Genomic DNA, 58,186 nt, shown 5'->3' with positions numbered 1-58,186 from the left:
TGAATATGTTGGTAATCCGTTGTATAAAAGTGATAATGCCCTCGAAGCTGGTGTTTGGAAGATATATTGGCATGCCTCATGATTTTTTATTTTCACCTTTATTTGTCTAGGCAAGTCAGTCGCTGCAGCTGTACATAGTCCATCAGTAAATAGCCCACCCAATTTACCTACCTCATCCCCATACTGTTTATATTTATTTACTTTTCTGCTCTTTTGCACACCAGTATCTCTACCTGCACATGACCATCTGATCATTCATCACTCCAGTGTTAATCTGCTAAATTGTAATTATTTGCCTACCTCCTCATGCCTTTTGCACACAATGTATACAGACTATTTTTTTATTTCTACTGTGTTATTGACTTGTTTATTGTTTACTCCATGTGTAACTCTGTGTTGTTGTCTGTTCACACTGCTATGCTTTATCTTGGCCAGGTCGCAGTTGTAAATGAGAACTTGTTCTCAACTAGCCTACCTGGTTAAATAAAGGTTAATTATTTATATTTTTTTAAGTTAAGAACAAAATCTTATTGACAATGACAGCCTAGCAACCTTTCAGGTACTGGCCCAACCCTCTAACCACTAGGCTACCTGCTGCCCCAAAACATGTATCAGAAGTTGAATGATGATGTGGCTGGAGAAACGTTTTTTTTTTCTTAAGTTCAATATCTTGAAAACTTGACTGCTGACATGCAAAACATTTTGGGAGCGTATCAACAGTGGACTAATGAAAAAAATACCAAAAGTTTGTTTCTGAGTGAAATTCCCCTTTAATGTCATATGCCCAAGTTCAGTAAAATGCCTTTCTTGCAAGCTCTAAACCACAAAATGCAGTAATCCATATCAATTTAGTGTTAAAAATAACACAAGGTATACCAAAAACACGTGAAATAAGAACACAAGAAGTAAGTAAGCTATGCAGTATACAGGGTCAGTTCCAATACCATATTTACAATGTGCAGGGATACTGGAATGATAGATGTAGATATGTATAGGGGTAAGGTGACTAGGCATCAGGAAATATGATAAACAGAGTAGCAGCAAAGTATATGATGATTGTATGTCAGTGTGTGTGTGTGTAGAGTCAGTATAAATGTGTGTGTATGTTTTGGGCTCCTGAGTGGTGCAGCGGTCTAAGGCACTGCATCTCAGTCCTAGAGGTGTCACTAGAGATCCTGGTTCGATTGCATGCTGCATCACAACTGGCTGTGATTGGGAGTCCCGCAAATGGCCCAGTGTCATTTGGGTTAGGTTTTGGCTGGGGTAGGCCGTCATTGTAAATAAGAATTTGTTCTTAACTCACTTGCCTAGTTAAATCTATATATTTTGAATGTTGTGTGTGTGAGCGAATTAATAGGGATTGGCGCTGGGGATTGATTTTGGGACTGGGTTGCAGAAGAACCTGACACCTCTGAAGACTGGCCACTGTATTTGCTGTAGGTATAGTTTACAAAGTCACGCTGTGTGAGGGAGGGCAAGGGTTAAAGTTCACGGCTGTCACGTGTACACACACACTCACACACTCACTCACTCACTCACTCACTCACTCACACACTCACACACATGCACACACATGCCAATGAGTATTAGGAAAGCCAGTGGGTGGACAGAAGTGCTGGTGAAAGGTCAGGGTTCATGACCCCTGGGGACTGGGGTTAAAGTGGTTAAATGGGACATGGGTGCAAGATGCTGCATTAAGATGCATTTATTTTTACCTCTGTGTGTGGGGGGACCACATGAATAGTAAACAAACAAAAATTTGACCAACTGGGGACATTTTGTTGGTCCCCACAAGGTCAAATGCTATTTCTAGGGGGTTTATGGTTAAGGTTACAATTAGTGGGTAAGAGTGCGGGTTAGGTTAGGGTTGGAGAAAATAGGATTTTGAATGGGACTGGATTTTTGGTTAGCTGTACAAGACTCTGTGTGTGTGTGTGTGTGTGTGTGTGTGTGTGCATGCGTATGTAACTAAGCATTTCAATGTTAGTCTACACCCGTTGTTTACAAAGAATGTGATGAATAACATTTGATTTGGGTGTTTGTGGGTCTAAGTGTGTGCAACAAATGTGTGTGTTGGGGACAGGCGCACGGCTGGCAGGTGCCCAAAGCCAAATGGTGGATGTATCGGCTCACAGTCACATCACACACACACAGTCACCCAGACCTCTATTTATACTGGGCCACACAACAGAGTGACTGACCACACACACACACACCACACACGGCTCTTGTCTTTCTGACCCATTTTCTTCTTTACCTATCTTTAACATTGAATGCATGTGAATAACGTCTCTGTCTGAAGGCTGAAGCCTTAGTACCTCAGTGTGAATAACTGAAAGTGACTGACTGTACAATATTAACAACCCAGACAGGAAACTGAAGGTCAAACCACAGCCTTTTCACTTTGTTTTAGGCAGTAGGTTGATCTTAGATCTGTGCCTAAGGGCACAATGATTTAACCCAGGGACGGGAAGTGATTCGTTTAGGGGTCAGAGTTCAGACTGTCGAACATGGCTCTGAGTGATAAACCTGAGTTTACTGTAGCCTCAGTGTGTATCAGGGATACAGCTATTTTCAACCTAGCTTCCTTTTCCGCTGAAAACCTGGATGTGGGAACTCCGTTCAGGCGTTTCTCTTACGCCTGCTACGTTCGGTTAACTTTATTGTGACTCCTGCCGGTCGGTCATCAAACTGGTTCCCAAACGTTTACTCGCTGTCCGTGACCCAGCCAAAGTCTTTCAGGAACATATTCAGATTTCTGTCAACTAACTCGTTTAAATGTAATTCAAAGGAAAACGTTAATGGCCCACAAGTAGGTCCCTGGCCCACCCACTTCCACTATTACTGTTGAATAGTCATGCAAGCAGATTAAATTAACATGGAAGCAAAGCGCCATCTAGGGTTTATATAGTGAACAGGCGTGTGATGGAGAGGTTTTTTCAAGTAACATTTTATTGGTCACATACACATGCTTGCAGATGTTAATGTGAGAGTAGCGAAATGCTTGTAAAAAACAATGGGTGCAAAAACCTGTGTTAAGTCATGTGCAGCTCAGCAAACACAAATGCACACACACGCACACAGCATCATATCCCTCCCACACACACAGGAAAAGGAGGTAAGATGTGTGGAAGCGAGGGCTTCAGATAAGTGTTGCTTTCAGCATCTTTGTTCCCTGCATGCTATTCGTTGGTGCCGTGCCAAAACCACCGCCAAGAGGCCTCAGCGATGTAACAGGAAAACAATTGATTACATGAGAGCTTTACTCAGAGATGTGAATACAGAGAATGACTCAAATGCACAATGATGTGAATGGAAACATTTTCAGAACTATTATTATCATCTTGCAATTGTTAGCTATCAGACCTGGGTTCGAATACATTTGCATTTTAATTATTTGTATTTTAAATACTTATTTCCTGTGTATTTGAGTATTTTCAAATAATGCTGCCCATCAATGACTATGTGCCTGTAGTTATTTAGTTATTGACAACCACACAGACATCAAGTTAAGGTCACTACTTCAAGAGGAGGTGGATAGATAGGTAGGCTACAACTCAACATAAAAACAATGAAACAGAATTTTGAAAAGGCATTGGAAGAAAAGAACACTGTGTGGGTATTTTTCCCTTCCTTTTCTATTCTATTCTTTAGATAACAACATTTTCAACATCTACAACATGTAGACTGCTGGAACTCCTTTCCTTGGATCAGAGAGTATATAGGCGAAACCTGTTTCCAGACTCATTGCCTGGCGGGGTGAGAGCCTTTCTTCCTAGGCTGGGGTAATGGTGGGGGCTGCTCCTCATCATCATCCATTGGTGTCTGTGGAGGCTTCCCTCGAGCCTGGGTTCTGGGTTGGGGCGCAGCCTGGCTGGAGGCTCTGGCCGTGGGCCAGGGGCCCGTGGAACCAGGTGGGGCCCCACCGGGGGGTCTCGGCCTTTGCTTCTGGCCTTCTGGGTGAGAAGAATGCTGGGTCTTGGTCAGGGGGGCTAGTCTCAACTCTCTTTCCTCTGTGAAGGAGAATGAACAGATGCAATGAGGGAGGGAACAAAATTAAGATACTGTAGACACCATAAATGTTTCTGTGCACAGAACACCAACACAATAGCCATAGACATTTGAGCTTTGGTCTGAAGCGATTACCTTCAAAGTGCATCTGGCTCTTGCGTCGGCTGAGGCAACAGCACACCAAGGTGATGATGATGAGGAGTACCAAGCCCCCTCCCCCGGCCAGGATGCCCACCATGGTCCAGAAATCCAAACCAAACAGTGAACGCAGATCACCCGATTTTGAGACATCTGAGAGGAGGGTGGGAGATGAGGGGTGGAGCAGAGAGACAAATGAGATGTTTTACTTTCTTTGTCTTTTTTATTTGTTGCGCCACCAATCTTAAACATTAGTCACTTTTTTCCTGAAAACAGAAGAAAACAGAGAGAAAAAGAAAGACAGAGATTCGCAGAGAATTGCAATTGAGCCCTTCAAAACATACTGTACCCTTGCATGTTGGTTTGATGATGTCACTTGTCTCCGCGCTGACCTCATTGACTGCAGAGCAGGTGAAGGTGTCCGGCTCTTTAAGTTGTTTCAGACCGATGATCAAGGTTGTTTTTTTCCCCCCATTTAAAGGCTCTCCGTTCTTTCTCCACTTGAAAGTCACTCCCTCAGTGTTGGTCAAGAAACAGGTAAAGGTGACGTCCTTATCAGAACAGGTGAATTTCACTGAGGGCTTGGAGACTTTTTCTGGAGAGAAACAAAATGGCCGCCATCAGTGTCTCTAAAGGAGAGGATACGGTACTTGTATGGTTGGAAAGAAAGAGAGAAGGAGACTTACCCTTCATACACAGGCTGAAGGACTCTTCTTTGATGCTTTTCCCGTCACTGTTGAACACCTCTGCTTTGTAAGTACCTTCGTTTGCCGACACCAGGCCTTTCAGTTGGAGAGACCCATCCTCTAAGATGTCCTCAGTCTTGCCTGGTTTGAACTTTCCATTCTTTCTTCTAAATATAACGTTGCCATTGTGTTTCCAGGTTATTTCTTTCGACCTCAAGTCAGTGTATTTCAGAGGGATGGAGAAGAAAGATCCATGTTGGAAATAATAATTGCATGAATCTGTGATAGAAGAGAAGAGAAGAAAAGAGATCAGAATAATGATCTGTTGTTGCTGACGGTAACATACTTTTATTACGTTTTGGGGTCAATAAAGAGTTAGAAAATGTGATCTAATTCAAATCTTATTATTGACATTTTTGGTCAAGCATGTATTTACAGTATAAATGACCAACAATGGACAATTGTACTTGAAATGAACTTATTTTACTTTGAAATGTAGCATGCATAATGCATGCTACATTTCAAAGTAAAATAAGTTCATTTCAAGTACAATTGTCCATTGTTAGTTTCTCATCATTTGTCAGTTAGGACAACTACTAGGCAAATATGCTCTAAAACAGCTTCTACCAAGTGTTTTTAACTTGGATCAAATTCAAATAATGCTACTGTATGAAAATATGTGTTCAACTGGCTGGGTTAGCCACAGTAACCCAGATCATTCTATTAAATCTTCCTGTTTTTGTGTACTGGGTGTTTGAAACAGAACATGTCTAAAACCACAACTGTCTGAAAGGCCACAGATACTACAACAGGACCTCTTTAAAACAAATGGCCGATCTGGGGACAATCTCATAGACACAGATGGTCAGATTAAGCCTTCCCCTTGAGTAAATAGGATGTTAATCTTGGTCAAATGACCGATATCTTATACATTTATATATCAATGGTAGTTGACATCAAATAAATTACATTGGAATGGAAAAAACACTTAAGTAAAGAAATAAGTATTGTCCCACATAAGGATCTTAAAATATCTAAATAGCATTTACAACATCCATACAAATCATTCTAATAATGAGATAAAATTGCAATATCAAATCATGCAAAGGAAGTTGTTAAAAAAATAGATGACATTGTTACATTTACAAGATAACACAGAGGCACCACAGAAGAGACATTTTCAGTCATTTTTCATGCCCATGTCATTGTTCATTTTCTACCTAACATTGCTCAAATCAATTGTGATCAAATGTACAGATTCAATAGCAATCCATGAATGTGACCATCAATGGGTAAGAAATGTTTATTTACCAGATTGACCCTATTTGATGATAATTTAAATGAAAAGTATGCTATTTAAAATCAATAGACATCCTCTTCTCAAATAACTGATCCAACAATTACTCATCTTTTTTTACTGTAAAAACAAACAAACAGACTAAACAAAACATCCTCAACCAATCCACAGGCTTGTGGGGGATAGATGGAGAGAGTCTTACCTGCTGAAAGAGAGAGAAATCCATGAAGGACAAGGAATGCCAGTGGTAATGTACAGGCCATTGTGTTGTTACTACATGTACTGTGAGAAAAATGTATAGGTTTCAGTTTAGTTGTCAGACTCTTTCTTGTGTCTCACTGTGTGTGTCTCAGAAGACGAAATGATCCAACCAGCAGGCCCTGTATGGATCTACTCTCTCAGCAGTGCAGAGATGCCATATCTTAAAATAAGCTTCAAACAAACTCTTCATCTTCTCATCAGTATCAACACAGGCATTTTCTCAGGCACATCCTAAACGTAACAAAACGTTCTTATAAAATTCCTGCCAAAATATACATCTAGGCTACATTCATTGTGTGGCATTAAATGCCACAAAACTCCATTTTAGGACATTCTCATAAATTATGATGATGTAAGAAAAATAAGTACATTAGTCATATAAATTGACTTATGATACTGGTTTCAGATCAGCTTTTCCTAGCTCAACCTATACGCTAGGTCACCGTACAAAACGGACCCTGGGTCTGTGCTTAAGGGTGGCAAGCTCATACACTGTAGTCACTTACCAATTCAAAACTGAGCCCTATATACCTGCTCAGAGTAGATCTGAAAGGATTGGACAAATCCTGAAAGCAATATGGCAGAACGTGTTGATATCTTTCCTTTCCTCTGTCTACCAGAAGTACCCAGGTGTAGGTGACTGGGCTTGAATTGGAATAGGCCAAGCCAGTGAACAACAGTTTTCATGGATTGTAGAACTATGCTGACATCTAGTGTAACTTGCATCACGTGCACTTTGGGAATTCCAATTGCCTTTTGTCAACTTGAAACAGTCAGTTTACCGGTAGTTTTAGTCAGCCTATGCTACGAGAGAATTTACACCTTGCGGGTGTGATGAGATAACTCGATCCGGTGGAATACGACCATACGAACGCTTATTTCAGCGAGCGCTTCGTAAACCACGCCATAGTGGGCAGAGCCAGGCATGTTGGACCGGGACGACTTTTAATACAAAAAGCCTATAATGTTACAGTCGGTCCGCCATGGTTCTGTGTAGCTAATATATTTTAGACCAGTGTATTTTAGTTAATTTCGTTTGACTTAATACGTAAAATATATTTGAGTAGTAAACAGGGAAACAACAACGAGTCCCAGACAGTTCGCAATAGAGCATGCCATCGTTTACTACCTTAACTATTGGAGTCATCTAGTTACCTGGTTATACGATGAGCTCGTTGACAAAACAGACCATGGTGGGCCTTTTTACACGAAGATGTATTTGTCAAAGGCCCGCGGTGGGTCTGTAAACTACGCGATTGTATTGGAGAAAGGTTTATAGCGTTGAATGTCACCTATTCATTTACTGTTATAGTATTTCAAAGTGACAGCCATGGAAACTTAATTGTATTCACTTTGATAGAACATGCTGTTTTTTCTGCCCTACTGTGGCGTTGTTTGCCTGAATTATTTGAATTTCCTGGTGACCACAACAAAACTACTTATTGTTTTCAAATAGATATAGAATAGAACATTGAGTTTTCTGCCTGAGCGTGGCACTGTTTACTGCAATTTTCTGTATTGTCTTTTAATCAGAACAAAACGTTTATTTTTTTACTCAACTAGAGATTGAAATAAATGGTGTTTATTTAAAAAGATGCGCTAGGCTGACATGGACTGTTTCCTCACCTGACATGGACGGTTTCCTCATGATGGTTGTTGGTTATTTACCAGGTAACAAGTCTAAAACGAAACAAGGAATGACGCCATAGACTCCTTATTTTACTCAACTAGATATTGTTACTTTGAAAAGATTGGCCTGGATGACATGACAAATACATTAAGGGAAAATGATCTACAGACACAGAGGATGATTATATTTCTACACATCTCTTTATGTTATTTGTTATTGTTATTATTATTATGTTATCTATATCTTTTTTTTCTTTTTCTTGGGCCTCTATAACTATATCTATAGTTTTTTTGTGAATTGGATTGATCCCCTCTACCACACGGAACCCCACTAATCCTACCGACGGAAACGCACGAGGTGGCTAATAACAGACCTCCATCCTATGCTAGCTTGCTACCGATGGCCCGACTAGCTGTCTGAATCACCGTGACCCCAACCAACCTCACTACTCACTGGACCCTTTTGATCACTCGACTAAGCACGCCTCGCCTTAATGTCAATATGCATTGTCCATTGCTGTTCTGGTTAGTGTTTATTGGCTTATTTCACTGTAGAGCCTCTAGTCCTGCTCACTATACCTTATCCAACCTTTCAGTTCCACCACCCACACATGCCATGACATCACCTGGCTTAAATTATGTTTCTAGAGACAATATCTCTCTCATCATCACTCAATGCCTAGGTTTACCTCCACTGTATTCACATCCTACCATACCTTTGTCTGTACATTATACCTTGAAGCTATTTTATCGCCCCCAGAATCCTCCTTTTGCTCTCTGTTCCAGACGTTCTAGACGACCAATTCTTATTGCTTTTAGTCGTACCCTTATCCTACTCCTCCTCTGTTCCTCTGGCGATGTAGAGGTGAATCCAGGCCCTGCAGTGCCTAGCTCCACTCCTATTCCCCAGGCACTCTCTTTTGATGACTTCTGTAACCGTAATAGCCTTGGTTTCATGCATGTCAACATTAGAAGCCTCCTCCCTAAGTTTGTTTTATTAATTGCTTTAGCACACTCTGCCAACCCGGATGTTCTAGCTGTGTCTGAATCCTGGTTTAGGAAGACCACCAAAAATTCTGAAATTTTCATACCAAACTACAACATTTTCAGACAAGATAGAACTGCCAAAGGGGGCGGTGTTGCAATCTACTGCAAAGATAGCCTGCAGAGTTCTGTCCTACTATCCAGGTCTGTAAAAACAAGTCTCTCACCGTTGCCGCCTGCTATAGACCACCCTCTGCCCCCAGCTGTGCTCTGGACACCATATGTGAACTGATTGCCCCCCATCTATCTTCAGAGCTTGCTGCTAGGCGACCTAAACTGGAACATGCTTAACACCCCAGCCATTCTACAATCTAAGCTTGATGCCCTCAATCTCACACAAATGATCAATGAACCTACCAGGTACCTCCCCAAAGCCTTAAACACGGGTACCCTCATAGATATCATCCTAACCAACTTGCCCTCTAAATACACCTCTGCTGTCTTCAACCAAGATCTCAGCGATCAATTGCCTCATTGCCTTCATCCGTAATGGGTCAGCGGTCAAACGACCTCCACTCATCACTGTCAAACGCTCCCTGAAACACTTCAGCGAGCAGGCCTTTCTAATCGTCTGTCCGGGGTATCCTGGAAGGATATTGATCTCATCCCGTCAGTAGATGCCTTCCTAACCATCTTAAATAAGCATGCCCCATTTAAGAAATTTAGAACCAGGAACAGATATAGCCCTTGGTTCTCCCCAGACCTGACTGCCCTTAACCAACACAAAAACATCCTATGACGTTCTGCATTAGCATCGAACAGCCCCCGTGATATGCAGCTGTTCAGGGAAGCTAGAAACCATTATACACAGGCAGATAAGAAACAATACTGTGCAGCCGTATTCATTGACCTGGCCAAGGCTTTCGACTCTGTCAATCACCACATCCTCATCGGCAGACTCGATAGCCTTGGTTTCTCAAATGATTGCCTCGCCTGGCTCACCAACTACTTCTCTGATAGAGTTCGTTCAGTGTGTCAAATCGGAGGCCCATTTTATGCAAATAAGAGTCTTACAAATTCTTAGGAAATGACAGAGTGTTTAATTTTAATTGGGTATTAAAACATAGAGGAATTTGATTCCTGTAACAGTTTTACAGGAGATCCTCTGGAAACATGGTGTAAATAAGGCGGTGGAATGGGACAGTGCTGAGATATGGGAATTTCGGGATTTTAAAGGGAGGACATCCTTGAACACCACAACTGGAGAAATCACTATCAGACTGCTGACCAAGCAGCTCAGTGGGGTGTATGATTGGTGGAAAAATACAGACCTTTCAGCAGAGAGTGAAATTCGTTGTAAAGTCATTGTTTCCTTATTGGAAGGTCGGGACTTGTGATCCAATGATGGATCGGGACCTCTTTTTAGGTACTAGCTAAAGGCGGGGATGTAACACATTTAAAAAATGTAATCTTTATTTAACTAGGCAAGTCAATTAAGAACAAATTCTTATTTACAATGACCGCCTACCCCTAGCCAAACCAGGACGACGCTGGGCCAATTGTGCGCCGCCCTATGGGACTTCCAATCATGGCCTGATGTGATACAGCCTGGATTTCAACCAGGGACTGTATGACGGCTCTTGCACTGAGATGCAGTGCTTTACACCGCTGCGCCACTCGGGAGCAAAACATGTCAAAGGTTCAAACACAAAAAGGTTGCCAACGACTGTGTCATGTGTTAAGGTGCTGAACAAGAACCTTGGTTAGTCCACACTTTTTAAAGGCATTTCTGTTTCTGGTTATCTTTTTACTTCTCTTATAAGCAAACCCTATATGCGGCTCTCTCCAAACGTCAATAAGATAAGAACGCAAGGGACTTTTTTTTGTATATCAGATGGGAGAACTATGCAGGTTTGTGAGTAGAGAGAAACAAAGAGACAGTCACAGATAAATCTGACGTGTTTTATTCCATGGATCCTCATACTAGCTGCTTTTGGTGTCCTGGCCTTAGTTTTGTTTGTTGTTGGAGTATTTCTTATCTACAAGAAGTGTTAAAGGTAAACCCACATCTTTAAGTAATACTATGGGGGTTTTATTTAGCTTTTGCTCCTTTTAAATTGGATTTAATATGTCAGGATCAAATGATGATTTCAGGTCAAACACTATTCATTATGTTAAGTTTAGACTAAAGCTTCCCACTAGGCAGAAACTGGTTGAATCTGTTGTTTTTATGTCATTTCAACCAAAAATGAAATGTGATGATGTTCAATCTATGCCAAAACCGGATTGGATTTACAAGGAATTTCATGTTTTTTCACCCAACTTTGAACCTAAATCCAATGACATTGTGAAATGTTTTATTGATATCACGTTGAATTCAAGTTAGTTGACAACTCAACCAAATTAAAATCAAAACTAGATGTTGAAATGATGTCTGTGCCCTGTGGGAAATCTGTCACTTGAAGTTGCTTTTCGGTTACATAGATACAGATTGTTACACCAGATAATGGGATTTAGTCAAAGATGTTTGGTAACCATTTCTGGGAGTGACAGGCAGTAGGCAGTAGGAACCAGCCACTCTGAAGAGGACCCAGAGAAGGCAGTGGGACCAGCCACTCTGAAGAGGATCCACAGAAGGCAGTGGGAACCAGCCACTCTGAAGAGGATTCAGAGAAGGCAGCCACTCTGAAGAGGACCCAGATAAGGCAGTAGGAACCAGCCACTCTGAAGAGGACCCAGAGAAGGCAGTAGGACCAGCCACTCTGAAGAGGACCCACAGAAGGCAGTGGGAACCAGCCACTCTGAAGAGGATTCAGAGAAGGCAGTGGGAACCAGTCACTCTGAAGAGGACCCACAGAAGGCAGTAGGAACCAGCCACTTTGAAGAGGATTCAGAGAAGGCAGTAGGACCAGCCACTCTGAAGAGGATCCAGAGAAGGCAGTAGGACCAGCCACTTTGAAGAGGACTCACAGAAGGCAGTAGGGACCAGCCACTCTGAAGAGGACCCACAGAAGGCAGTAGGACCAGCCACTCTGAAGAGGATCCAGAGAAGGCAGTAGGAACCAGCCACTCTGAAGAGGACCCACAGAAGGCAGTGGGACCAGCCACTCTGAAGAGGACCCAGAGAAGGCAGTGGGACCAGCCATGCAGAGAGTGGGGAGAAGGAGAAGCAGCCATTACTGGAACAATAACCTGGGGTTAAAGTAGGGGACATGGTTAACCAGATCAAGCAGACCAGGGAGGGTGTGAGAACCAGAGATAGTTAGGGAGATAAGAACACATTACTGGACTATGACAAGGCAGTATCTACTGATAACATAGGTGGGACTGTGAGTAATAACCAGTTGAAACTAAACGACCAGAATCAGGGCCGAGGTTTCAACCGGCCTAAATATTAGATGAGGACACCGACTAAGGAATGTAGGAATGTGAAGACGGAGAGGGGGAGGGAGAGAGAGGAAAGTGAAGAAAGAAAGTGAAGGAAGAAGAGGGACTCCTCTCACCCCTTCCAAAGACCCCACAGATGTCACGTGCCAGCGATGGATACAGCCTGAACCACAATCTAACACTCCCAACAGGTTCAGGATAAACAGTGGGGGAACCGTGCTGACCAGGAGTTACATGAGGAAAGTGACAAAGGAAATGACTGAGACAGAGGGAGAGAGAGATGGAGAGGAAAGGAGAGATATCGATGGAGTGAGGGAGGGAGAGACAGAGGGAAGATGAGATGCAGCGAGGGGGGGAAAGGAAGACGAGGAGACACAGAAGGAAGCAAAGGAAGAATAGGGATATAGAAAATAAGAAGGTGACGACCAACAACAGGAGGACATCCACTCTGAGGTGGAGCCAGGGTCAGAGGAGCAAGAGGAGGAATCCAGCAGAGCCACACACACACACAACAGCCAGACTGACGGTCAGAGGTCTCCACCAACCCCTCGGAGAATGGACTAAGATGGAGCGTCCAGAGAGAGAGTAGGTGAAAGAACCTAACTTATCCCAAACAAACACCTCCATTCTAAATTCCCATACATCAAGACCCAACTTCTCCTAAAACAACGCCCCACCACCTCTTGCCCCAAAATCATCAAGTATAAGACACTCTCATGGCTATCATATGGGTGTAGAACAAGGAAGTGTGTTGGAAACAATGGGAACCCAGAGGAGCAGTAGTCAGGTAGACAGAGAGGGAGGAACACCTGGCCTATCAGGTCTGAGGAGATCCACTAGCTCAGTGTCAGACAGTACAGACACTCCTGATAGAAGCAGTCCAGAATTGTCAGCTGGTCTCAGAGCCACAGCATGTAGATAACAACATTATCTACTCCAGTAAACTACAGTTCAGGTGCACCTTCCGGACCAGTAGACACCAGCTCAGATACAGCATGTACACCAATTGAGAGTAGCTCAGATACTCTGTCTACTACATAGGGAAGTATAGGTAAATCCTCTGTACCAACAGAGACCAGTACAGCTACAGTCCCTGTACCAGAAAAAACCAGTTGAAAAGCACTTGTTGAATATATAGTTTGTTTGACAAATAGTTAGATTCTGTTCAGGGAAGGTTTCTCTTCAGTAAACTCATATCTCTTCTTGGTTATCATGTATGGCCTGTCATGTTAAGCCTAGGCTACTATAATGTTCACTATGTATACTGAACCAAAATATAAAAGCAACATGTAAAATGTTGGTCCCATGTTTCATGAGCTGAAATAGAAGATCCCAGAAAAACTTTAAAAGCTTTATTTCTCACAAAATCTTTGCACCAATTAGTTTACATCTCTGTTAGTGAGCATGTCTCCTTTGCCAAAATAATCCATCCACCTGACAGGTGTAGCATATCAAGAAGCTGATTAAACAGCCTGCTCATTACACAGGTGCACCTTGTGCTGGGGATAATAAAAGTCCACTTGAAGAAGTGCAGTTTTGTCACACAACACAATCCCACAGATGTCTCAAGTTTTGAGGGAGCATGCAATTGGCATACTGACTGCAGGAATGTCCACCCGAGCTGTTTCCAAAGAAACAGTGTTCATTTCTCTATCATAAGCCACCTTAAACATAATTTTAGAGAATTTGGCAGTACATCCAACCGGCCTCACAACTGCAGACCACCCGGCTCCCACTTGGGCATGGCTCCCTTCCAGGCCCACACATGGCTGTGCCCCTGCCCAGTCATGTGAAATCCATAGATTAGGGTCTAATATATTTATTTAAATTGACTGATTTCCTTATATGAACTGTAACTCAGTAAAATCGTTTAAATTGTAGCATGTTGCGTTTATATTTTGGTTCAATATATATTGTGAATTTTAATGAAATGATGATCGATACAGTAAGATGGCAAACGTGTTATAAACTCAGCAAAAAAATAAACATCCGGGCCTCCCGGGTGGTGCAGTGCTAGCTGTGCTAGCTGTGCCACCCACCAGAGACTCTGGGTTCGCGCCCAGGCTCTGGCGCAGCCGACCGCGAGCGGGAGGTCCATGGGGCGACGCACAATTGGCCTAGCGTCGTCCGGGTTAGGGAGGGTTTGGCCGGTAGGGATACCCTTGTCTCATCGCGCACTAGCGACTCCTGTGGCGGGCTGGGCGCAGTGCACGCTATCCTGGTCGCCAGGTGCACAGTGTTTCCTCCGACACATTGGTGCGGCTGGCTTCCGGGTTGGATGCGCACTGTGTTAAGAAGCAGTGCGGCTTGGTTGGGTTGTGTTTCGGAGGACGCATGGCTTTCGACCTTCGTCTCTCCCGAGCCCGTACGGGAGATGTAGCGATGAGACAAGATAGTAACTACTAACAATTAGATACCACGAAAAGGGGGGTAAAAAAAATAAGAAAAAAAGTCCCTTTTTCAGGACCCTTTCTTTCAACGATAATTTGTAAAAATCCAATTAACTTCACAGATCTTCATTGTAAAGGGTTTGAACATGCGTTTCCCATGCTTGTTCAATTAACCATAAACAATTAATGAACATGCACCTGTGGAATGGTTGTTAAGACACTAACAGCTTACAGACGGTAGGCAATTAAGGTCACAGTTATGAAAACTTAGGACACTAAAGAGGCCTTTCTACTGACTCTGAAAAACACCAAAAGAAAGATGTTCAGGCTCCCTGCTCATCTGCATGAAAGTGCCTTGGGCATGCTGCAAGGAGGCATGAGGACTGCAGATGTGGCCAGGCCAATAAATTACCATGTCTGTTCTGTGAGACGCCCAAGACAGTGCTACAGGGAGACAGGTTGGACAGCTTGGATCGTCCTCGCAGTGGCAGACCATGTGTAACAACACCAGCACAGGATCGGTACATCCGAACATCACACCTGCGGGACAGGTACAGGATGGCAACAACAACTGCCCGAGTTACACCAGGAAAGGACAATCCCTCCATAAGTGCTCAGACTGCCCGCAATAGGCTGAGAGAGGCTGGACTGAGGGCTTGTAGGCCTGTTGTAAGGCAGGTCCTCACCAGACATCACCGGCAACAACGTCACCTATGGGCACAAACCCACCGTTGATGGACCAGACAGGACTGGCAACAAGTGCTCTTCACTGACGAGTCACGGTTTCGTCTCACAAAATTATTGTCGAAGGAATGAGCATTACACCGAGGCCTGTACTCTGGAGCGGGATCGATTTGGAGGTGGAGGGTCCATCATGGTCTGGGGCGGTGTGTCACAGCATCATGGACTGAGCTTGTTGTCATTGCAGGCAATCTCAACGCTGTGCGTTACAGGGAAGACATCCTCCTCCCTCATGTGGTACCCTTCCTGCAGGCTCATCCTGAAATGACCCTCCAGCATGACAATGCCACCAGCCATACTGCTCGTTCTGTGCGTGATTTCCTGCACAACAGGAATGTCAGTGTTCTGCCATGGCCAGCGAAGAGCCGGGATCTCACTCCCATTGAGCACGTCTGAGACCTGTTGGATCGGAGGGTGAGGGCTAGGGCCATTTCCCCCATAAATGTCCAGGAACATGGTGTAGTCCATGAGGAGGAGATACACTGCAATACTTAATGCAGCTGGTGGCCACACAAGATACTGACTGTTACTTTTGATTTTGACCCCCCCCTTTGTTCAGGGATACATTATTCAATTTCTGTTAGTCACATGTCTGTGGAACTTGTTCAGTTTATGTCTCAGTTGTTGAATCTTGTTATGTTCATACAAATATTTACACATGTTAAGTTTGCTGAAAATAAAATCAGTTGACAGTGAGAGGACGTTTCTTTTTTTGCTGAGTTTATGTTTTGAGGAAAATATTTAATATTGTCAATGTTTTAGTGTGCATGCCATATAGGCCTGTGAATGAATGGCTATAGGCTGGTGAGTTAAAATCTCTCTTACACTCAGTGGACAGGAAAGCAATTAAATTAACTATAGTTATTAATTTACATTTGAATATGACAGTATTGCCAAGTTTTGTTACATTATAGCAGAGATTCTATCAATTCTAAACTAGATATATGGAATTCTGTGCGTTGCAGCCAATTATACACACAGGGAGGCGCCAAAGACCAAGACTTGAAGAAGGAATATTCCAGAACTGGTTAGAAAAAAATGCTTATTAAAGTTATTATAACATATAAACAATAATGCAATGTGTTTGTTATAAAATATGATTTAGTTGCCGCCGTCATTTACAAGTCAAATGGACCTTTATTTTATTTTCCACCAAGAGGTCATGAATAAGGAGGAACTAAACCACAGTTTACTTTCACTATCACAGCCTTAGGAAATAAAATATCAGAAGTAGGCTAGACTATGAACCACACAATGTTTTGGCATATATAATTTGAATTTACTTTTATGATCTGAACAAACAAACGAATGAGCAAATATGCCCAAACTAACGTTCATCGGATTATACTTTTGGATTTGTCTGGCGCAAAAGGTGGTTTCCGGAGGTAAATTGATTGGCAAGGCCGAACGTAGTTTTTTCCCTACTTAATATTTGTAATGTTATTTGTGTGCTATAGTGTGCTTCCTGTATAGCCTACAATATTATCACATAATGTTTGACTATCATGAACAATAGGTATATGATATGTTACAATGTGCCTTATTAACACAATGTGCGTTGCAACTTAAAGAATACACGAAGCCGCCCAAGTGTTATTCACATCAATGAAAAAATATGGCAATCTGAAACAAGAAGCTTTATATCGACATTATGGATAATAGCCTAAACCCGCTCTTCATAGTGATTTTCAACATGGAAAGTCAGAATGGTTTTAAACGAAGTCTGTGGGGGTTTCTATGAGAAATAAGGACCGCACCCTTATTATTTTTACACACACACACACTTTGGGAAGTGTTGAATATTAAGTCTTGGGCTTCCTTCCAAACACTTGCACATTTTCAAACCTTTTTACATTACTTTTTACTTACACTTCTATGTTGATTTATCCATATTGACATTGAGGTTTTAAGTTTCGGCTGACTTTTCTTAGTGGATGTACAATCATTGCGAATTGAATTATGGGGCGTTTCAGGCCCCGACGTGAACATAATTGTACACTCACAAACTCAATCAAAAACAAGGGCTGAGGGGCTTACATTGCAAACGTCCCTGGTTTGGCTAATCATTTGGACCGATGTCCAAGATGGTGACAGGGATTCCCCCAAGGGCATACGGCGAGGGTAAGTGGGTAAGTAATATTGAAATATTTGTCATTTATTTGACTGAGATGCACGCCGACAGAAAGAGCCAGCAATCCCAGGTAAAGCAACTGAGCAAGCAAAACGTCTCCCCTCTAAGTATTTGTAGACAATGTATCTGATGCTATCTGGACCAAAAGAGTATGGCACGTTTCAGCAGCAGGAAGAGGTGAAGTGAGAGGGCTCACTCTCGCCAAAATCAGTCAAGAATAAGCCATATGGGCATAATATGAAGGCATAACCTTGTTGTCTGCCTTCCCGCCTTTGGGACAATGACTCCCATCGTTAGCGCGGAGACATGAGTATCTATCTCATCATTTCAACTATGCCAGACAAAATGAGACAAAAAAATCCAGAAAATCACTTTGTCCTCCACTCGTTACCTGTATTAATGGCATCTGTTCGAACTTGTTATCAGTATAAAAGACACCTGTCCACAACCTCAAACAGTCACACTCCAAACTCCACTATGTCCAAGACCAAAGCGCTGTCAAAGGACACCAGAAACAAAATTGTAGACCTGCACCAGGCTGGGAAGACTGAATCTGCAACAGGTAAGCAGCTTGGTTTGAATAAATCAACTGTGGGAGAAATTATTAGGAAATGGAAGACATACAAGACCACTGATAATCTCCCTCGATCTGGGGCTCCACGCAAGATCTCACGCCGTGGGGTCAAAATGATCACAAGATCGGTGAGCAAAAATCCGAGAACCACACGGGGGGACCTAGTGAATGACCTGCAGAGAGCTGGGACCAAAGTAACAAAGCCTACCATCAGTAACACACTACGCCGCCAGGGACTCAAATCCTGCAGTGCCAGACGTGTCCCAGTACATGTCCAGGCCCGTCTGAAGTGTGCTAGAGAGCATTTGGATGATCCAGAAGAAGATTGGGAGAATGTCATATGGTCAGATGAAACCAAAATACAACTTTTTGGTAAAAATTCAACTCGTCGTGTTTGGAGAACAAAGAATGCTGAGTTGCATCCAAAGAACACCATACCTACTGTGAAGCATGGGGGTGGAAACATCATGCTTTGGGGCTGTTTTTCTGCAAAGGAACCAGGACGACTGATTCGTGTAAAGGAAAGAATGAATGGGGCCATGTATCGTGAGATTTTAATTGAAAACCTCCTTCCATCAGCAAGGGCATTGAAGATGAAACGTGGCTGGGTCTTTCAGCATGACAATGATCCCAAACACACTGCCCGGGCAACGAAGGAGTGGCTTCGTAAGAAGCATTTCAAGGTCCTGGAGTTGCCTAGCCAGTCTCCAGATCTCAACCCCATAGAAAATCTTTGGAGGGAGTTGAAAGCCGGTGTTGCCCAGCAACAGCCCCAAAACATCACTGCTCTAGAGGAGATCTGCATGGAGGAATGGGCCAAAATACCAGCAACAGTTTGTGAAAACCTTGTGAAGACTTACAGAAAACGTTTGACCTCTGTCATTGCCAACAAAGGGTATATAACAAAGTATTGAGATAAACTTTTGTTATTGACCAAATACTTATTTTCCACCATAATTTGCAAATAAATAAATTAAAAATCCTACAATGTGATTTTCTGGATTTTTTTTCTCATTTTGTCTGTCATAGTTGAAGTGTACCTATGATGAAAATTACAGGCCTCTCTCATCTTTTTAAGTGGGAGAACTTGCACAATTGGTGGCTGACTAAATACTTTTTTGCCCCACTGTACATGTCAGTACATACACAACAAGTAGGTCACATGGGGGAGAGGCGCTGTGCCGTGAGGTGTAGCTTTATTTGTTGTTTTTAAACCAGGTTTGCTGTTCACTTGCCCTATATAAGATGGAAGGGAGTTCCATACACTCATGTGCACTACGTCATCACACACAGCCTTTTATTCTCAAAAAGTCAGTTTGATGGGAGCATCTCTGTGGTGGGAGAATTTTCCTATTGTTTTATGCAGATTTAGAGTAATAGCATGAAACTCTGTCACGGATTGGATGAAAACCTTGCTAGTGATATAATAGGGGACAGGGTGTAGACACAGACTTTAATCTGTAGTGTAGTCTAGATACATTTCTGCTCCAGTAGTGGTGAGGGGGGACATACTAGTCAAAGTGGTCAGACTACTGTCGTATCTTTGGCTATGTCGGATTAAGTGATATGACATGCTATTCTATAAAATAATTTCTCCGTAATTAATATTACCTGATTGAGCTAATCATGTAAATGTAATTAACTAGAGAGTCAGGCACCACAAAATAATATTTATAGAGCTGTTATCTTCCGAATAAACTCTTAAAGACCTAGTAATATTTTACATCCATAGCAGTCAATATTAATCGTCATCTTAATTCAGTCTCATCTGAAATTTATGACTGTCATAAACCTACCCCCCAGGCCAAAGTCATGACACTACATAGACCAGTTATACCCAGCAAGAAGAATTCTAGACATAAACAGTAAAGGTTGATAATAATGACAGTTCAATGCCAATTGGGTTAGGACTACATATTTATACCCTAACCCTAATGTGTTCCCCTGGATACATTGATACTCTGATACATGTATGAAATGTCTGCTTTTCCAGATCTTTATCATGAAGTGGGAGGGAAGCTCGTGTTGACGCCGGACAAGTCCTCAGTGACTGACCCCATCACAAGCATCCTATGGAAGCATGGGAAGAACAAGGTGGCAGAATGGGACAAGGATTTTGGTGGTCTGGACATCTATGCTGACTTTAAAGAGCGTACAACCCTGGACAATACTACTGGAGAGCTGAAAATCAGTGGATTGATGAAAACAGACAGTGGAGTTTATTCTGTGGAGTTCAACAGCAAACTGCTAGACAAGACATATAAACTGTCTGTTATCAGTAAGTGTTTCTATGTGTGTGCGCATACATGTGTGTGTACGTACATGTGTGTATGTATGTGTGTGTGTGTGTGTGTATGTGTGTGCATGGTTGTGTAGAAACAACAGGTTATTGTAGTGCCTCAAGTATTTTCCCAAATGATTCCTGTTTCTTTCCTCTATTTACAGAGGCAGTCCCCAAACCCAAAATCACTTCTTCCTGTAACGCCAACCAAACCTCCTGCACTCTGACCTGTGAAGGTGACACCACTGATGCTGAACCCGTCACCTACAGATGGAAAGTGGCAGAGGGGGCGTGGGAAGTCGGAGTAAAACAGTTTAATGTCTTTAAGAGCGACACTGGCCAATCAAACAACGGTTACAAGTACATCTGCAAGCTGAACAACACTGTTAGTGGGAAAGTCAGTGAGCCAGTAGGAGAGGTGTTTGGTCCAGGTGAGTGGACACTCATAAGTGTGTTACAGTCTTATGGATTGATATGTCAGTAACACTGCTAGTGTTGTAGGACATTTTGAATGCTGCACTATGTAGAATTCCTGATCAACTCCTGTCAAAGTATCAATAAAACATGTTTTCATTTCAGAGCCTTCCAATACCAGTACTATTGTTGTTGGTGTTGTCATATTAGTGCTTGCTGCCGTCGTAACAGGTAAGAACAGCACATCTACAGTAACAGAGCACTGCACATGTACATAGTTCTGAAGCACAGATTGACATAACAGCACCAACAACAGTGAGCTATACCCCCTGAAGGGGATACCTGTTCTACCTGTATTTACAGTAGTGTTCAGGCTACTGCTACAGTCAAGACAAGGGGTTAGATGCACCACCTGCCGTAGGGCACAGTCTTCATAATGTGTCACAGGGAGGCACCAGTTTGGACCGGCACAATATGGATTAGTCCAGTCTGAATTAATCAGCAAAAAGGATGGTAAATACTTTGTGTCAACCTAAAAATATGTTTAGTTTACTATGGATATTCGATGTGAAATCGCTGGCTAGGATATTTTAACCTTTGTCATAGGCTACATCCATCCAATTTTTTTTTTATTGAATGGCTCAACTTTTACAGAAAACTAATGTCTGCTACGTAGGCTGAAGACATAGCCACAGTCAACATACTATACAACTGTTAGTTACAAGCAAACTAGAAAAGGACTTCAAAGAAAAGGCTCCCAGTGCCTCTGAAGATGTGGGCCATGAAACCACGGAAAGCCATTCATTTCCAATGGAAGAGAAGCGAAGTGGCAGGGGACAGTTTGGCGATGCGAGAACTGTCGGGAACAGGGCTGGACCAAAGTCAGGGAACTTTATGCAAATACTTACCCCCATCGCGGCGGGCTTGAAGTACATAAATAACAACACACGTCAATAAAACATAATGTTAGGAAACTGCTAATAATAAGCCATGGGTAGAATCTGAATTGTTTACTCCTCGTGTCCTCGCTTCCTTCTTTAAACCCATTGGAGGAGAAGGTCACAGGGGAGGGATCTCTGGCTTTCTCATCCAATGGGTTTTGAGAAGTAGTAGAGAGGAGAGAGGACGCAAGGAGTATGCCACTGAGATTCTCCCCTAGTCGCACAAGTATGCTACGTTCTCCATACAATATCGACCACAACCTTTAACTTTAACGTGACTGTGCATGAGGCCTATCTACAGGTCCATAAAAGGCTGGTTCATTTTAGCTGTGTGTGGGTGTGTGTGTGTGTGGGTGGCTTTACCATAAGAAGTAGGGGGTTTCCAGGGTTGGGGAGGTTACATGTATTTAGCTACTCTCCAACCCCCAGGGGCATTCCATTTGGATTAGCAGGGTAGCTCAAGAACAATCATTTAAGAAAGTAGACTAAAATCATTCCAATCCCGATTTAAAATGCAACGTCTGTTTAGAGTATTGGATGGCATGGCTCAGAGAGCAGCTGCCAGCATGTTACCTTTTCTTTCACTTTTAGAAAGCGGAGAACAGAGTACCAGTTTGTTTTGCCGGTCAGCAGTTTAGGCCGGTCGCCGATTGCTTTGAATCTTATGTCAGGATTTGAACTCGCCCTTGTAATCCTTGTTGTAATCTGATAGCCAGGGAATTGGTGGAGTCCTCCTTTTTGGTGACCATTGGAAACCAAAAGCTATTTTATTGCTATTAAAATATAGGTTGTGATAGCTGTAGCTTAATTGGCTCAGGAGGCTAGTGCCATTTTGGTTTCATGTATTGTTATAAAAATAAACACAACTGAACAACTTCCCCAAAATACATGTCCTGACACTCATTGACACGCGCAATCATTTTGGATGAAATCATTGAATGACTTGTACAGTGCATTCAGGAAGTATTAAGACCCCTTGACCTTTTCCACATTTTGTTGCGTTACAGCCTTATTCTAAAATGTATTAAATCGATTTTTTTGCCTCATCAATCCACATACAATACCCCATAATGACAAAGCAAAAACAGTTTTTTGTATTTTTGCTAATTTATAAATTTTTTAAAACAGAAATATTAAATTTATATAAGTATTCAGACCCATTACTCAGTACTTTGTTGAAGCATCTTTGGCAGTGTTTACAGTCTTGAGTCTTCTTGGATATGACGCTACAAGCTTGACACACCTGTATTTGGGGAGTTTCTCCCATTTTTCTCTGAAGATCCTAAAGCTCTGACAGCTTGGATGGGGAGTGTCGCTGCACAGCTATTTTCAGGTCTCTCCAGAGGTGAACCTTCGCCCTAGTCTGAGGTCCTGAACGCTCTGGAAAAGGTTTTCATCAAGGGTCACTCTGTACTTTGCGCCGTTCATCTTTCCCCCGATCCTGACTAGTCTCCCTTCTGCTGAAAAACATACCCACAGCATGATTCTGCCATAACCATGCTTCACCTTAGGGATGGTGCCAGGTTTCCTCCAGACGCAACGCTTGGCATTCAGGCCAAATAGTTCAATCTTGGTTTCAACAGACCAGAGAATCTTTTTTTCTCATGGTCTGAGAGTCTTTAGGTGCCTTTTGGCAAACTCCAAGCGGGCTTCATGCGCCTTTTACTGAGGAATGGCTTCTGTCTGTCCACTCTACCATTAAGGCCTGATTGATGGAGAGCTGATGAGATGGTTGTCCTTCTGGAAGGTTCTCCCTTCTCCACAGAGGTACTCTGTGAGTGACCATTGGGTTCTTGGTCACCTCCCTGAACAAGGCCCTTCTCCCCCGATTGCTCAGATTGGCCGGGCGGCCAGACCTAGGAAGAGTCTTGGTGGTTCCAAACTTCTTCCATTTAAGAATGATGGAGGCCACTGTGTTCTTGGGGACCGTCAATGCTGCAGAAATATTTTGGTACCCTCTGCAGATCTGTGCCTCGACACAATCCTGTCTCTGAGCTCTGGGCAATTCCTTCAACCTCATGGCTTGGTCTTTGCTCTGACGTGCACTGTCAACTGTGGGAACTTATATAGACAGGTGTGTGCCTTTCCAAATCATGTCCATTCAATTGAATTTACCACAGTTTGACTCTAATCAAGTTGTAGAAACATCTCAGGGATGATCAATGGAAACAGGATGCACATGGGCTCAATTTCGAGTTAATAGAAAAGAGTCTGAATACTTATGTAAATAAGGTATTTCTGTTTTTTATTTTATTATATATTTGCAAACATTTCTAAAAACCTGTTTTCGCTGTTTTACTATGGGGTATTGTGTGTCAAAAAAAATATTTGATCAATTTTAGAATAAAGGTGTAATGTAAGAAAATATGGAACAAGGGAAAGGGTCTGAATACTTTCTGAGTGCATAGTATGTGTACGTTTATTTTGCAACAGCAGTGGGGTGTTCAGCATGTTAGCTCCCTTCAAAAAAGCATGTGTATATTTTGTGCGTCCTTGTTGATTGTAGGACTTAGTTGTATGCCTTTTATTTCAACGCACGTGTAGGATTTATCGAGCATAGTTTGCATTTGTCGTCAGCTGTTTTATGCACTGGTTACTTTCACATTGATCTTGTCATTTGAAGTCGGCCTGGTGCAGGTACTGTATGCATGTTGTTTATTGGTGCTTTCAGAAATGATGTATTTTTATTGCAGCTTAAGCATGCAAATGTGGGTGAAGTCATACTCAACAGCTGACAGAATGGTTCATGCAGAATTGTACTTTAAGAGGTATTTCTCACTCTGATTAAAACATAGATTTTTTTACTCCTCAGGACTTTTGGTGTGGAAGAAAAAGACAAGTAAGATAATTCTCTGTCTCTTCCTGTCTCAATTCTTCATACTCACTGCTTCACAAAAATGGTAGAACATTTGGATTCCAGTGAAAACAAAGAACCATTTGAATGAAAATGTTAATAATGTCTTACATTTTTGTATTTTTTCCCTCTCAGGATATCCCCATAACACCTGGATTGACTTTTTGAGAAAGTTTTTTTGTGCAAGGTTTGGTAAGTGTTACCTTAACTGGTCCATATTCAACCTGCTAACGGGGTCCCCAAAGTACAGACACAGCATTATTCATGTATACATGTATATTCACAACCTTCCATGCACTGTGATAGAGAGTGTGAATTCACAGATGTAATTCAACAGCCCAGAATTTTTCCAAGTTTTCTCATCATAACCTTATGCAAACTTTAAAGGGCAAATACCTCCTAAATTCAAGGAACCTTTTCTACTCTATTTGCTGTAAACAATGTCGATGGATGGTGAAACTTTACAGGGGATGCAGGTAACAATCAGAATTATTTTCCCCGGATACTGTTTATCACACTATAGGGGATGATCAGGTCACCAACCGTGGAGCCTCAGGGATTCTATCTGGGGTTGCCATGGATACAGTTTATAGCACTGTAGGGGAGAAGTCTTCTAGTGATTACTCCAGGAATCAGAATAATAACAATCATCCCACTAACACAGGTAGTAACACTAACACACCTTTTACTTAGTACTTCTATGGGGATATTTTGACCATGCTGATATGTAGAGATGTTGTCAGTAATGTGTTTCTCATATTATTTGTGGTGGAATTTATTTGAAGAACATGTTTTAGTGACGTCTACATACAGTATGAGAAGGTGATTACTGAGTTTAAAGTGAGCAATGTGTGGACTAACATATATAAAATGTGTATGATGCAGTTGGAATCTGCAAGGAAAATGTGCTTTAAATGATGTACTTGTGATGAGTATTTGAAATAAACCAAAACCCAGAAGGTTATCTTTACATCTATGCATTTTTGCACTGTCAAAATGTCACCCATAGAGGTAACACTGTGGATAAAGATTGTCCCTGTCACCCCTTGCTAGGTTGTACTGTTGAAAAGCCAATTACTTCACAATCTTCATTCAGGACATTTTCAGTTCTGAGAACTGTTTCCATGTTGTTTTGTTTGATATGATTGTTGCAGGTTTAGAGATGTGGCTTGTTTCAGAACGTCTCAAGTCCATTGCAGGTTTAGAGATGTGGCTTGTTTCAGAATGTCTCAAGTCCATTGCAGGTTTTGTGTCTTTAAGAGCTCATGGTTAAACCATTCATCTACTGCAGGGGTAGACAACCCTGGTCCTGGAGGGCCGTGGGAACTTCATGTTTTTGATTTAACCAACCTGGAAGACCAAGTGCGTTGAATTTAGGCAATCACTGAACTGATCAATTAGCTCAGTTGGTCTGGTGTGGCGCCTAGTTGGAACGAAATCCTGCTGCACACTCCAGGAACAGGGTTACCTACCCCTGATCTATGTTACAAATCCAATAGTTGCATCATCATCATTCAATATTGTCACAACAAAGATGTTTGAGAATGCTAAACTGATCTATTCTCTCTTCAGTTAGATCCAGTGATGGAAACAACCAAACCACAGGCAAGTCCTCCAGCTAATTTAAGACGTCATGAAGCAGAAGTAGCATTAGAAGTTAGATGCTCATCTGCATATCTCAGAATATCACAAGAACATAGCAATCAATCTATTTTATTGGAATTCTGTTAATTACTTTAAGTAGGAAGTCGCTGTGTAAATCAATGACACTTGATGGTAAGACACAGTGGCAGTCACCATGAATTCTGTCACTCAGCATCCTTTTCATTGTCATCCAGAAGTGAACACAACAAATACTAATATGGTTTGTGTATGAGAATGCTAAACTCAACTTCTCTCCTCTTCTTCTCAACTAAAGGCAGTGATGGAGTCCAGCCAGAAAAAGGCAAGTAATCCAGTTAATTTAAGACTGTATAAAGCAGAAGTAACTTCTTAAGTAGCATTTGAGGTCGTAGGAGAGAGGCTGTAGTTAATGTTTTCCTTCTGTGATTCTGCAGAGACGGTTAGGCTACTGTCCATCAAAACAGGGGATGATGACACAGACAAATTGCAGGGGAATGGAGGTGTGTATGAGACTTAAGCGGATGGTTTAACCTGTAACAGATCGGGAATCAGTGCTTTGGCAGTTACAGTACACCCAATGCATATCTGTTCCGGATGATTCACATAACTGACTGATTCTTAAAAGCTAAATACATTATACTGTGCATTACAAATATAAAGGGTTCATCTAGAACAGGGGTGGGGCTGCATTCCGAATACGTAAAAGGCACACCCCCAGCCCTCAAATTAAGTGGACACTTCTGATGACGTATGACGAGTTGACACTTGAAGGGCAAGGGAGGAATGTATGAATGAATGAATGAATGTTAAATGGACCGCCCTTGCCAGGACATTTGTCTCTCATTTGTCCCACGGTTGTGTTTTCAGTCGTCATGGAACCACCGGTAGCTGTTGTGTGGGTGCTTTATATGCTCTACAGTCATTTATGATAGCATTTCCTATCTTGGCAAGAAGACAACGCATCCACAGACATCGAATACTTGCCATCCAACGATATTGGGTAAATCCAAACGTATTATGTGTGATGTCAGGGAAAGTTGAAAGCTAACCAAACAAAAACATCATTACTTTTATGAGATGTTTGTCCCGTCAGGTGAATTATTAACTTATTTACATTATTTTTTACTTATGTATGTTGACTTCTCCATATTGATGTTGGTTTTACGTTTAGGTTGACTTCTCTTAGCAGATGTACAATCATCACGAATTGTATTATGAGGCGTTTCAGGCCCGGGAGTGAACAGAATTATACACTCGCACACTATCACAAACGAGGTCTGAGGGGTTATGTTGCCAAGTTCCTTGCTTGGCTAATTGTTTGGACCGACGGCAAAGATGGCTGCGGGGATTCCCCCAAGGGCGTAAGGCAAGTGTAAGTGGAGGATGGTGTGTCTTTTACGTGTTTGGAACGCAGCCTGGAAATCGTCAGACATTCGGCCCTCCGTTGAATGAGTTCGACACATGACCTAGAGGGTTACTAGAAATTATCTGATTAGAAAGTTTGTCCTTCTGTTCTCATTAGCAGCAGAAGTCAGCAGATCCAACAGTCCTAAATATGAGTCAAAGCCTGATGATAAGAAGACACAGTGGCATTCACCTGGAATTCTGGCACTTATCATCCTTTTCATTGTCATCCAGAAGTGAACACAACAAATACTAATATGGTTTGTGTATGAGAATGTTAAGCTTAACTTCTCTTTCTTCTCCTCATCTAAAGGCAGTGATGGAGTCCAGCCAGGACCAGGCATGTAATCCAGTTCATTTAAGGCTGTATAAAGTAGAAAAAACGTCTTTAAAGATGAACTATGCAGAAATCGCTCCGCCATTTCCTGATTTCTAAAATTCTAGTAGTTAAACTAAAATTAGGCCATGTGAAGAACAAGCAGTCATTGTGTAGCTAATCATTGTACCAAAAATGAAATATATTTTCCAAACCAAAAATATTGGATATTCAGCTGTTTTGAAGCTGGTGTAAAAAAGAAGAAGAAAAGAACAGGAAGCATAGAAGAGATCTGCTGCTTCTTAGATTAGCTTTCAATGAGAATGAAAGATCTAGAACTCACATTTCTATGAATTTGTTTGGGTCTCCCACTGCTTTAAGCAGTGTTTTATGCAGTAGGAGAGAGGCTGTAGTTGATTTCCTTCTGTGTGTGGTTCCGCAGAGGTTACAGTGGCCATCACCAGAAATCTGTTTACATTTAATTAGGAACCTTTACTCGTGTGTGTGTGAGAGAGAGAATGCACAGCTGTAATCCCGACACCCAGAATAATAGTTTTATCATCATAACCTTATGCACACTTAAAAGGACAAATATCTCCTAAATTCAAGAAACCTCTTCTACTCTGTTTGCTGTAAACAATCTTGATGGATGGTGTAGCTTTACACGGTACACAGGCAACAATCAAAATGATGTTGCCCCGAATATCGTTTATTGCGCTATAGGGGATGATCAGGTCACCAACCGTGGAGCTTCAGGGATTCTATCTGGGGTTGCCAAGGATACAGTTTATAGCACTGTAGGGGAGAAGTTTTTTAGAGATTACTCCAGCAATCAGAATAATAACAATCATTCCACTAACACAGGTAACACTATCACACCTTTTACATGGTACTTCTATGGGGATATTTTGACAATGCAGATATGTAGAGATGTTGCCAGAAATGTTTTTCTCATATTATTTGTGGTGGAATTTATTTGAAGAACATGTTTTAGTGACGTCTACATACAGTATGAGAAGGTGATTACTAATGTGAGTTTAAAGTGAGCAGTGTGTGGACTAACATATATAAAATGTGTATGATGCAGTTGGAATCTGCAAGGAAAATGTGCTTTAAATTAAGTGCCAAGTTTACTTTAATATGATCATTATTAAATCAATATTTGTGCATAAAAACATTTCCACTTTTATTTCTCACATATTTTATTTGACAGACACAAAGATCCCACCTTGTCTTGTGTGTTTTGTCGACATTTGGAAAGTTTACTGACATTAGTTGTTTCCAACAGGCTGGTCATTCAGTTTGTTTTTTATTGGACATGTACTTACATAAAAAGGTTGGATGGACACCTGGTTACAGATGGAGGTGAAAGTGGCGTTACACTGGAATTCTACCATCAAATATGTTGAGGATTGTTAGAACAAGTCGGGTTTGAAAAACATTGTGGTGGGAGGGCTTGTCCTGTCTAAACAAACACTGTCTGGGAAACACTGGTGGTTCAGTAGAGAGGCTGTAGAACATGGTTTACCCTCTCTGTTTGTTTCCTCAGTGGCCGAGTCTAAAACGGATGGCTGCGCTGCACCAGTGGGCGAGGATGAGTCTAAACCGGATGGCTGCGCTGCACCAGTGGACGAGGATGAGTCTAAAACGGATGGCTGCGCTGCACCAGTGGACGAGGATGAGTCTAAAACGGATGGCTGCGCTGCGCCAGTGGACGAGGATGAGTCTAAAACGGATGGCTGCGCTGCACCAGTGGGCGAGGATGAGTCTAAAACGGATGGCTGCGCTGCACCAGTGGGCGAGGATGAGTCTAAAACGGATGGCTGCGCTGCACCAGTGGGCGAGGATGAGTCTAAAACGGGTGGCTGCGCTGCACCAGTGGGCGAGGATGAGTCTAAAACGGATGACTGTGCTGCACCAGTGGGCGAGGATGAGTCTAAAATGGATGGCAGCACTGCACCAGGGGCTGACCTAAACGCAGCTGATGGAGAGGCAAAAGGAGGTGTGTATGAGAAAGGGATAGTAAACCTCAAGTCCCTCTAAATGCATCGGGATAAATGTACAGACCTCAGTCTCAAATAGATGGGGAAAGACTGGCATCTTAAACTGTCATAACAGAGCAGGAATCAGTGCCATTGTAATTACAGCATTCTTTAATCACATTAATTCTGAATGGTTTCATTTCTCAAGTTCAGTCCTCCTATTGTGTTTTCTTGCAGGGAAAGATGATTCGTATTGTAGGACGGTAAGTTGGAGTGTGATAACAATGTAGACTGTTTTCACCTAATTTCCCTTTATTGTGCAATACTTCTTGCCACACTCTGGTCAACTCACTATAAGTAGACTGTTAGTCTGTTACCAACTCTTGTTCCTACTAACTGACGTCTCTCTAGACAGGGAACTGTGGACCAGAGGTACGCAGAGGATCATGAAGACAAGAGAACCCATCGTCTCACCTGAGTTACCAGCACTGGACGACAAGGCATTCTAACGTTCAGAGAACATTTCCATAGCAATAGACTGGCTTGTGTTCGGTGAAACTGAGGTCCATTTATAACAGTCACTTGTCCTTTCTAAACAAGTGTGCTTTATAAAAACAAGGAGTGGGAAATGTGTAGCAATAGTTTGACCCCTAGAAGACCTTTTTGAAATTGAAAGTATAGAAATGCACAAGCCCAACAAAGAAAAGCACCTTTAAAGCATCACATTAAAGCTTTGATTAGAAATGAAGCAGCAACAAATCATAAACCAACTCAAAATTGGATGCAATAAGGCTTTCTTGTCTCAGATATAACCAGCAATCAAATGAATAGTCAATACTGTCAGTAGTCCAAAGGTCAAAGTCAAAGAGATTCAGTTCAACCAAAAATGTCCTTTAAATCCAGGATTCCCAAGATTCAATTCAGTTCTTTCCCAAAAAAGGTAAATCCACAAAAAATATAAATTATATTCCAATAGTAAGAGCAGGAGAGTCGATCAACAATTCACATTCAATCAGATACACTCATCATTCCGTGGCGTTGAATGGAAATCCTTAAATCCAGTCATTTCCCTTTTAATGGCAAATAATCCAGTGGAACAGGTTTAAACTACACCATTACGGAGCTATTTTACTTGCAAAGTTTTCAAAAAAGCATTTCCTCTTTGTTCCTCACACCATAGCCTTTAAAAAAAAAAAAGTTAGCTCTTCCCTTTCCTACACACACACATGACCACATACTTAAATTGACAGGTATCATTTCTGGCCAATCAACAGATTATCCACTTTGTGGCACTTACATCATGGTAAGGAATACATGCATGACCATTAATTCTGTTTCGTATCACATTTAATGTGGCAACGTTACACGCGTTTGTTTATTTTAATCTTGTTTAGTAAGTAATGTCCAAAGCTGCCCTCTTCTACTCTGCATATTTCTGATCTTCTACCTGTCCTCTCTTCTATTTAAAAACACAATTATTGCTAGCAAGTGTTATGCACATGTCAAGATATTAGGTAAACAAGCAGAGGAATTTCCATGCCCCGTAGGCTTTTGTATTTTAACTGAATTTGCTTGTTTGTATGCTTATATTGACATGATCATTTTCCCTTGTTGTACATTAATCCTAGTGTATGTGGTTTGTGTGTTGTTTGTGTGTTGTATGTAAGAAGTTTGGATAAAAGCCTTTGTATATTTTGCAAAAAACACTCAGGCCAAATATATTTAAATATGGAAATAACAAGGGGTGCTGCTGAGAATCTTTGTCATAGTATTTTTCGCCGCTCATATAGAAGTATTTTGTTTATATTATTCACACACACACACACACACACACACACACACACACACATATATATATATATATATATATATATATATCAAAAGTTTGGAAACCTATTCATTCAAGGGGTTTTTCTTTATTTTTATAATTTTCTACATTGTAGAATCCTAGTGAAGACATTAATGAGGCTGGTAACTCTAATGAACTTCTCCTGTGCAGCAGAGGTAACTCTGGGTCTTCCTTTCCTGTGGTAGTCCTCATGAGAGCCAGTTTCATCATAGCTCTTGATGGTTTTTGCAACTGCACTTGAAGAAACTTTCAAAGTTCTTGAAATTTTCCAGAGGCAAAATAACCAGGGATGTTGTCTTGATAAGTGTATGAATTAGACCATTTTCTTGTCCTGCTAAGCCTTCAAAATGTGACACATACTTTTGGGTGTCAGGGAAAATGTATGGAGTAAAAAGTACATTATTTTCTTTAGGAATGTAGTGAAGAAGTTGTCCAAAATATAAATAGTAAAGTACAGATACCCCCAAAAAAACAACTTAAGTAAAAATATGTTAAAGTACCACTTAAGCACTTCACACCATTGCAGCTTTGCACATTCTTAGCATTCTCTCAACCAGCTTCATGTAGTCACCTGGAATGCATTTCAATTAATAGGTGTGCCTTGTTAAAAGTTAATATGTGGACTTTCTTGCCTTCTTAATGTCTTTGACCCAATCAGATGTGTTGGGACAAGGTAGGGGTGGTATACAGAAGATGTCCTATTTGGTAAAAGACCAAGTGCATATTATGGCAAGAACAGCTCAAATAATCAAAGACAAATGACAGCCCATCATTACTTTAAGACATGAAGGTCAGTCAATCCAGAAAAATTCAAGAACTTTGAAAGTTTCTTCAAGTGTAGCCGCTAAAACCAGCAAGCTCTATGATAAAACTGGCTCTCATGAGGACCGCCACAGGAAAGGAAGACCCAGAGTTCTCTCTGCTGCAGAGGATAAGTTCATTAAAGTTACCAGCCTCAGAAATCATCAATTAACTGCACCTCAGATTGTTCAAGTAACACACATCTCAACATCAGCTTTTCAGAGGAGACTACGTGAATCAGTCCTTCATGGTCGAATTGCTGCAAAGAAACCACTGCTAAAGGACACCAATAGGAAGAAGACTTGCTTGGGCCAAGAAAGACGATCAATGGACATTAGACTGGTGGAAACGTATTTTTATCTGATGTTTCCAAATTTGAGATTTTTGGTTGCAACTGCCGTGTCTTTTTGAGAGGCAGAGTAGGTGAACGGATATCTCTGCTTGTGTGGTTCCCACCGTGAAGCATGGAGGAAGAGGTGTGATGGTGTGAGGGCGCTTTTGCCGGTGACATTGTAAGTGATTTATTTTGAATTCAAGGCACACTTAACCAGCATGGCTACCACAACATTCTGCAGCGACACGCCATCCCATCTGGTTTGCGCTTAGTGGGACTATCATTTGTTTTTCAACAGGACAATGACCCAATACACCTCCAGGCTGTGTAAGGGGTCTTTGACCAAGAAGGAGAGTGATGGAGTGCTGCATCAGATGACCTGGCCTCCACAATCACTCGACCTCAACCCAATTGAGGGTTGAAAAAGCAAGTAATCAGCATATGTGGGAACTCCTTCAAGGCTGTTGGAAAAGCATTCCAGGTGACTACCTCATGAAGCTGTTTGTGAGATTGCAAAGCTGTCATTAAGGCAAAGGATGGCTACTTTGAGGAATCTAAAATAAAACCAAAAAATTACAGTAAAGTTTAACCTTCACTTTTACGTCATGTCTGCTAGGTAGGCAGGCGTAAGACCGCCACAGTGAGTCAACATACTACAAACAGTCGGTAGCTACAAACAAACTAGCAAAATGACTTCTAAGAAAAGGCTCACACTTCATAGCGTCACTTTGACAGAAGCGATACTCTGCGCAGTATCATCAGGTAGGTTATTCTGTTGCACAGGTTGTTGTCTGGGTGGTGCAAAACTCTTCTTTTAAAGATGCACTCGTGTTTATTACAAGTTACTGGTCTGTTGTGTGTGCTGATTACAAACAAGGATATCACAAGTCAATACAGCATAATCTTACGACACTGCTAATAAAAACACAGATACCTTAAAAAAATGGAGAGGCGTGGATCAGAAAACCAGTGTGACCTGGTGTGACCTCCATTTGCCTCATGCAGCGCAACACATCTCCTTTGCATAGAGTTGATCAGACTGTGGAATGTTGTCCCACTCCTTTTCAATGGCTGTGCAAAGTTGCTGCATATTGGCGTGAACTGGAACTGGTGAACTGGAACACATCGATCCAGAACATCCCAAACATGCTCAATGGGTGACATGCCTGGTGAATATGCAGGCCATGGAAGAACTGGAACATTTTCTGCTTACTGCAATTGTGTACAGATCCTTGCGACATGGGGCTGTGTATTGTCATACTGAAACATTAGGTGATGGCGGTGGATTAATGGTACGACAATGGGCCTCAGGATCTTGTCACGGTAACTGTGCATTCAAATGGCCATAGATAAAATGCAATTGTGTTCATTGTCTTTACCTTTCGTCTGCCCATACCATAACTCCACCGCCACCATGGGGCACACTATTCACAAGGTTGATGTCAGCAAACAGCTTGCCAAAATGACGCCACGTCTGTCATCTGCCTGGTACAGTTGAAACACCTGTGGCATTGTGTTGGGTGACAAAACTGCACATTCTAGAGTGGCCTTTTATTGTCCCTAGCACAAGATTCATCTGTGTAATGATCATGCTGTTTAATCAGCTTGTTGATATACAGTGGGGAGAACAAGTATTTGATACACTGCCGATTTTGCAGGTTTTCCTACTCAAAGCATGTAGAGGTCTGTAATTTGTATCATAGGTACACTTCAACTGTGAGAGACGGAATCCAAAACAAAAATCCAGAAAATTACATTGTATGATTTTTAAGTAATTAATTAGCATTTTATTGCATGACATAAGTATTTGATACATCAGAAAAGCAGAACTTAATATTTGGTACAGAAACCTTTGTTTGCAATTACAGAGATCATACGTTTCCTGTAGTTCTTGACCAGGTTTGCATACACTGCAGCAGGGATTTTGGCCCACTCCTCCATACAGACCTTCTCCAGATCCTTCAGGTTTCGGGGCTGTCGCTGGGCAATACAGACTTTCAGCTCCCTCCAAAGATTTTCTATTGGGTTCAGGTCTGGAGACTGGCTAGGCCACTCCAGGACCTTGAATTGCTTCTTACGGAGCGGAGCCACTCCTTAGTTGCCCTGGCTGTGTGTTTCGGGTCATTGTCATGCTGGAAGACCCAGCCACGACCCATCTTCAATGCTCTTACTGAGGGAAGGAGGTTGTTGGCCAAGATCTCGCGATATATGGGCCCATCCATCCTCCCCTCAATACGGTGCAGTCGTCCTGTCCCCTTTGCAGAAAAGCATAGTAGAAAAGCAGAACAAATAGTTATTGTGACTACGCCCATTTTAGCTCGCTCATTAATGTCATAATCAAAATTACGGATTGCCTTCTATACACTCATCGTTCCCTTATGCCATAGTTTGTACACCTAAATTGTCAGTAGAAACCACATTTGTTTAAGCAAGTCAGCCAGATCAGCTATGTTATTTAAAAGTCAGTAAATGAGTCTGAATGAATTGTTTCGAAGCCAGATAAAGCTCCGCTGATAGCCAGTAGTAGCGGTGGTAAGGATTCCCTCCATGATGCTGAAAAGAAGGGTCTGCTGTTGGGCGCCGTTTGCCACTGTTATAGTGCAATTAATGTCATTGTTAGTGTTGAGTTGTGGCTTTGCCGGCATGCAGCTACCATTTTATTTACTTTTTGCCCCACCAAGATCGCCACTGTTTACAAGACATAAACTATCTGTCATCAGTACCTTGTTATATGTGTGTGTTTGTGTATATAGGGCTGTGAAAAAGTATTTGCCCCCTTTCTGATTTTTTCTATTTTAGCAACATGTTTTGACACAGAATATTTTTTGATCTTCAACCAAAACATAATATTAGATAAAGGAAACCTGAGTGAACAAATAATAAAACAACATGTGGATACTTGGGTTTTGGCGCATGAGCTACTGGTTTCAGGTCCTTCCACAACATTTAGTGGTGGTAGCTATTCAAGTGTGTTAACTTCTGTGCAGCGTGGGGAGCCAACATGATGCAGAACAGACCCCCAATATGCAGGCTAAGTGGAGCAGGCACTGTGCGCAGTTAAGGGGGACATCTGCAGCACCGAAAGTAACACAGATTCTAGTGCCAAATCATTCTTCATGTTCTAGTATTGAAAAAGTACCTTAAGATTCCGTATACCGTGCAACACTATATCAAGCATTTTCCCAAATTATTCCTGTTTCTTTCCTCTATTTACAGAGACAGTCCCCAAACCCACCATCACTTCTTCTTGTAACCCAGACAAAACCTCCTGCACTCTGACCTGTGAAGGTGACACCACTGATGCTGAACCAGTCACCTACAGCTGGAAAGGGGGAGAGGGGCCGTGGGAGGTCTTAGACAAACAGCTGAATGTCTCTAAGAGCAACACTGGCAAATCAACCAATGGTTACAAGTACATCTGCAAGCTGAAGAACTCTGATGGAGAAGGGGAAGTCAGTGAGCCAGTTGAGAGAGGTGTTTGGTCCGGGTCAGTGAGTTACAGTCTTATGTATTGATATGTTAGTAACACTGTTAGTGTTGTAGGACATTTTGAATGCTGCACTATGTTGAATTCCTGATCAACTCCTGTTAAAGTATCAATACAAAATGTTTTTTTCATTTCAGAGCCTTCCAATATCGGTGCTGTTGTTCCTTTCATTGTCACTGCAATATTAACACTTGTCTGCCTAATTAATAGGTAAGAACAGCACATCTACAGTAACAGAGCACTGTACATGTACATAATTGTGAAGCACAGATTGACTTAACAGCAGCAACAACTGGGAGCTATACCCCCTGAAGGGGGTATCTGTTCTACCTGTATTTACAGTAGTGTTCAGATGTGCAGGTGCTGTATGTAGGATGTTTATTGGTGCTCTCAGAAAATATGTATTTTAATTGCAGCTTAAACATGTAATTGTGGGTGAAGTCATACTCAATAGCTGACGGAAAATGAATGCAGACTTGTACTTTAAGAAGTGATAAAAGATGAACATTTTTACTCCCTGGTTTGGTTGGTATGGAAGAAAATAAAAGGTATGATGATTGTCTGGCTCTTCCTGGTTCAACTCTTCATACTCAGTGCTTCCCCAAAGTGTTACACAATGTGAAGTCCATTTAAATGCTTTAAGTGTCTTAATAATGTCTTACATTTGTGTGTCTTTTTCATTTCAGGATATCCCCAAGACACCCGGATCAACTTCTTTTTTGAATGTTTTGTTTTGTGGTGGAATTTATTGTACGTTTTGCCCTAAATTGACTCAACCTGCTAACAGGGTCCCCAAAGTAATACAAACACAACATTATTCATGTATATATTCACAACCTTTCATGCACTGCACACATGCTTCCTCTCAGCACAGGACAGCAGTGTTGTTTTTGTCCCATCCCAGAAATCAAGAAACCTGTTTTAATGTAAGTGTATGTGTGCGAGAGAGAGAGAGTGCATAGCTGTAGTCCTACCACCCAGAATATTTCCATATTTTCTCATCATAACCTTACGCATGGAACGTATTTTACTCTGTTTGCTGTAAACAATGTTGATGGATGGTGTAACTTTAGGGATCCAGTCAACAATCAGATTTCTGTTTCCCTGGATACTGTTTATCACACTGTAGGGGATGTTCAGGTTGCCAACCGTGGAGCTTCAGGGGTTCTTTCTGGTCTGCTTGTGGTAAATCATGGGGTGTTGGGTTGAGCGTGCAGAGATTAACACAGAGACAGGGAGGTTCTAGTCAGCAAACACGACTTTACTAGGCTATAAAATACAATCACGTAGGGTTGGCTCGGTCCTTCTTCTCAGCTTCTGCTCTATGTCTCGGTCTCTCTGTTCTCTCCCGCGGTGTGCCATAGTGCTCCTATTATGTGGCCTCCACAGCTGGTTTCCGCTAATTACCTCTACTTGGGGCCATGCATGTCGGGGTGCCCAGTCCGTGTACTCCCAGCAGAGGGAGCCAACGTCGCAGCACATACCTCTCCTCTATCACCAACCCCCGTGGTAGACCTCCCGGGATACCACACACTGTAGGGGAGAAGTCAAATCAAATGTATTTATATAGCCCTTCGTACATCAGCTGATATCTCAAAGTGCTGTACAGAAACCCAGCCTAAAACCCCAAACAACAAGCAATGCAGGTGTAGAAGCATAGTGGCTAGGAAAAACTCCCTATAAAGGCCAAAACCTAGGAAGAAACTTAGAGAGGAACCAGGCTATGTGGGGTGGCCAGTCCTCTTCTGGCTGTGCCGGGTGGAGATTATAACAGAACATGGCCAAGATGTTCAAATGTTCATAAATGACCAGCATGGTCAAATAATAATAATCACAGGCAGAACAGTTGAAACTGGAGCAGCAGCACGGCCAGGTGGACTGGGGACAGCAAGGAGTCATCATGCCCGGTAGTCCTGAGGCATGGTCCTAGGGCTCAGGTCCTCAGAGAGAGAGAAAGAAAGAGAGAATTAGAGAGATCATATATGGGATGGCCAGTCCTCTTCTGGCTGTGCCGGGTGGAGATTATAACAGAACATGACCAAGATGTTCAAATGTTCATAAATGACCAGAATGGTCGAATAATAATAAGGCAGAACAGTTGAAACTGGAGCAGCAGCACGGCCAGGTGGACTGGGGACAGCAAGGAGTCATCATGTCAGGTAGTCCTGGGGCATGGTCCTAGGGCTCAGGTCCTCCGAGAGAGAGAGAAAGAAAGAGAGAAGGAGAGAATTAGAGAACGCACACTTAGATTCACACAGGACACCGAATAGGACAGGAGAAGTACTCCAGATATAACAAACTGACCCTAGCCCCCCGACACATAAACTACTGCAGCATAAATACTGGAGGCTGAGACAGGAGGGGTCAGGAGACACTGTGGCCCCATCTGAGGACACCCCTGGACAGGGCCAAACAGGAAGGATATAACCCCACCCACTTTGCCAAAGCACAGCCCCCACACCACTAGAGGGATATCTTCAACCACCAACTTACCATCCAAATCAAATCAAATTTTATTTGTCACATACACATGGTTAGCAGATGTTAATGTGAGTGTAGCGAAATGCTTGTGCTTCTAGTTCCGACAATGCAGTAATAACAAGTAATCTAACTAACAATTCCAAAACTACTGTCTTGTACACAGTGTAAGGGGATAAAGAATATGTACATAAGGATATATGAATGAGTGATGGTACAGAGCAGCATAGGCAAGATACAGTAGATGGTATCGAGTACAGTATATACATATGAGATGAGTATGTAAACAAAGTGGCATAGTTAAAGTGGCTAGTGATACATGTATTACATAAGGATACAGTCGATGATATAGAGTACAGTATATACGTATGCATATGAGATGAATAATGTAGGGTAAGTAACATTATATAAGGTAGCATTGTTTAAAGTGGCTAGTGATATATTTACATCATTTCCCATCAATTCCCATTATTAAAGTGGCTGGAGTTGAGTCAGTGTCAGTGTGTTGGCAGCAGCCACTCAATGTTAGTGGTGGCTGTTTAACAGTCTGATGGCCTTGAGATAGAAGCTGTTTTTCAGTCTCTCGGTCCCAGCTTTGATGCACCTGTACTGACCTCGCCTTCTGGATGATAGCGGGGTGAACAGGCAGTGGCTCGGGTGGTTGATGTCCTTGATGATCTTTATGGCCTTCCTGTGACATCGGGTGGTGTAGGTGTCCTGGAGGGCAGGTAGTTTGCCCCCGGTGATGCGTTGTGCAGACCTCACTACCCTCTGGAGAGCCTTACGGTTGAGGGCGGAGCAGTTGCCGTACCAGGCGGTGATACAGCCCGCCAGGATGCTCTCGATTGTGCATCTGTAGAAGTTTGTGAGTGCTTTTGGTGACAAGCCGAATTTCTTCAGCCTCCTGAGGTTGAAGAGGCGCTGCTGCGCCTTCTTCACAATGCTGTCTGTGTGAGTGGACCAATTCAGTTTGTCTGTGATGTGTATGCCGAGGAACTTAAAACTTGCTACCCTCTCCACTACTGTTACATCGATGTGGATAAGGGGGTGTTCCCTCTGCTGTTTCCTGAAGTCCACAATCATCTCCTTAGTTTTGTTGACGTTGAGTGTGAGGTTATTTTCCTGACACCACACTCCGAGGGCCCTCACCTCCTCCCTGTAGGCCGTCTCGTCGTTGTTGGTAATCAAGCCTACCACTGTTGTGTCGTCCGCAAACTTGATGATTGAGTTGGAGGCGTGCGTGGCCACGCAGTCGTGGGTGAACAGGGAGTACAGGAGAGGGCTCAGAACGCACCCTTGTGGGGCTCCAGTGTTGAGGATCAGCGGGGAGGAGATGTTGTTGCCTACCCTCACCACCTGGGGGCGGCCCGTCAGGAAGTCCAGTACCCAGTTGCACAGGGCGGGGTCGAGACCCAGGGTCTCGAGCTCGATGACGAGCTTGGAGGGTACTATGGTGTTGAATGCCGAGCTGTAGTCGATGAACAGCATTCTCACATAGGTATTCCTCTTGTCCAGATGGGTTAGGGTAGTGTGCAGTGTGGTTGAGATTGCATCGTCTGTGGACCTATTTGGGCGGTAAGCAAATTGGAGTGGGTCTAGGGTGTCAGGTAGTGTGGAGGTGATATGGTCCTTGACTAGTCTCTCAAAGCACTTCATGATGACGGAAGTGAGTGCTAGTAGTCGTTTAGCTCAGTTACCTTAGCTTTCTTGGGAACAGGAACAATGGTGGCCCTCTTGAAGCATGTGGGAACAGCAGACTGGTATAGGGATTGATTGAACAAGGCTGAGTATAGCCCACAAAGACCTCCGCCACGGCACAACCCAAGGGGGGGGGGGGGGGGGGGTGCGCCAACCCAGACAGGATGACCACATCAGTGAATCAACCCACTCAGGTGACGCACCCCCTCCAGGGACGGCATGAGAGAGCCCCAGTAAGCCAGTGACTCAGCCCCTGTAATAGGGTTAGAGGCAGAGAATCCCAGTGGAAAGAGGGGAACCGGCCAGGCAGAGACAGCAAGGGCGGTTCGTTGCTCCAGAGCCTTTCCGTTCACCTTCCCACTCCTGGGCCAGACTACACTCAATCATATGACCCACTGAAGAGATGAGTCTTCAGTAGAGACTTAAAGGTTGAGACCGAGTTTGCGTCTCTGACATGGGTAGGCAGACCGTTCAATAAAAATGGAGCTCTATAGGAGAAAGCCCTGCCTCCAGCTGTTTGCTTAGAAATTCTAGGGACAATTAGGAGGCCTGCGTCTTGTGACCGTAGCGTACGTGTTGGTATGTACGGCAGGACCAAATCAGAGAGATAGGTAGGAGCAAGCCCATGTAATGCTTTGTAGGTTAGCAGTAAAACCTTGAAATCAGCCCTTGCTTTGACAGGAAGCCAGTGTAGAGAGGCTAGCACTGGAGTAATATGATCAAATTTTTTGGTTCTAGTCAGGATTCTAGCAGCCATATTTAGCACTAACTGAAGTTTATTTAGTGATTTATCCGGGTAGCCGGAAAGTAGAGCATTGCAGTAGTCTAACCTAGAAGTGACAAAAGCATGGATACATTTTTCTGCATCATTTTTGGACAGAAAGTTTCTGATATTTGCAATGTTACGTAGATGGAAAAAAGCTGTCCTTGAAATGGTCTTGATATGTTCTTCAAAAGAGAGATCAGGGTCAAGAGTAACGCCGAGGTCCTTCACAGTTTTATTTGAGACGACTGTACAACCATTAAGATTAATTGTCAGATTCAACAGAAGATCTCTTTGTTTCTTGGGACCTAGAACAAGCATCTCTGTTTTGTCCGAGTTTAAAAGTAGAAGGTTTGCAGCCATCCACTTCCTTATGTCTGAAACACATGCTTCTAGCAAGGGCAATTTTGGGGCTTCACCATGTTTATTGAAATGTACAGCTGTGTGTCATCCGCATAGCAGTGAAAGTTAACATTATGTTTTCGAATGACATCCCCAAGAGGTAAAATATATAGTGAAAACAATAGTGGTCCCAAAACGGAACCTTGAGGAACACCGAAATTTACAGTTGATTTGTCAGAGGACAAACCATTCACAGAGACAAACTGATATCTTTCCGACAGATAAGATCTAAACCAGGCCAGAACTTGTCCGTGTAGACCAATTTGGGTTTCCAATCTCTCCAAAAGAATGTGGTGATCGATGGTATCAAAAGCAGCACTAAGGTCTAGGAGCACGAGGACAGATGCAGAGCCTCGGTCCGATGCCATTAAAATGTAATTTACCACCTTCACAAGTGCCGTCTCAGTGCTATGATGGGGTCTAAAACCAGACTGAAGCATTTCGTATACATTGTTTATCTTCAGGAAGGCAGTGAGTTGTTGCGCAACAGCCTTTTCTAAAATCTTTGAGAGGAATGGAAGATTCGATATAGGCCGATAGTTTTTATATTTTCTGGGTCAAGGTTTGGCTTTTTCAAGAGAGGCTTTATTACTGCCACTTTTAGTGAGTTTGGTACACATCCGGTGGATAGAGAGCCGTTTATTATGTTCAACATAGGAGGGCCAAGCACAGGAAGCAGCTCTTTCAGTAGTTTAGTTGGAATAGGGTCCAGTATGCAGCTTGAAGGTTTAGAGGCCATGATTATTTTCATCATTGTGTCAAGAGATATAGTACTAAAACACTTGAGCGTCTCTCTTGATCCTAGGTCCTGGCAGAGTTGTGCAGACTCAGGACAACTGAGCTTTGAAGGAATACGCCGATTTAAGGAGGAGTCCGTAATTTGCTTTCTAATAATCATAATCTTTTCCTCAAAGAAGTTCATGAATGTATCACTGCTAAAGTGAAAGTCATCCTCTCTTGGGGAATGCTGCTTTTTAGTTAGCTTTGCGACAGTATCAAAAAGGAATTTCGGATTGTTCTTATTTTCCTCAATTAAGTTAGAAAAATAGGATGACAGTACTGCACAGTACTGTCTTTCCAAGCTAGTCGGAAGACTTCCAGTTTGGTGTGGCGCCATTTCCGTTCCAATTTTCTGGAAGCCTGCTTCAGAGCTCGGGTATTTTCTGTGTACCAGGGAGCTAGTTTCTTATGAGAAATGTTTTTAGTTTTTAGGGGTGCAACTGTATCTAGGGTATTGCGCAAGGTTAAATTGAGTTCCTCAGTTAGGTGGTTAACTGATTTTTGTCCTCTGGCGTCCTTGGGTAGACAGAGGGAATCTGGAAGGACATCAAGGAATCTTTGTGTTGTCTGTGAATTTATAGCACGACTTTTCATGATCCTTGGTTGGGGTCTGAGCAGATTATTTGTTGCAATTGCAAACGTAATAAAATGGTGGTCCGATAGTCCAGGATTATGAGGAAAAACATTAAGATCCACAACATTTATTCCATGGGACAAAACTAGGTCCAGCGTATGACTGTGACAGTGAGTGGGTCCAGACACATGTTGGACAAAACCCACTGAGTCGATGATGGCTCCGAAAGCCTTTTGGAGTGGGTCTGTGGACTTTTCCATGTGAATATTAAAGTCACCAAAGATTAGAATATTATCTGCTATGACTACAAGGTCCGATAGGAATTCAGGGAACTCAGTGAGGAACACTGTATATGGCCCAGGAGGCCTGTAAACAGTGGCTATAAAAAGTGATTGAGTAGGCTGCATAGATTTCATGACTAGAAGCTCAAAAGATGAAAACGTCATTTTTTTTTGTAAATTGAAATTTGCTATCGTAAATGTTAGCAACACCTCCGCCTTTGCGGGATGCACGGGGGATATGGTCACTAGTGTAGCCACGAGGTGAGGCCTCATTTAACACAGTAAATTCATCAGGCTTAAGCCATGTTTCAGTCAGGCCAATCACATCAAGATTATGATCAGTGATTAGTTCATTGACTATAATTGCCTTTGAAGTAAGGGATCTAACATTAAGTAGCCCTATTTTGAGATGTGAGGTATCATGATCTCTTTCAATAATGACAGGAATGGAGGTGGTCTTTATCCTAGTGAGATTGCTAAAGGCGAACACCGCCATGTTTAGTTTTGCCCAACCTAGGTCGAGGCACAGACACGGTCTCAATGGTGATAAGCTGAGCTGACTACACTGACTGTGCTAGTGACAGACTCCACTATGCTGGCAGGCTGGCTAACAGCCTGCTGCCTGGCCTGCACCCTATTTCATTGTGGAGCTAGAGGAGTTAGAGCCCTGTCTATGTTGGTAGATAAAATGAGAGCACCCCTCCAGCTAGGATGGAGTCCGTCACTCCTCAGCAGGTCAGGCTTGGTCCTGTTTGTGGGTGAGTCCCAGAAAGAGGGCCAATTATCTACAAATTCTATATTTTGGGAGGGGCAGAAAACAGTTTTCAACCAGCGATTGAGTTGTGAGACTCTGCTGTAGAGCTCATCACTCCCCCTAACTGGGAGGGGGCCAGAGACAATTACTCGATGCCGACACATCTTTCTAGCTGATTTACACGCAGAAGCTATGTTGCGCTTGGTGATCTCTGACTGTTTCATCCTAACATCGTTGGTGCCGACGTGGATAACAATATCTCTATACTCTCTACACTCGCCAGTTTTAGCTTTAGCCAGCACCATCTTCAGATTAGCCTTAACGTCGGTAGCCCTGCCCCCCGGTAAACAGTGTATGATCGCTGGATGATTCGTTTTAAGTCTAATACTGCGGGTAATGGAGTCGCCAATGACTAGAGTTTTCAATTTGTCAGAGCTAATGGTGGGAAGCTTTGGCGTCTCAGACCCCGTAACGGGAGGAGTAGAGACCAGAGAAGACTCGGCCTCTGACTCCGACCCGCTGCTTAATGGGGAAAACCGGTTGAAAGTTTCTGTCGGCTGAATGAGCGACACCGGTTGAGCATTCCTACAGCATTTCCATCCAGAAACCGTGAGAAAGTTGTCCGGCTGCGGGGACTGTGCCAGGGGATTTATACTACTATCTGTACTTACTGGTGGCACAGACGCTGTTTCATCCTTTCCTACACTGAAATTACCCTTGCCTAGCGATTGCGTCTGAAGCTGGGCTTGTAGCACAGCTATCCTCGCCGTAAGGCGAGTACAGCGACTGCAATTAGAAAGCATCATGTTAATGTTACTACTTAGCTTCGGCTGTTGGAGGTCCTGACGAATCGTGTCCAGATAAAGCGTCCGGAGTGAAAAAGTTGACATAAAAAAATATAAATATAAAAAAATATATATATATAAACGGTAATTAAAAAGTAAAAACCGGCGGCCTCCCGGGTGGCGCAGTGGTTAAGGGCGCTGTACTGCAGCGCCAGCTGTGCCATCAGAGTCCCTGGGTTTGCGCCCAGGCTCTGGCGTAACCGGCCGCGACCGGGAGGTCCGTGGGGCGACGCACAATTGGCCTAGCGTCGTCCGGGTTAGGGAGGGCTTGGTCGGTAGGGGTGTCCTTGTCTCATCGCGCACCAGCGACTCCTGTGGCGGGCCGGGCGCAGTGCACGCTAACCAAGGTGGCCAGGTACACGGTGTTTCCTCCGACACATTGGTGTGTCTGGCTTCCGGGTTGGATGCGCGCTGTGTTAAGAAGCAGTGCGGCTTGGTAAAAAACGTACATTTGTCAGGTAGCAAAACAGGTTGGCAACAAAACGCACAGCAACTCGAAAACAAGTCAGCAAGTTGTGACCGGAAATGACGTCAACTTTTTTATTTTAGTCTACTTGGTAAATATTTTCTTCTTCTTGAACTGTACTGTTGGTTAAGGGCTTGTAAGTAAGCATTTCACTGTGAAGTCTACACTTGTTGTATTCGGCGCATGTGACAAATAAAGTTTGATTTGATTTTTGATTTTGATTTGACATAGTCAACATCCAACTATGGCAATCAACATGTAAAATTTTATTTTTCCACTTAGAAATGGGGTCACTTAGAAATGCCCTTGTTTTTGAAAGAAAAGCACAATTTTTGTCTTTTTTTTTACCTTTATTTAACTAGGCAAGTCAGAACAAATTCGTATTTTCAATGACAGCCTAAGAACAGTGCCTTGTTCAGGGGTAGCATGACAGATTTGTACCTTGTCAGCTCAGGGATTTGATCTTGAAACCTTTTGGTTACTAGTCCAATGCTCAAACCACTAGGATACACTGCTCCCCCTAATTGACCAGAAATACAGTGTACACATTGTTAATGTTGTAAATGACTATTGTAGCTGGGAACGGCTCATTTTTAATGGAATATCTACATAGGCGTACAGAGGCCCATTATCATCAACCATCACTCCTGTGTTCCAATGGCACGTTGTGTTAGCTAATCCAAGTTTATAATTTTAAAAGTCTAATTGATCACTAGAAAACTCTTTCGCAATTCTGTTAGCACAGCTAAAAACTTTTGGTCTGATTAAAGAAGCAATAAAACTGGCCTTCTTTAGACTAGTTGAGTATCTGGAGCATCAGCATCTGTGGGTTTGATTACAGGCTCAAAATGTCCAGAAACAAGATGGGCTAAATAACACAGACACTGGACAGAGGAAAATTGTAAAAAAAAGTGTCATGGACTGACAAATCTAAGTTTGAGGTGTTCGGATCACAAAGAAGAACATTTGTGAGACGCAGAAAAATATGAAAATATGCTGGAGGAGGTCTTGACGCCATCTGTCAAGCATGGTGGAATCAATGTGATGGTCTGGGGGTGCTTTGGTGGTGGTAAAGTGGGAGATTTGTACAGGGTAAAATTTATCCTACAACAGGACAATGACCCAAAGCACAGCTCCAAACTATGCAATAACTATTTAAGGCAGAAGCAGTCAGCTGGTTTTCTGTCTATAATGGAGTGGCCAGCACAGTCACCGGATCTCAACCCTATTGGGCTGTTGTGGGAGCAGCTTGACCATATGGTACATAAGAAGTGCCCATCAAGCCAATCCAACTTGTGGGAGGTGCTTCAGGAAGCATAGGGTCAAATCTCTTCAGATTACCTCAACAAATTGACAACTAGAATGTCTAAGGTCTGCAAGGCTGTAATTGATGCAAATGGAGGATTCTTTGACGAAAGCAAAGTTTGAAGGACAATTATCATTTCAAAATCATTATTTATAACCTTGTCAACATCTTGACTATATTTCCTATTCATTTTACAACTCATTTCATGTATGTTTTCGTGGAAAACAAGGACATTTCAGTGATCCCAAACTTTTGAACGGTAGTGTATGTGCTGTGTATACTCTATTGTGTGTGTGTGTGTGTGTGTGTGTGTGTGTGCGTGTGTGTGTGTGTGTGTGTGTGTGTGTGTGTGTGTGTGTGTGTGTGTGTGTGATGTATTTATTTATGTAAGAAATATTTTACCTTGAAAAATAAAAACTGTTACTGTATTTACATGTTTCTATTGTCCCCCTAATAGCTGGTGCTGTGATTGGTGTCTTGGCTTCTGTTCTATTGGCTGTTCATCCATGTGTAGAGGCCTGTCTCATCTTCTGGAAGTGTTTCAAAGGTAAGTCCATGTCTTTACTGTAAATATTACCATAAATGTTTTATTATTTGAGTCTCCTCCTTCAGCTGATTGGCTGAAAGCCGTGCTATATCAGACCGTATACCATGGGTATGACAAAACTTGTATTTTTACTGCTCTAATTACATTGGTAACCAGTTTATAACAGAAATAAGTCACCTCGGGGGTTTGTGGTATATTGTGAATATACCACACCCCCCCCCAGGTCTTATTGTTAAGTATAACCAGATTACCCACACCAGCAAGGCTGTGAGAACTAGAGAGTGTGAGGAAGAGAAGCAGCCGTTACTATATGAGGCAGGATCTATTGATAACACAGGTGATGTTGAGAGTAATAGCCTGCTCTCAGGTGAGGACACTGACTAAGGTATCTAGAAACAGAGAGGGAGAAAGAGAAAAGGAAGTGAAGGAAGAGAGCAAGAGACAGGAGAAGGACATGTCACAGACTCATCTCACCACTTCCAAAGCCCTCTCGGATGTCACATACCAGCGATGGATACAGCCTGAACCACAATCAGGATACACTGTGGGGGACAGAGGATTATGGGAATGGATCTGACCAGGAGTCACATGAGGCAAGGGTCAGAGGTTATGATGCAGAGACAGGGGGAGATGGAGAGACAGAGTGAGAGAACAAGGGAAGATGAGATGGCGAGGGTGAGGAAGAAGGTAGAAGAGATGGAGAGGAAGAGGGAAAGCAGAGGGAGAGGAGGAAGAATAGAAAACACAGGAAGAAGGGAAGGAAGAAGAGGGATATAGAAAAGAAGAAAGTTATTCCCATCAACAGGAGGACATCCACTCTGAGGTGGAGCCAGGGTCAGAGGACCAAGAGAGCCACACACGACAGCCAGACTGACGGTCAGAGGTCTCCACCAACCCCTCAGAGAAGGGATGACGATCGAGCGTCAGAGAGAAAGTAGGTGAAAGAACCTAACTTCTCAGAAACAAACACGTCCAACCCAAATTCCCATACATCAAGCCCCAACTTTTCCTAAAACAACAACATGCTCCCACAATCCCCCAACACGTGTTTCACTAAGACCACCATCTACAAGACACTCACATTGCTATCAGATGGGCGTAGAACAAGGAAATGTAGTAAAGACAATGGAAACCCAGAGGAGCAGTGGTCAGGTAGACAGAGAGAGAGGAACACTTGACCTAGCAGGTCTGAGGAGACCCACTAGCTCTGTGTCAGACAGTACAGACACTCATGATAGAAGCAGTCCAGGATTGTCAGCTGGTCTCAGAGCCACAGCATGTAGGTACATTATCTACTCCAGTAAACTATAGTTCAGGTGTACCCTCTGGACCAGTAGACACCAGCTCAGATACAGCATGTACACCAATAGAGAGTAGCTCAGATACTCTGTCTACTACATAGAGAAGTATAGGTAAATCCTCTGTACCAACAGAGACCAGTACAGCTACAGCCTCTGTACCAGAAGAAAGCAGTTGAAAAGCACTTGTTGAATTTATAGTTTGTTTGACAAATATTTAGATTCCATACAGGGAAGAATTGTTTCTCTTCAGTAAATGCATCTCTCTTTTGGGTTATTATGCATCATACTGTTATCCTGTATGCAATGTGCTGTCATGTTTAGCCCAGGCTACTATAATTGTTATAAACTTTGAATAATGTGAATTATAATGAAATGTTAATCCATGCAACAAAAATGTATGATGTTTTGACGAAAATATTTCATTGTGTGAATGCTTTTGTGTGCATGCCACAAACAGTAGGTCTACAGGTCAATGGTTACAGGCTGGTGAATCAAAAGCCCTCAGGCTCAGTGGACAGGAGGACAATTAAATTAACTATAGTTATTAAGTTACCTTTGAATATTACAGTATTGCCAACCTTTGTTGCATTATAGCACAGTGATCCTATCAATTCTAAATTGTATATGTAATTCTGTGCATTGTAGCCAATTATACACACAGGGAGGCGCCAATGACCATCTATGGGCATGACTACATCAAGGAATGTAGAATAACATGTTGTTAAAGCCTCTCCTGCCGATGATAAATGAGACAACATGCACATGGCCACGTTCATATAAAGTGGCATTCTTTACGTCGTTACCTAGCAACCCACTACCACTACTACTTTTAGAACTACTAGTCTTAGCACCTTAGCACCTTAATCACTATGAAGAATGATGCCAACAAGAAGAGGAGGAGGATATGAAATAAATTAAACAAGAAGAAGAGCAAGTGGACCAGCAACCTGAGCATGGCGTTAACGTTAGACATGCAGAAATCACTAGTGCTGCTATAGACGACATAGAAAAGGAGATCAATTAAAAAGCTACATCAAGACAAACCAATTGGGCAGCGAAATGCTTTCTGGAATGGCTGTCAGAAAAGTGGATAAACATCGGTCTGGCAAATGTTTTAAAACAGAAGACGGGTAATATTCTCCAGAGTTTCTACGCCACCGCATGGACTGCTGAAAGAGACCGATATGGAATCACCTGCTTCGCTGGACGGCGGCTGTCCTACACCGCTACTTAAATGAGCCTCCACTGAGCCAGTCTTGGTGCCTGATGAGAGATATTGAGTTCCTAAACGCAAACAATGTCTTTGCTGGTATCATAAAACAGCTGAGAAGGGAGGACAGGGACAGAACCAACCACCATCCAGGTATAACACAGTCACAGGAGGACCTAATAATCCTCTGTGAGTCCGAAGCCTTGAGCCCCGCCACCCCTAGACAATTACTGAATAAGGTGTGGTTTGATTTGCATTTGCACTTTGGCCGAAGAGGCAACAAAGGAAATCGCAAACTGAAGCCATTCTCATTCGTAATAAAAGAGGACAAAAATTGATTGAGATACGCAACACTGAGTTTCACTGAAGAAACGAAGAACCACAAAAATCCAATGGAAAGAGACGGAGACAATAATCGGGGCTGCACGTATAAAAAGATAGGGAAAGTGCTCTGCCCAGTGGCATTGCTAGAAAAATATCTCTCTAAATGACCAGAACATGCCCAAGCCTTTTATCTACGCCCCAGACGAAATCTCTCCGATCATGAAAACTTGTGGTATACCATGGAGCCAATGGGACTCAACACCCTTTCATTAATGCTGCCTCGTCTGTGCAAGGTATTGTAACACCCTGATCTGTTTCGCCTGTACTTGTGACTGTCTCCACCCCCCTCCAGGTGTCACCCATCTTCCCCATTATCCCCTGTGTATTTATACCTGTGTTCTCTGTTTGCCTGTTGCCAGTTCATTTTGTTTCTTCAAGCCTACCAGCATGTCTTCCCTCTGTTCCTGTCTAGCAATTGTTCCTGTTTTCTAGTTTTCCTGGTGTTGACCATTTCTGCCTGTGCTGACTCTTAGCCTGCCTGCCGTCCTTTACCTTTGTCCCCCCTATCTGGATAACTGAGCCCTGCCTGCCCTTGAGCTGTCTTATGCCTGCTCCTGTTGGAGTAGTAAACTGTTATTACTTTGACGTTGTCTGCATCTGGGTCTTACCTTAAAATGAACCTCTAGTGACTCCCCATCCCGCATGCGGGAGCGTAATCATCGACTGACACTAATTAGCATAATGCAACGGACATAAATATTCCTAGAAAATATTCCTATTCATGAAAATCACAAGTGAAATATATTGAGACACAGTTTAGCTTTTTGTTAATCACCCTGTCATCTCAGATTTTCAAAATATGCTTTACAGCCAAAGCTAGACAAGCATTTGTGTAAGTTTATCGATAGCCTAGCATAGCATTTTGTTCAGCTACTAGCAGGTAACTTGGTCACGGAAATCGGAAAAGCAATCAAATTAAATCGTTTACCTTTGATGAACTTCGGATGTTTTCACTCACGAGACTCCCAGTTAGATTGCCAATGTTGAAGGCCAAATAGCTCCATTTATTCTTCACGTTTGGCTGAGAAGTCGACCTGGAAATTACGGTCACGAAAACGCCGAAAAATATTCAAAATTAGCTCCATAATATCAACAGAAACATGGCAAATGTTGTTTATATTCAATCTTCAAGGTGTTTTTCAAATATCTATTCGATAATATATCCACCGGGACAATTGGTTTTTCAGTAGGACCGATTTAAATAATGGCTACCTCTGTATTTTACGGGAGAGTCACTCTGAGAGTCATCAGGAGACCACTTACACAATGTAGCCGCTTACGGGTATTCTTCAACATAAATAGGTAAAACTACGTCACAATGCTGTAGACACCTTGGGGAATACATAGAAAAAGTAATCTGGTTGATAGCCCATTCACTGCTCAATAGGGATTCATTGGAACGCAGAGCTTTCAAAACACGAGGCACTTCCGGATTGGATTTTTCTCAGGCTTTCGCCTGCAATATCAGTTCTGTTATACTCACAGACAATATTTTTACAGTTTTGGAAACTTTAGAGTGTTTTCTATCCTAAGCTGTCAATTATATGCATATTCTAGCATCTTGTCCTAACAAAATATCCCGTTTACTTTGGGTACGTTATTTTTCCAAAAATGAAAATACTGCCCCCTAGTCACAAAAGGATATTATTAATTAAAATGTGATAGTACAAACTGGCCATGACTGACCCAGCAGACCCGGCCAGCTGCACAATGCCATCTCCTCCCAAGGAGCCACCATCGGTAGGCACGAGGAATTGCTTGGTGGCATCATGGAGGGGTCCAAATGCTGGCTGAACGCCATGACCAGGCATTGGACATTTTGCTGGAGCAATTCCGCGGGTTGTCTGTGAGGCAGCCTACCACTGTGGTAACCCCACAGCCCCTCAGTAACTCAGCTGTTAGTAGCGCCGTCTCATTGGTCACTCCACCTCCTTGGGAGCCCAGCTTACCTACCCCGGAATGCTTTAATGGAGAGCCGAGCACCTGTTGGGGGTTTCTAGCTCAGTATGCCCTCATCTTTGAACTTCAGCCCTCTTCCTTCCCCTCGGATCGCTCCAAGATAGCCTACCTCATCACGCTTATGTCCGGGAGGTTTCTCACCTGGTCTACTGCTGTATGGGAACAACAGCCGGCCATATGCGTTAGTCTGGAGGGGTTCGTGGGAGAGGTGAAGAAGGTTTTTGATGCCCCGTTCTCCAGGAGAGAAGCGGCCCAGAAGCTAATCCAGCTTCGGCAGGACTCCCGAAATGTGGCAGACTATGCGGTGGATTTCTGCACGTTGGCAGCGGAGAATGCTTGGAACCAAGAAGCACTGTTTGATATGTTCCTGCACTGCATCTCAGAGGAGGTCAAAGATGAGCTTGCTGCTCAGGAGTTACCAACGGATCTCAATTCCCTCATCGCATTGACCATCTGTATCGATGGCCGATTACGGGAACGACGGAGGGAGAGGAAATTCGATTTCGCTCGCAAGACCAGGGATTCCACATTGCCTCCGAGTCATCCCGGAAGTCCCCGACGGTCCCTTTGCTGAGAGAACCCACGGCTTCCCGACCTCCACCGAGAGTTGCCGCTTCCCGAGCCTATGTGACTAGGCAGAGCTGGGCTGTCACTAGCAGAATGGCAATACAGGACCAACACGAAGGGTTGTCTGTATTGTGGGTCATTTTGAGTCCTCTTGTCCTTTAAAAGACCAGGCTCACCAGTAGGAGCGAGAACTCTGGGGGCCATGTGGAGAACTTTTCTGCTTCCCTTGCTCACACCCATTTTCATGCCATTCTGCTGTGGAGAAACCAGTCTAAATCTCTTTGTGTCCTCATTGACTGGGGCTGATGAGAGCTTTTTAGATGCGACCCTGGCTTCCGAGCTGAACATCCCCACTCAGCCCCTCTCCATTCCCATGGATGTTAGAGCACTGGACGAGCGCTCTATAGGCCGGGTCACTCATAATACCACTCCCATCAACCTACTGGTGTCAGGGAATCACAGAGAGACTATTACATTTCTGCTCATCAAGTCTCCTCAGATTCCCATGATTTTTGGATTCTCCTGGCTCCAGCAATACAATCCCTTCATCAACTAGTCTACTGGTGCCATCATGGGCTGGAGTCCATTCTGCCACGCCCATTTTCTGAAGTCAGTGCAACCTGCCCTGGGACATCATCTTGAGGGCTCGGAAGGTGCCTCGGACCCCTCTGCTATCCTCGCGGACCTCCGGGAGGTGCTCAGCAAGGCCCAGGCCACTTTGCTTCCGCCTCACCGCCCCTATGACTGCGGGATTGACCTTCTCCCTAGCATCAAGCCGCCCGGGGATGCCTGTACTCTCTGTCGGGACCAGAGACCAAGGCGATGGAGACCTACATTGGGGACTCCCTAGCTACAGGATTTGTCCGTCCCTCTTCCTCTCCCGCCAGCACAGGGTTATTCTTCATGGAGAAAAAGGACAAGACCCTGCGCCCGTGCATTGACTACCGGGAACTCAATGACATACTGTTAAGAACCACCCCTTTCTGGGTTACATCATCTCTGCTGGGAGTGTCCAGATGTATCCTGGGAAGGTGAGAGCGGTGGTGGATTGGCCTCAGCCTACGTCCAGAGTGCAGCTACAATGTTTCCTGGGGCAAACCAACTTTATTGCCGTTTAATCCGGGTTTACAGCACCCTGGCTTCCCCCCATCTGCACTCACCTCTACCAAGGTTCCGTTCACATGGTCCTCTGCCGCTGACCGGGTGTTCCGGGACCTCAAACACCACTTCACCACAGCCCCTATCTTGGTTCATTCTGACCCTTCTCGTCAGTTTGTGGTGGAGGCCGATGCTTCGGATGTTGGAGTGGGGGCTGTCCTGTCCCAATGTTCTGCCATGGACCTTAAGCTGCATCCCTGCGCCTTCTTCTCCCACCGCTTCAACGCACAGAGCGGAACTACGATGTGGGGAATTGGGAGTTTCTCACGGTGAAGAATGTATTGGAGGAATGGAGGCACTGGCTGGAAGGGGCGGAACATCCGTTCATTCTGTGGACACCGACCACAAAAACATGGTGTATCTCCGCACGACCAAGTGCCTCAACTCCAGGCAAGCGAGGTGGGCACTGCTGTATACCCGGTTCAACTTTTCCCTCTTTTACCAGCCGGGGTCCAAAAATGTCAAGCCGGATGCCCTGTCTCGCCGTTATAGCCCCATGGTTACCACCCTGGAGCCCGAGACCATCCCTCCCCCCTCATGCATGGCACTCAGCTGGGGTATAGGGAAACATGCCTTTTTGCCACAAATTTGAAAGTATGCTTGGTGTCATTGTCCATTTGGAAGATCCATTTCCAACCAAGATTTAACTTCCTGACTGATGTCTTGAGATGTTGCTTCAATGTATCCACATAATTTTAATTCCTCATGAAGCCATCTACTTTGTGAAGTGCACCAGTCCCTCCTGCAGCAAAGCACCCCCACAACATAATGCTGCCACCCCCATGCTTCACAGTTGGGATGGTGCTTTTCGACTTGCAAGCCTCCCCCTTTTTCCTCCAAACATAACGATGGTCATTATGGCCAAACCGTTCTATTTTTGTTTCATCAGACCAGAGGACATTTCTCCAAAAAGTACTATCTTTGTCCACAGTGTTCCTATCATCTGGTTTAAACAGTTCTGCAAAAAAATCACTTACAGAATGAATTAAACATGATTTTGGCCTTGTTTTTGGAAAAGTGTTTATTTCTGTATTTCTTGGTTGTAATTTGCTGAATATTGTCCAGTGTTCCTATCATCTAGTTTAAACAGTTCTGCAAAACATTTCACTTACAGAGTGCATCAATCATGATTTAGACCTTGTTTATGGAAAAGTGTTTATTTCTGTATTTCTTGTTTGCAACTTGCTGAAAATTGTCTACAGTGTTCCTATCATCGAGTTTAAACAAACTAACAAAACAACAAAACGAACGTGACGCTATGATACACCGAGTGCTGACATGCAACTACACATAGACAATAACCCACAAAACCAAAATGGAAAATGTCAACCTGAATAGGATCCCCAATCAGAGACAACGATAAACAGCTGCCTCTGATTGGGAACCAATTCAGGCCACCATAGACCTACATATACCTAGACATAGTAAAACGCCATAGATTTACAAAAGCCCTAGACAGGACAAAAACACCTTAGACAATACAAAACAACGCACCCTTGTCACACCCTGACCTAACCAAAATAATAAAGAAAACAAAGATAACTAAGGTCAGGGCGTGACAGTCATACACAACGTAGATGTCCTAACCGACTTGCCAAAACTATAGTTTGTTTACAATACATTTGTGAAGCGGTTGAAAAACGAGTTTTAATGACTCCAACCTAAGTGTATGTAAACTTCCGACCTCAACTGTAGCTGTGTGCGACAACAAGGCAGTTGTTCCTGAGAAATTGCGCCCAATCTACTTCACTAATTGCACAATGAATGGAAATGTGAAATTCAATGTGTATCACAAATAAATAGCTGTAGATGCTGTGACCATCCGAAGAAAATGTAATTGTGGTTTCTATTCTGATCTGCTGTACCAATGTCTTTGCTGCAATGTTTCAGCACTGTTTTCAGTACCATGGACAGCGCCCCTAGAAACCAAGGTTCGGGAACTATCTACCAGCACTTGGGTAGTATATCTTTACATGGCAGTCAATACGAAAATAACTAACGACCAGAGAACGCCTGAAATGTCACCTGACAACCAGTGTTAGTGAATGTAGCATCATGTTTTGTCAGAAAATTGATTGTTTGTGAAATAATCTTGATTTTTAATGCAGGTAACCCGTTGTATAAAAGTAAAAATACACTCGAGGCCATGTGTTATGACATTTTTATCATCATAGCCACGAAGCGAAACCTCTCAAGTATGATTGCTTAAATAGCATATACACATAATGCAATGTGTTGGTATACAGTGTGATTGTATTGCAGCTATGAAACATTATTTACAAGTCAAATGGAACGTTGTTTTATTTCCACGAAGAGGTCTTGAATAGTGAGGAACTAAACCACATTTTACTTTCACTTTCACAGCCTCGGGAAAAGAAGATCAGAAGCAGCCTAGATTAAGCACACAGTGTTTTAGCACATCTCATTTGAATGTACTGTTATTTTATTATCCTTACAAATAACAGTCTAGCAGATATGCCCAAACTACGGCTCATCAGATTGTGTTTCTGGCTTTGTCTGGCGCGAATGGTGGTCTCCGGAGGTAAGTTGAACCGACTGGCAGGGGCGAATGTAGCATTTTGGCCTACCTAATATGTGTTACACTACTTGTTTGCTATTGTGTGCTAATTGTATAGTCTAGCCTACAACATCATATCCTAGTCTTTGATTATCATGAACAATAGGTATATGTAAGATAATGTCGTTTATGAACACTAAGTGGGCTGCAACTTCAAGTTAGAAGCGCAGCCACCGAGAGGGATTCATATCACTGAAAAAATTATATTTGTAACGAAATTATGGATGGACAATAGTCTAAACACGGTCTTCATATTGATTTTCAACATGGAAAGTCAGAATGGTTTTAAACAACGTCTATACGGGTTTCGATTAGAAATAAGGACCGCACCCTTCTTGTTCAGTGATGACTTTTTTTTTTTTTGGGGGGGGGGTGTATGGCTGACTTGCTTAAAAAATGTGGTTTCTAATGACAATTGAGATGTACAAACTATGGCATAAGGGGACAACAAGCAGATAAGAGGCAATCCGTAATTTCGATTAAGACATTCATGAAGGAGCTAGGATGGAAGTTGTCAATATAACTATTTGTTTAGCACTTTTGAAATGTACAGTGACAGAATTCAGAACATGGGCTGTTCTTACAGTGTTTTCCCTGTACACCAAGTCAGAACCGTAGGATAAATTAAGGGGGCATATAAGCAGACAATGAAAGCTCTTACATTATTGAATGATTACTTTTCTTTAAACAGGTTATAGGCTACATGTGCACCACCAAGTCAGAACAGTCAGAACAAATAACGACCGTGAAGCTATAAATGAGACCTGTGCTGACACAAGCCACTAACATAGACAATCACCCACAAACAAACAGTGAAACCCAGGCTACCTAAGTATGATTCTCAATCAGAGACAACTAATGACACATGCCTCTGATTGAGAACCATACTAGGCCGAAACATAGAAATCCCAAAATCATAGAAAAACAAACATAGACTGCCCGCCCCAACTCACGCCCTGACCATACTAAATAATGACAAAAACAACAGAAATAAATGTCAGAACGTGACACACAGTCTCCCACGAATTCCTGCACATTCCTTTGTACATTGTGTGAATTGTTTGCCCTTTGAATGTTTATTTGTATCAATTCCCCATTACAGATGTAACCAGTAGCCATAGTAAATGTACCGTTAATCCCCATAATTTGGTTACATTAATACCTCTTAATGGATGCATTACAGTAATTTACCGTTCTTATTCTCTGAGTGGAAACCTATGCAGAGTTCACAACTTGCTACACTTGTGAGAAAGAAGCTTTAGTCTGTTTCATAACCATCAATTTAGAGTTTTGTAATTTTTTTCATTGTCTTTTGAATTGAGTGCCCCATGTGGCTCCGGAGTGGCGCAGCTGTCTAAGGCACTCCCTGATCCGAATCCAGGCTGCATCACAACCGGCGTTGCTTGGGTGTCCCATAGGTCGGCGCACAATTGGTCCAGCGTCGTCCAGGTTTGGCTGGGATAGGCCATCAATATAAATAAGAATTTGTTCTTAACTGACTTGCCTAGTTACATAAAGATTGCATTGAGCATGTGTGAGGTTTCTCTGTACCGATAATGTTGAGGGAGCATGCGCACCTGAGCATACCAACCTCCTGAGTTGATACAATGTTGCACTTTA

General features: G+C 42.9%; 3 protein-coding genes across 4 annotated transcripts in view; 2 read left to right on the top strand and 1 right to left on the bottom strand.

Annotated features, from left to right (window-relative positions):
- Positions 1–3,744: 3,744 nt before the first annotated feature.
- LOC139414092 (T-cell surface antigen CD2-like) lies at positions 3,745–6,395 on the bottom strand. The gene is made up of 5 exons (XM_071161973.1): positions 6,335–6,395; positions 4,836–5,114; positions 4,499–4,744; positions 4,147–4,302; positions 3,745–4,013 (listed from the first exon to the last, which is right to left on the bottom strand). Exons 1-5 carry the CDS (start codon positions 6,393–6,395, stop codon positions 3,745–3,747), a joined length of 1,011 nt encoding a protein of 336 aa, XP_071018074.1.
- Positions 6,396–16,601: 10,206 nt separating this feature from the next.
- Positions 16,602–31,785, top strand: LOC139412904 (SLAM family member 7-like). 2 transcript variants are annotated; one of them, XM_071159745.1, is made up of 9 exons: positions 16,602–16,909; positions 20,223–20,507; positions 20,675–20,941; positions 21,090–21,155; positions 24,678–24,704; positions 24,855–24,911; positions 29,612–30,064; positions 30,282–30,307; positions 30,456–31,785. In XM_071159745.1, exons 1-9 carry the CDS (start codon positions 16,843–16,845, stop codon positions 30,492–30,494), a joined length of 1,287 nt encoding a protein of 428 aa, XP_071015846.1. In that variant the 5' UTR covers positions 16,602–16,842; the 3' UTR covers positions 30,495–31,785. The 2 variants fall into 2 exon arrangements, with proteins under 2 accessions (XP_071015846.1, XP_071015845.1); XM_071159744.1 differs by having other exon boundaries at positions 16,678–16,909; positions 30,460–31,785.
- A 24,729-nt stretch (positions 31,786–56,514) lies between these two features.
- LOC139414007 (CD48 antigen-like) overlaps positions 56,515–58,186 on the top strand; it is a 12,661-nt gene continuing 10,989 nt past the window's right edge. The window contains exon 1 of the mRNA XM_071161891.1: positions 56,515–56,530. Coding sequence (XP_071017992.1) covers positions 56,515–56,530 — 16 coding nt within the window. The remainder of the gene's footprint in view (positions 56,531–58,186) is intronic.

The sequence above is a fragment of the Oncorhynchus clarkii genome, chromosome 7 (genome assembly GCF_045791955.1).
Source record: "Oncorhynchus clarkii lewisi isolate Uvic-CL-2024 chromosome 7, UVic_Ocla_1.0, whole genome shotgun sequence".
NCBI classification, from domain to species: Eukaryota; Metazoa; Chordata; class Actinopteri; order Salmoniformes; family Salmonidae; genus Oncorhynchus; species Oncorhynchus clarkii.
Note: the sequence above shows the minus strand (reverse complement) of the source record. Positions and strands in the feature narration are given on the sequence as shown.

What these genes read in the sequence shown, in the direction of transcription:
- LOC139412904 (XM_071159744.1), top strand. Translation starts at nt 16,843, where the DNA reads ATGCCCAAACTAACGTTCATCGGATTATACTTTTGGATTTGTCTGGCG. An exon ending in GCAAAAGGTGGTTTCCGGAG is followed by an intron (nt 16,910 to 20,222) that starts GTAAATTGATTG and finishes CTGCTTTTCCAG; the next exon opens with ATCTTTATCATGAAGTGGGA. An exon ending in GGTGTGGAAGAAAAAGACAA is followed by an intron (nt 24,705 to 24,854) that starts GTAAGATAATTC and finishes TTTCCCTCTCAG; the next exon opens with GATATCCCCATAACACCTGG.
- LOC139414092 (XM_071161973.1), bottom strand. Translation starts at nt 6,395, where the DNA reads ATGGCCTGTACATTACCACTGGCATTCCTTGTCCTTCATGGATTTCTC. An exon ending in ATTTCTCTCTCTTTCAGCAG is followed by an intron (nt 5,115 to 6,334) that starts GTAAGACTCTCT and finishes CTTCTATCACAG; the next exon opens with ATTCATGCAATTATTATTTC. An exon ending in CATCAAACCAACATGCAAGG is followed by an intron (nt 4,303 to 4,498) that starts GTACAGTATGTT and finishes CCCTCCTCTCAG; the next exon opens with ATGTCTCAAAATCGGGTGAT.